Source organism: Barbus barbus, assembly GCF_936440315.1.
Source record: "Barbus barbus genome assembly, chromosome: 23".
NCBI lineage: Eukaryota > Metazoa > Chordata > Actinopteri > Cypriniformes > Cyprinidae > Barbus > Barbus barbus.
The window spans coordinates 25,656,394-25,728,482 of NC_136751.1; the positions used below are offsets into that span (position 1 = coordinate 25,656,394).

Here is a 72,089-nt window from a genome sequence, read left to right on the forward strand (position 1 = left end):
TACTGCAACCAAAGCAGCCCAACAATAAACCAGCCAGAGAGAGAGAGCGAGAGAAAGGTGGCATGCATACAGCTCTCATCAATCACATTGACTTCTTCTCACAGACTCCTAAAAACTGTCTTGCACCTGCGTAGTGGATACAGTTGCTATCAAAAACACCATTTTGCTTTCCTTGTTAAATTGTATTTTACTTGTTGGCGCTCTGCGTGGAATAAATGGCATTAGTTGAATGTGCTATTGTTTTAAGCATATGGAAACCGCTAAATGTAATATATCTATCAGTCTGCTTAGGCTCATATTTGTCCCAGTGAAGGTTCTCTCAACACTCACTCAACAAATGGTTGTTATGGTGCCATTTCAGGTGCATTAATGGAAATGAAAACATCTGTTCGCTCGCAGAAGTTAATTAGCGGTGATAAATCAGTGGTTAGAGAGCTCCTCTGAGATGAAATGTCTCATTCTACCAACTCCACGGTCATCAGAGTCAGTGCTTACTTACTATGACACTGGAGTGTAATGAGGCCACTAAGTTCATCAAAATTGCTCAGTTTGAGGAATAAAACAAGCCCCAAAACAGACAAATAACCTCTTCCTGGCTTTAGTGCACTATTTGTCAGAGATACACTATAGTAAATTGTAAAGCCCTTTTCCAAATGGCACACTAGATATGGACTTGTGGTATCACAACCTTTTTAAACTCCACAAAGTCATTTTGAGGCTCATTTGTCAATTGTATTATTCACAAAGCTACTCACTAGTGCCCCTATTGTGCATTTTTACCAAACTTCATATTTTGATTAAATGCATTTAAAAAAAAAAAAAATTAAAGCTTTTATTCAATAAGCAATAAACTGACAAAAAGTTACATTAAAGTCTTTTACGAAAAGAGTTAAAAACCTTTACAAAAACAGCAATTTAAAATCATTCTTGTTGTTTTGAACTAAAATGATCCTGGTCTCCACAAAAATGTTAAGTAACACAATTATTTTTAACATTTATAATAATTTAAAAAAAAATTATCTTTAGCAGTAAATCAGCATATTAGAATGATTTATAAAGGATCATGTGACACTGAAGACGGGGGTAATGATGCTGAAAATTCAGCTTTGCATCACAAGAATAAATTGCATTTTAAAATATATTCAAATAGAAAACTTATATATGCAGCCTTGATGAGCATAAAGAGACTGTAATTAAAAAAAAATGTAAAGAAAAAACAAACAAAAAAAAAAAAAATTTAATAATTCGCTATAAATATAAGCGGATAATCTAATAAAAAGCAAAGGTAACACTTTATTTTAGGGTCTCTTTACTAGTCGCTTATTAGCAGGCATATTACTAGAATATTAGACATTTATTAGAACTAATTAAGCACATATTAATCCCTTATTCTACACGACCTTATTCTACATCCTTAATCCTATACCCAATACCTAAACTTAACAACTACTTTACTAGCTATTAATAAGCAGCAAATTAGGAATTTATTGAGGGAAAAGTCGTAGTTAATAGAGAATATGTGTTCCCTATTCTAAAGTGTTACCAAAACAAATGATCTGAAATATTGAATTAAATCTGTAAAACACACCAAAGCTGTATGAATCTGACTAAGGCTGAAGTACAATGAATGCAGCTCTGTATGTGTTTTTCCTGCCAGTAACATTCACCTGATTTAACAATGCATGCTGAGTGTTTCTTTTGGCATTGTTTGCTCTCTGTTTACTCAGCTGGGGTTATTCTCTTATGCAACATTCATGCAAATTCCAACACGCAGTGGATTTAAAGTAATTAGCATTTTTTACAAGGGCTGTTTGGAGGCTTTCCTCAATTAAACAGAACAGGTCTTTATAAAAAAGATTCAATTAAATGTACCCACTTCTTCTCATTATTTATTTACAGCATTGTGCATACAGACACGCATACAAACATGACATTAAAGAGCTATATTTAAGTCTCATGTCCATATGCCTTTCTATAGCTTTGCTCAAAGATACTCAAACCTAACACTGCATTAGCTGAGAAGTTGTGATTAAAATGCAGCTAACAGCACTGACATGTGTGGGGGGGGGGTTATATAGATTGGGCTGCTTTCCTGAACTCAACAGTGCAGGTTTATGAGAAGTCTTGAAACAATTGCAGAGATGAAACGCCTGGACAAAAAGTCTTGACCCTTATCAGCTGACTAACAATACATCCAGCGATCAGCCTGCCTTGTGCTGTCTGATTTTATTACACTGACAAAATATGAATGCAACTATTCATGCCTGCCGCCTGTGCAAATCTGCTGGATTAAATCAGCAAACATAATCAGAGTTAATCAGAGCCTCAGAGTAAAAAATAAATCATGAGATAAAGCTTAAAATAAGAATATTACTTTGTGAGATATAATAACAAACTGTGAGAAATACAGTCACAATTGTTGAACATGAAGTCATTGTGAGAAATAATGTATAATTACTAATTTATTTACTTACTTAACTCTGGGATGGAAACAAGCTTCCATAAAAATAACTCAAAAACGTAAACTTTATATACAGTGTGTGTGTGTGTGTGCGCGCGCACACACATGCATATATAAAGTCTTTACAAAATAAAAGTCTTTACAATAGATAAAAGTAAAATAAAAATGACTATCACAGTCTCTTAATAGTCATACCAGGAATAAGTGGAAAACACTGATTGGATCACTTCTGAATATGCTTTTTAGGCAGGATTTTATTGTCAGCTATACCCACCATCGTCCAAGAATATAAAGAGATGGTGAAAGGAAGACAGCATGAAGAAAAGAAGTAAGGGATATTGTAAAAGACAATCTGACACCAGTTCTGCGGTGTTCTTCAGAAACTTGCTACCAGTCAATGTGCTTTTAATTCCTGTGCAGGGTGAATCTGATCTCTGTCCTGACTCTGGCCTTGGCCTATAGTGAGTGAGTGAGAGTGGAGTGTGTATCAGTGATCAATAGAGCACAAGAACACACTTACTCGCTGCTGTTTACTGAATCACACTCGAAAACCTGTCACACAAAATCTTTACGGCTAGTTTATCCAACGCTATCTCACGACCAATTCATACATATTTTACGAGTTGGCTAATTCGTACGAATTCAGACAACCTCACTCGTACGATTTTGTACGATTTGTCTAAACCCCAGTGACGGGTAGGTTTAGGGGTGGGGTTAAGTGTAGGTCATTCGTACATATTCATATAAATTGGAAACTCGTAAAATACGTACGGTTTAGCAAAAATCAAATGAATTTGCATGAGTGAGGTCGTACGAATTCTAACAAATTAGCCACCTCGTAAAATATGTACGAATTGCCGTGAGATCGAGCTGGTTTATCACTGTCTTATGATGACATATGATTTGTAATTACTGAGTTTTTGTGTAGTGTTTCAGTACATATTTAGATTTAGATTATTATATTTATATATCTAGAAATGAGTTGACAATTGATGTGACTTTAAATGTGGATATTATTGACACACACAAACACACACACATTAGCTTGCATAAGACAAGTCAGTGTGTGTGTGTGTGTGTGTATGTGTGTGTGTCAATAATTTCCACATTTAAAGTCACATCAATTGTCAAACCTACTGTCTTTTTGGATTGCTCGCTTTCTTTGTCTCCAGGTTTTTCAGGTTTGTTCTACAGTTTTGGACAAGTGAAACTAGAAGAGTTAGACTGATATTCCTGCCTCAACAGACACTGAACAACCAGTGGACCTAAATAAATAAATAAGACTGACAGCATTTAACTAAATTTTCTGCTCTATTATTTGCCTCAGACAAAAAGAGAGCTTTTCTTTAGCAAGGCCAATGAAATACACATGATATTGTGATTGTATTAAATAATCAGCATAGGAAACTGAATGGTTACGATAGCAAGACGTTTGAATGAAATTATCTCTGACATGCACTGAGAGGTTCGTTGTGCTTTCCAGAGTGCGGCTCTGAAAAGTCGCCAAAATCCTGTCAAAGTGCACTTGTCTTATGCAAGCTAACATTCCTAGAGTTTAATCTGGGACAGAATTGATATACTCAGCACTGCTTTAAAGCTCGTTAGTAGTTGATATAAGGTTTTTTGTGCCTAACATGATTGCTGAGCTGCAACAAACGCTAATCTTGTGCAATTCTGTCTGCAGATGAATCAACTAGACAGGCAGTAAAGTAGTCATTTTTAAATGTATCTATTTTTTAGCTTTAATGATTTTCAGCCGTTTTAGCACACTAACAGTAACTGTAAAGTCCCAGCCGTGAGCCAAAACACTTTCTGACAACTTGAACCTCTAAATTCATCCCTTTAAAGGAAGAGTTCAACCAAAAAATGAAAAATCGCTTAAAATTGACTCACCCTTGATCTATCCAAGATGTGGATGACTTTGTTTCTTCATCAAAACAGATTTGGAGAAATTTAGGATTACATTACTTGCTCACCAATGGATCCTATGCAGTGGGTGCCGTCAGAATGAGAGTCCAAACAGCTGATAAAAACATCACAATAATCCAGTTAATGTCTTGTGAAGTGAAAAGCTGTGTGTTTGTTAGAAACAAATCCATCTGAAACATTTGAACTTCAAACCAAATTACGAGTCCAAAAATAATCCATAATAACTTTTTCTCCAGTGAAAAAAATCTTGTTTAAATACATATTTGTTTAGAATTGTGTTTTCACTTGTAAACAGTGCTTGATCTGTGCATATTTCTCTCCTAATTCAGACGAGGGGTATTATGGACAGAGAGCACGTGTTACAGCCAAAAGCAAGAATTTGAAGTTAAAAGTGTCAGTATTGGATTTGTTTCTTACAAGCACACAGCTTTTCACTTCACAAGACATTAATTGATACATTGAAGTGGTGTGGATTATTGTGATGTTTTTATCAGCTGTTTGGACTCTCATTCTGACGGCACCCATTCACTGCAAGCAAAGGATCCATTGGTGAGCAAGTGATGTAAAGCCAAATTTCTCTAAATCTGTTCTGATGAAGAAACAAACTCATCTACATCTTGGATGGCCTGAGAGTAAGGAGATTTTTAGCAAATTTTCATTTTGAGGGAACTATTTGTATAATGTAATGTTAAAATTTTTATAAAAAAAATCAACAATAAATTTCAAGACAATTATTGTTTGACACAGACTGTTTGATGTTTGATGCTTTTTAGGTTACATCAGGTTAGTGCTATTGCAAATGACATTGTTTCTCTGTGTTGAGTGATCCATGAAAAGCTTGTGCTGCCCTCTCACAATCTTTCACCCACAAACCCTGGGAGCACAGGGTCAAAGGTCAGGCCGATGGTTTTTGAGTGGAGTTGATTGTCAAGTTATTCAAAATATCTGTTAGGTGAGTAAATTATTTAAACAAGTGGGAAACCCCCCCAAAAAACTAATCGATCACAAAGATACTGTTCACCATTCAAGACTGCATCTTTCACAAACTTCAAACATTATAGATAATTATTACCAAACGTACTTTGTAACTGAGGATTCTTTCATCTTCCAAAACATCTGTATAGCGATGCTCAGCAACGGCAGGTTTCTGCTAAAAGGCACCCTCTGTCATCTTTGATGTCAGCGACACGAGCGGCCTTCCCAGAACTCCTAGTGACCCTAAATCAACAAACATTTACCCATAACGCATGATCAAGACTGGGCAGAACTGAATGCAGATGAGTCCATGCAGGAGCTGTAACTCAATCCCCAACCATCTGACCCTTGAACTAAAAATAGTCCATCAGCTAAATCAATTCAGCTAATTATGAGTCCAATACAGGCAGATTATTTGCTCTTTATTGATGATTTAGCTTTTTTAAACACGTGAATGTCATACCTAATTTATCTATTCACAAAATGAATGCTATTCTATTCACAATGTCTGAGCCACCTTGCCACCTTATAAGGTAACAGTAAAGGGATCTTTCCAAAATCATATGTGATAATATTTTAATACATTTGTTTATTATTATTTTGTAATCATTTGGGTCTTTTGTGTGACATTTTATGCTCTTTTTATTTTAAGGTTTATTGCATTATTTTAGTGTAATTTGTGTTACCCTAATGGCACCTTTTTAACATTGTGGGTGGAATAAAGGAATTCCCATATTGTTCGGATCTTAAACCAGCTGCAGCCTGTAATGTCAGAGATGGTGGTACGTGGAAATTTAAGATCCTTCCTAAACACAGACATACAAATGTATCCTGTGAATGAAGCCATCACTCCACAGGTAGGTGTGTGTGTGTGTGTGTGTGTGTGTGTGTGTGTGTGTGTGTGTGTGTTCAACGTGTCGTGGCAGCACTCAGGTGAAGAGATACCGGGCATAAATCAGGTGTGAGCTGCACAGGTAGTCATTACCCCCTCAGAGGTAACAACTGTTTCTCTCTCTATTATACATTCCTCCTTCCCTTCTTCCCTCAGGACACTATCAATATTCCTCTCTTGTCACTGGCTTAAAGGAAGCTGCTCTCTCTCTCTTTCTGTCTGTCAGCGCTGCTGTACACATCTGGAGCTGCGTAATTGCCCTCTAATATTCTGCCAAACACAACTTGTCCCTCCTTGATATCTCAATCCTCTACTTTTTTCCATGACATTTGTGTTGAGAAGTCAATCCTGTCAGCTCCTGCATTCAAACGCACCCAAACATACCTGTGTGTGTTTTTGTAGTTTATATGCAGATAAATGATTCAAATCAGTCTTATGTCAATTATATATATATATATAAAAAAAAGTTTTTTCAATAGTCCTTGTTTATAATATTTACATGTTGTTGTTTCAAAGTCTTTTTTTTTTTCTTTTTTTTTTTTTTGAATACTTTTGTTCAGCAAGGACACATTAAATTGATCAAACGTGACATTAAAACATTCAGAATGATAATCAAATAAATGCTGTTCTATTCATCAAATAATTCTGGGGGGAAAATGTCTGAATTTCCAGAAAAAAAATATTACAAAAACTGAATTAAAAAAAGCTTTGATTATAATTTTAAAAAATGTTTATTGAGCAAGTCAACATATTGAATGATTTCTGAAGGATCATGTGACACTGAAGACTGGAGGAATGATGCTGAAAATTCAGCTTTACCATCACAGGAATAAAATACATTTTTAAATATATTAAAATAGAAAACAATATTTTAAAACTGTATTCATATTTCAAAATATTACTTGCAAAAACGTTAAAAAATCTTGCAGACAAACGGTAGTATTTATATACACATATTTTCTCAGAATGCATTTCCCAGAATAAATTCTACTTCCTGTCATCTCAATGCAACTTCCTGTAGAGTAGCCCAATTCAATTTAATGTATTTGTTTTTCATGTCCATCTCACCACTTTATCTGCTTACATTGATATCTATTACTAAAATGAGAATAATTGTGTGCATCAGTTGATACTAGACTTGATACTAGGAAAAAGAAAACTTAAATTGAATAGCAAGAATCACAACTGGCCTCCAGTTTTCCACTAGTTTCTTGCAATAGGTGCTCCAATTTGTTCTGGGTATTAAATAAACCATGAAGCTTCAAAAACTCTCAAACGCACGGTCTAAAATATTCATCAGCTTTGTTAACAAAGAGAGAATGAGAGAGCAAGCGCTCTTATAAACTCAACAACAGAGCCGAGAATAATAGATAAGAAACCAACACAATATTTCCCTGCTCATTTCTCCCTTTTCAACGATAAATTAATTCAAGCAGAATACAGCAGAACATCCATTCCACATGAAGATCATATAATTATCTATATCCGTCTTTTCTCCACTCCACAGGCTTTTGGAAAACCGCAGGCTTGCCGTAAGGAATTCGTGAACCCCCGTGGGAGAGAATCACACAAAAACACTCAACGCAACTACTGATGATACAGCCACAAATTCCTCAAATACTCAGATCTCAGCTGGAGCAGAAGCAACTTTATATGGTTACGATAATGCTACTTGAAATGGTATGTGCTTTCGCTCCAGGTCTCATAAATCATCTTTTTGTCTTTGTCCTGTAGAGGACACGGTCATCGTGTGTCCTGTGTCCACTGGGAGAGTGTAAGATACATTAGTTAGTTTGAGTCAGGACACTCATATCTGCAAACGTGCACTTTCTGAGATCAAGAGTGGACTGACCTACAGCAGATTCTGTTGCACATCTAGTCAGTTCATTCTACCACTATACAATGCTTTAGGTCTGCATCAAACATACGATGTACTTGTCAGTTGCACAAAATTATTGTCTTCAAAACTGTTCAGCATCATGTGCATATACTCTATATATGGTATTATACTCGACTTTACCTGAAGAACTGCACTTTCAATTCACTAAGCATATTACATACATATTATTGGTTTTGTTAAAGCACCAGCTTTTCACAGAAAATGTGATGCTGTAATGATGAAATGAGCCGTGAGCAATACTAAACAAAGGAGATGATTATAAAACATTTCAGATCAGTCCAACCCAACACATGGTAGCTGGGCAAAAACATCTTTACTTTCATAAGTTGGCAGCCAGCATTGGTAAAATATGCAAAATCACAGCCAAGTAGCAAAACTGTGGCCCAATTTAGTCTCGACATCTTCCAAAAGACTAGAAGGAACATGAATGACTGAGGCAACCACACTAATTTCTACCAACAAAACACAGAGCTTGCCCATCAGGTCAGACTCTTGTGTGGCCTTTTTTCGTGACTTCAAAATCATAAGATCATCATGTAAGATCAAATTTAGAAGTTGAATGCAAGTCGTAATTATGAATGGGATTTTCTTTCATTTCCGAGTTGGGGGCGTCATTGAGAAAACACATAGGATTATTAATTATTAATAATTCATGTTTTTTTTTCTTTTCCAATGAATCTAAGTTGCATATACAAAATACCATAGCATTGTACAATTGCAATAGAATGAATAATGATTCGAATTACAGAATCTTTATAAATTGAATAAAATAACAAAAAAGCAAAAACATACCCTATGCACATTGTTTAGTCATCATTTTGTAGACGTAGAGTTAAAAATGAATAAAAATATTTATATATATTTTGAATTAAGTTTTAAAAAATGAATTTTATGTAGAAAAGGTACATCGTCATCTTGATCCAACTAAAAGTTATTTGAACACACCTGATGACGTAATTGCTCAATATTTTTATGGGATGAATTTACCATCATGCTCTGTGGCTGCATGTAAATGTGAAACACCTGAAAATAAAATAATTAATTAAATTAAATTAAATTAAAAAGGGAAATTGAAAAAAAAGAAAAAAAAAATCAGTTAAAACAAAAGAAATAAATATTAAAATTTTTATTCCAACCAAAATTTACGTTAAATGTAGTTTTCCTAAACTTATAAGTAGCAGTATTTAAATATATGATTTTTGGCAAAGACTCAATCATAGACAACACCCAGCAGAGCCTAATCTATCCGATTTGAACCTCTCATACTCTTTCTGTCTGTTTCTCTCTCGTTCCATCAACCCGCTCCACCTTTGACCTGCCTCAGCTCGAAGCAGAACATCTCTGTTAATAGATGCTCTTGTATGGTTAAAGAGCTCCAGCGATTACCACTACAGGAGGGCATTCTGGAAAGAAAAGATCACTTTCTGCTTGTCTTGGCCGTGGCGGGAGGTACAGGAAGAGAAAGCGGTATTACTCAAGACTTTAGCACTGATAAATGAGTTCTCCCATCAGCCCAGAAACAGTCATTTCCATTTCATTGCACTCTGCATGTGGTTGTCACTGCCGTCCGTGGCCGTGCCCCGAATCAGACAGAAAGCCCTTATTGTCGAACCCAGAGCAAAGACGGATCCCGTGTTGGTGTTCTGGCATGATGTGGTTCATTCAGGACTTGTTTACTTGTGTAAAAAGATTATTAATTAGGTTTATAAAGGATTAAACTGTCGTTTATTTTCTCCCTTTAAGATGTAATGAATTTGTGCGTGTGGATTTTTGTGTGCGATTGTGACCTACTGACCTTGACTTCCTCAGCAGGGCACCGCATGCACTATTGACCAAACAATAGAGGAGATGAGAAATCCTGATTGGAGAGGAGCCCTGACCTTGAAAACACACATGCACACATGCTTCAGGCGCTGAGGTTATCTGAGGTCACGCTCTGTTGTAAAGTATGTGTGAGGAGTTCACTCCCTCTCTAACCTGATCTGAAGCAGCCTGACACCGTCCAGCGATGAATCTCTCAGATCAATCATAACAGCAGCGCTGCGTAACTCTCGTTCAGATGTGAAGTCATGGGATATGAGATATAACTATGCCTGGAGTGTGTGTCTGCGCGTACATGTGATTATGAGGCTGTGGCAGAGATATGGGGTCAGGTTGTTTAATCTATATTACATCACATGTATTGAACTCTTGTGTTTAACCCTTAAATGGTTTTTGTATCCTGAGGAAGACAGATATTGGAGAGCCTGGGGGAGGAACAGTGAGTGAGAGAAAAATAATATACTTGGAATAAATACTCTGGTATAAACACTCCATTTTTACCTAAACATAAAATAACAAGATATACTATGAAATTAAATACGAAAAGCAATAATTTGAAGATTATTTACATCCTATTTGTAGTGGTAATAGCAAATAATTTTCTATGGTATTTTATGGATAAAAAAGGCCAAAATACATATGTGAAGACAATGAATTGAATATATTATATCTTGCAGCCTGTGCCATAGCAAATTATTATTATTATTTTATTATTATTATTTATTGTTTTTTTGATAGCCTTAAATTTGTCAAGGATTACTTGAAGGGATTGATCACCAAAAAATATATAATTCTACTCACCACAAACGCTTTTCATATGCTATCATATACCTTCAGAATACTTAAAATATAGTGCATGAGTCATATGGACCAAATTTTAGGCACTCTTGGAGTTTGACAAGACCATGGTTGACATAAACAGCTAAATCTCCTTTTGTGCTCACCTGAAGAAAAAAAAAAACTTGGTTTGAGTGAATTGGAGAAAGGAAAAGAATTTTAATTTTTGTGTGAATCACTTCTTTAAATAATAAAGTCATTGTCTTTTCTTGTTTGCACAGTTAAGTAGAACTTAAAAAACAGTTTATTTCAACACCATGGTCATTTTAAATATTGTCATATGCCATAAACAAATTACCTACAGTAAGACACATCGCAAAAATAAAAAAATAATGTAATTTACACAGTGAAACATAAATGCTTGATTAAAAATGTAACTTCAAAAGAGAATTCTACGTAAATAATCCTAAAGCATGCACAATCTCATGTACAAATAATATAAATATTTACATACATTCAACATGAATGCAGTTGTATTCTTGGTTAAAATGAAAGCGCAAAAATTACATTTTGAATTTTGTTTTGAACATTGTTTATAGATTTACAGGAATATAATTTTAGTATACCATACCTTGCCCAAAGGGACTTTAACAAAACAGATTCTGACGTATTTTCAAGATCAGTCAAGATGACTGGTGTTCAAGTGGGTATTTTTGCCAAAAGCTCATTTTTAAATGGTAAAGAATCTGTGCGTCACTTTTTTTAAGGGACTGGGCCAAACAAAAACAAGATTAATGTTTAATTTCACTGATATTTCTGAAAGATTTTTTGCTTGACTGGTCAAGAGATGATTAAGTTCTGTCTTTGTATTTAGTTTAGAGTTCATTTAATCCACACCCAGAGGCTCCATGGGCATTGTGACCCATCTAACCTCACACTCGATTCCAGGCTTCATTGGTTCCTCTAGTGGTGGCGTCGGTTCCTGCTCTTGCGGAGCTCTTGAACGTGCTTCCATTTCCCCTTCTGTTTTTGCTTCTTCTCTTTGTGCCAGAGCGTTTCGCAGTACTCATCCAGAGAGCGCACGGGGCCGTTCAACATGCGCAAGTAGTCCTTATAGCGCTGGCGAGGTTCGGTCACGGACGGATTTTCTGATGATTCCCGTGTAGCAGGTTGGTGTGCTTGGATCTGACCGCGGTCCAGGACGTGAAGAGAGAGGTGGAGGAGGGTACGGGTGAAGCTGTGCTCCTGGGAGGTGCAGAAGTATGAACCTGCGTCGCTACGCTGGAGCCAACGAATCAGCAAACCTCGCTCGGTTATCAGCACACGCTCGTCCGGTTTGATCTGCAACAAATGCACAGAATTACTGATTCTTTCATAAAAATCAACCATATCAACAAATACTTTCTTGGACACACACAGCAGCTTAATCACAGACAAAATGAATTTATGTGTCACTTGCTGGGTTTATTCTCATAAATCATTCTGCCCAGGAGCCCACAGCAAGACTCCTTCAAGGTCAGAGATCAGTCTTTAACCTCTGCGCTCCATTTCCTGCTGACCTCACATTACACCATCTGACTGATCATTAGAATCTTATTAGACAAATGAGACAAGCTGCCCACATGTTAATGCTAATAAGGGAGAAGGACAGAAGAAAAAAGGGGCAGAGTAGTGTTATGCCCTTGGTCTTGTGATTTCAGGGTCTACTTTCAACTTAAAAGTGTTTGCATGATCTATTGCACTGATCTATATCCAAGGTGTCCATCTTTCTGGTGACCTCTGACATAGGAAGTGCTCTGTGTTCAGTGCATACAAACCTGTTTGTGAAATCTGAGAAAGAGCACAGAAAAAGTAGCTCAGGCTGTGGGTAGCGTCAAGCTGAAAGTTCGTTGTCATAACAAACAATAAAAATTGACAATTTTGTCTCGTTCCCTATTCTCAGGGAACCATGTTTACATATGTAACCTGAGACGCTTTCCATCTCTTCACCTCCCTTCCCTTCCTTAATTTTTTTTCCTGTTATCTCTGTGTTTTTGAGCCTGCTGATTTCTCCTGCTAGTCACGCTGTTGTCGTGGACTAAATCAATACAGCTGTGCAGTACAAAGAGGAGGGAAAGAAAGCTTCAAAGACACTGAATCCATGTAAAACGCACACAAACCGCTTACCACTGCATTGATTTATGCTAATCTCTCTGCCATCTAAAGGACGCTTCAAGGAAATGCAATAGTCATGATTGCACTAAACAACTCTTTATATTTGCATTTTAAATTTGGAGTGTGACTTTTAAGTGATACCTTGCAGAAACGTGTCAGGAATGAGAGGAAATAGGGCGGTTTCACACTGTCTGCAGCACCTGTGACAGCTGGAACTAAAACATAAAGGCTAAGGGCACATGAGTGTCAAGATGAAACGCGTGTGTATGTCATGGAGATGTTCTGGTGCGTGGGTGTGTTTTAAGTGAATGTGTGTGTCTGTGTTTCGTATCTTGGCAGTATATCACGGCGTGTAACTCCCGCTGAAGGTTTTACTGGGGGGCAGGAGGAAACTGGCCTCTGATCACAGACGCAGGTTTAAGCGCAGCATCGGTCTCAGTGCCGGGTCAAAGGCATTAAAACCACGATACGAGGCCTCTGTCTGTCTGCGGCCCCTCCGCACACTGCTGGGTCTGCCTGTGGGTTTTGAGAAAAAGAGAGAAGGTCTGGAACCTTCAGCACAGGATCTGTCTCACATCTCAAATACGAGCTGGCCTGCCGGTGACCCACAGTCCTATGGGAAATTATATTTAGTTGTAAAAAGGGGGTAGTGAAAAGCGTGGAAAAAATGGGTAGAGGGATGGAGGAAAAAAGAGGGAGAGAAGGCATGAAGGAGCGAGAAAAGTCCTGTTTAGAATTGTGAGTCAATAACAGGTTCTTATTCAGATTTTTAAAATAATACCGGTAAGATTTTATTGACGTTTGGTTCTGTTAATTGTTCCAGAATGTCAGCATGTCATAAGAAAATATGCTGTGTACTTAATGTGTTTAAACTTTAGACTAAAACTTTGCTGTTGTCATGTCATGATTTGGATTTTATTTGAAATATCACATTTTCAAAATGTAATCATTCAAATGACTTAGAGAATTAGCATACAGTAAATCTGTTAAATGTGAAAATCAAATTGAATAAGTTGAACATGGTTCAAATATGGCTATATCAAGCAAGATTAATTTTGTTAAAAAATATGAGATTGGTTTGCATAATAATTTTGATTTGTTGATGATAAATATATAAACCTAGTTAAAGCATATTTAATATGCATTCAGGTTATTAGCACTATGACTTCAAGTCATACAGACTGTGTCAAAGCAGCTTTACAGTATTAAACAGGAAAATAGTGTGTGACAATGCAAAAGGACAACAGTAAACAATTTTCAATTAAACTTACTCTTTCTTGTTTGATTTATGCAATTAAAACCCATAAATCTTAAACATAGGCCTAATTATTTTTAAGTGTGTATCACCTTTGCATGCCTTTAGATGTAAAAAAAAAATCAATCAAAGTAAGTTTAGGCAATTTTTTTAAGAATTATGTAACAAGTTAATTGTTTTTATAGAATAAAATTGAATTGGAACCAGAATAAATGATTTATTTACAATTCCCATCCCATAGTTCTCTTGTTGTGTTCTCAGCTATGTGGGATATGAAGGGTCCATTCTGTTATTGCAACCAGATATCTGTTCACTCTGATTCGATAAACATTCACACAAACACCCAAGTGCTGTTTTCTCTTCTATCATTCATTGTTGTCTTTTACGAGGTGAAGTATGGGCTGATATTTTAAGATTGCGCCACACGTGTGAGATTGTGCGTGTGTTGCAGGTGTTTTGCGCAGCTGTGTGGTAGGGAGTCATTTTGTGCTGTGGGAAATACAGGAGAAAGAAAGGAGAAGAAGAAAAGCAGGAAGGGAAACTAAGACAAAACTACTGCATCATAGCAGGACTAATGTTTACTTGAGACGTGGGACTGCAGGATATTTCTAAAAACAGGAAACGGCAAGTTTTTTCTTGAATTGCATCTACCCTGTGACATTTGTGCTGAGATTTGACCTTCTGCTGTTATGCCTCCCCATACGTGTCTTCAATTCTCTCTCACACACACACTCACATAGTCCTGTTGGGATTAATTGTTGAGGAGATGGATCAATAAAAGGATATGCTGATCTACCACTACAGAGTCAGGTCTTGGCCCCCGTCTATTCATCACAGCTAATAAAAGACAAGAGACACCCACGACACAAGGTTAAAATGACCTCTGTATCCGCACTATGAACTTTCCACTTCACACATAGCTCCATTACTACTCATTGAAAGGACTGCTGTTCACAAATGCTGCATAAATCTGTGTTTTAGAAGATAGCACAAATAAACTTCCTTCAGGCAGTATAAAGGGACAGAGATATCTGAAAGACGAATGTATTTGTATGTGTTTCTAAAGTATGCATGTCACCCAGGTGCGTGACTCCCAATCGACAGCAGTGAAGATGAGATGAGATTAAATGCGTAGGAGTAAAACATTGAATAAGAGAGATGAATCCACCAGTGAAGGTCACTTCTTGACTGCTGTGCTCTGTATCTCTGTTTGTGTTCCCTCAGTTTCTGAGCCTCAGGCCATTTTCACGATTACCAGCAGAACTGTTCCAATTCTCTGTTTTTTTGTTATAACACATTGTTTAGTAAGACGATCTTCAGAATTATGCAACATCTATTTTTCCTAGGCATCAGGGGGTTCAGAGTAACTGTAAATCAGCTTCTAGAGTGTGTCCAATCATAAAAAGCCTGTGATGTTGAAAAGATATTGTTATGAAAGAGAAACTATGACTGGAATACGCCCAGGCTATACTTTATACATTTATGCTAAGTGATGTTTAAAACACTGCCAAACAAAACAGTCATTTTTAACTCCATTTTATGGTACAACAATTCATTTTAGTGACTTTTTAGTAGTTTTGTTAATATGGTTCATGGAAACAAAATAATTGATCAAATAAACAATTCACCAACTAATTTTATTCTTTGCATCCGATCTAAAGTAAAATAGTGAAATATATAAACAATAAATACTTATGAAATATTTACTTTTGTAGTGTAACTAAATACTTACTAACTGTCCAAAGAAAGAAAGAAAGTCATGACGTATTGTCAAGTATGGTGACCCATACTCGAAATTGGTGCTCTGCGTTTAACCCATCCAAGTGCACACACACAGCAGTGAGTAGTGAACAAATGCACACACACACACACACACAGAGACCGTGAACACACACCCGGAGCAGTGGGCAGCCATGCTGCGGCGCCCGGGGAGCAATTGGGGGTTCGGTGCCTTGCTCAAGGGCACCTCAGTCGTGGTATTGAGGGTGGAGAGAGCGTTGTACATTCACTCCCCCCACCTACAATCCCTGCCGGCCGGGGACTCGAACCCGCAACCTTTCGATTACGAGTCCGACTCTCTAACCATTAGCCCAAAGAAAGAGAGGGCTATGAAAGTGTGTGACCAACACACACACAAAGGCACAAACTGAGACAATGCATGTTGATTATACCTCTTGACGGTGGTCCGCTCCTGGCTTCAGTATGAACCAGCGGATCAAGGCCTGCTGGGATTTTGAAACACACTCAAGAAAAGAGGAGTTACTCTCTACTCCATACAACACCTTCTCCTCGACATTTCTCCCTAACACTGCCAAAGATAGAGAGAGAGAGTGATCAGCATATCAGAAAGACAGTAAAGGTATTTTTTGGGTTAGTGTTGAGATCCATTAGGTGAGCCCCACAGGACAATGCAGCATCTTAAAACAAAACAGAGCTTTTAGTGCTTTTATGCTCCATATGCGCACACACACATATACACCCTCATATGCCTCCTTACCATCCTCTGTGTCCCAGCAATGGCTGGATGGGTCTCCATGTTTGATATCCTGCCTTCTGGCCCTCCTGTAAGTACAAGTAAAAAGCCTTGTTTAGATTCAGATTAATTTCATTACATTTTAGACTTCTTAAACTACAAAAATATTTAAAAAGCTGCTGATCAAATTAGGCAAATACAGCTAGAGTTTTTAATATTGTTCAGCATCCATTCATTAATATTCAAACATAACTGGTCAGTAAGTATTTGTATAATGGATATGCATTCTTCTTGTTATGCCAAGCTATAAAATATTTTATTGGGTAGAAATTGTGTGTGAAAAATATTTTTAAAATCCTTATTGAGAAAATCACAAACTACTGGAAGAGTGGGTCATGGGGTCTATGAACATTGTTGTAGACAATGGAGGGCCTGGAGTCAAAAAGGTTGAGAACTACTAGATATATCAATCATAAATGCAAAATAGCAAGAACAATTAAAACAAAAAATACAAACTGGCTGATCTGAAGTTTAATCTTCAGAACACGAAAACAGTAAGACTGCAGTCATGCTATGTATTTTATTTCATTTTAAACACAAAAGCAGTACCACCATGATTTTTCTAAAAAAATACCCTCAGCTCTTTCTGTAGTACAACAAACTTCAGTGAAGCCACAAAGCGTATTTCAAACAGAGCCATCTGACAGCCAAATAATCTCCAAAACAAACTAAAATTCCTCTCTCTGTGTGTCTCCCTATCTCTCGCTCGCTCTCTGTGCAGGACTGACCTGGCCTCTTTGCGTCAGTGGCGGACCGGAGAGCCAGGGAGAGAAAGGGCAAGAAAACTTCTCTGGCAGCTCACATACATCATCTCAACAACAAAGCAACTTTAATCAATTTGCCTGTCCAGTCCAGTCCCACTACACCCTATGGCACAGGAAAAATCAAATATTTATCATTTTCTTCTCTGTGCTGAATTCCAGGAAAAAACTCACCCTGGAGAAGTAGGTCAGAAAGAGGGCACCACAAAACCCTCTCTCTCTTATAACTTTCTGCTATGTCAAAAACCTCAGAGCACCAACTGCACATCTTGGGGATATCGTAGGACACATGTGGCTTTGTGTTTTTGTGTGTGCCGATAAGAAGACAGCTAAACAGAAGTGCTGACTTTGTGAATCAATGTCAAGGCTTTGCATTGACTCTTTGGGACAATGGCTTTATCGGTTCATGTGTGTGTGTGTGTGTTACCTTTTGGAGGCTGGAATGTATCTGGAGCACTGGGTGCCGTCCCAAGCGCAGTAGGGGTCTCTAGCCAGGCAGCATTCTGCACAGCCCTGGCCATAAATATGGCACCTGTGAAGGGACACCTGCACCAACCCGTCGCTTCCTCCAACAAACAGCTGCTGCTACACACACAAACACATATACACAAAGTACTAAACCAGGTGCAATGACAAAAAAAAAGTGCTTACTGGAGCAACCTCTCTACCAGAGTTATCAATCAGCATAATTTGTCTTTTTGGTCAAACAAACTCTAAAAAGAAGAATGTGTACCCGTGACTCAGAGAAATAAGAAAACAACAATAAGCACAATAAAAGTTGTGGTGCTATTGCTTTTCTCTCAGCATGAGTCTGAAAAAAATCAGGCAGTCACAGCAGAGCTTCCCGTAAAACACAAATGCTGTTCAGGAACTTATTTGAAACCATTTAATGATTTCAAGTGGTAGCATTCACCGTAACGAATTAGAGGCAGCAGTAAAATGCAGATTAGATAATGAGACAAAGTTTCCATCCAACCCCTGTATTATCCATATGATTTCTCATCTGTACTCCATTATCCTCTGCTATTAAAAAGACAAAGGCCTTTAAAAAAGTAATAATTGTGGATAGAACTGATCAAGTGGCCAGCTGATGTATTCATAAGGTTCTATCTTTGTGCAGAGGAAAGAAGGATAAAAGCTTTTGGGTGAACTGCAAACTTAACCATGAACTCCAAAAGATAATAAGAGATAATTGGACAAACGGGAGTGTAAAGGAAAAATGAAAGGAATGGCCAAAAAACAGGAAAAACAGACTTATCTGTGAGACTCTGATAAAACAGCACAAACAATGGAGGCCATAACACATCTGTTATGAGACTGAGGCTTGAGTTTGATTTTCTTAAATATAACAAACAGTCCTGTAGAATGTCTAAAACAGCTGGCTGATGAACGCCGTCAGTCAATTCTTGAGGAAATCATTTAAGAAATTAATAATTTTCTTTCTTTATTTCCCAAGCTAAATATTTAGTTTACTAGAACCAAGTTTGAACTTCTGTTCTTACCTGCTTTGAGGAGATTTCGATGTTGAGGATGGGTGAGGGACTCTGGATAAATGAATGCACCAATATTGTTAGAAGGTGAAGTTTTTGATTATTAGTGTTTGTTTATTGTTTTTATTCATGTGTTGTTTTTCATTCATCCTCTTTGCAACATTTACCCTGAACACCTGAAGCTCCTCTAAGATGATCTCCTCTGTGGACCAGTTTTCTTGAGTGATGCTGACAACCTTCAAAACGGATCCAATATCTGTACAGACACACGCACACATTTTTGTATCTTAAGCTGTACTGCCATCTGTTGGTTGTTTTACAAGAAAAATGTTCTTGTACGTTTTACAAGAAAATACATTTTCAGTTTTTCTGCTTCAAAACTTCAAGTTTAATTCAGTGTGTTACAATGTGTAATTATTTGTGAAAACTGTTTCTACAACAGTATTTTTTTCAGTGTACAGATTTTAAAATATATCAAACCTTTAATGCATTTTGGACAGCACAGTTATGTATAACAAGGAAAATGCTGTCTTTGTAGTCACTTCACTAGATCATTAAAACTTTTTAAAATACTAAAATATAATATGCATCCTATTTTCTTAATTGGTGCAAAATGCAACATTACATCTAATTGTTACATATTTTTGTGTTGTCTTTTTTACCTGTGCCCAAGAACATAACAGCATACTGTCCATCCTCAGCTGCCACGCGGTCCACTACAATCTGAGTAAGCCGATACTCCGTATTGATACGAGTGAAAATTGGCCGGCCCGTCATTGGGTGCACAGAGCGATACATTAGCGGGTGCAGCCGTATAAAACTAATGACTTCATCTGGAAAGTCTTTTGTCGTTTTTATATGAGGATCATATGTCCGACTGGGGCACTGCGAAAGACAAATAAGATTTACAGACAGTTACACATTTTTAAATTATAACAGCAAAAAATCCTGGAAGTAATTACAAAAATGCACTCATGTTAAGTAATATATCTGCCTTTGGCATTATCATAAATTATGTGTTTGTGTGAACCAGGAACATCCAATCATGCTCCAGTATGGCCAGTGTCCTTCAGAGTTTAGCTCCAACACACAATGCCTGGGAGTTTTTGGTGAGTCTGAAGATCTTTATTAGCTGGCTCAGGTGTGTTTAATTAGGGTTGGAGCTAAACTCTGCAGGACAGTGGCCTTTCAGGACCAGGTTTGGACACCCCTGGTGTAAACAGTATTTTGAATCACAGTAAGTAAAGTATTAGGTATATATAGTATTATGTCTCCCTCTAGTGGTAATGTATAAAACTCCTCACTTAAAGTGTCAGTGACTAAAAGTGAGACAAAAAACGGCCCTGATAGAGTGTTACTAACAGTGCCTGGTCTTGGGTAGGGGATTCTGCCTTCATATTCCACCCAGCGATGTTCCGGTCCCTCTTTATGAGCATACGGTCCATTAAACACAGCACGGATGTCTTCCATGTTGTAGACACATACAGCTGAACCTTTAAAGATAGAACTGACCCCAAAAAATATGTTGAAAACAAAACAACATGAATGCAACAGTAAAAGAAAGGGCATTACAAATGGGCAACTTTGTACAAATAACCATGTTTTTAATTGCAATATTAATCTATAAAATGTATTTAAAATCATTTTATACCAAATCAACATTTCACAATGGATGTCAAGCTATGGTACTCAGACCAAAAGCAATGAAATATTGACATTCTCACTGTAGGAGCTGCGTCTCACCTGGTGGTGGTGAACACTCCGTACACCATTGGATTTCTTTCATCTCTGCTAGGGAGGAGAAAGATGTCCTCTGTAACACACACACACACGAAACTCAAAATTAAAAATAAAAAAAAATTCACAATAAACATATTTTTAAATGCTAAGAAGAATGATAACTGAAATTTGTGTTTGTGAGAGGGAGCAGGAACACAAGACATATCACTCACGGAGCTCATCAAAGTGCGTGTCCACTCCATCAGGTCCAGGAACGGAGCACACAAGTCTTGCTTTGAGGAATGTCGTCCACTTGTTGGTAAGACTTCTCAAACCTCCAACGTCATTCTGTATGCATACACAAGAGCATAGAGGGTCTCTTAATTCTGTCATGCTAAAAGCACATTTATCATTTAAATCCTAAATTTTATAGTATTTATAATAAGAGTGAAAAACGTACTCGGTTACTTACGTAACCTCGGTTCCCTGAGATACGGGAACGAGTACCGCGTCACTAAACACTTATGGGGAAAAACAGAATGGGCGGGGCCATCTGGCTATATAAGCGGGCGCTTCGCCATAGGAAATCAGGCCAATTCGACTGAAGTGATGACCTGAGTCGTGCAGGGGAATGGCATGGCACGGTACACAGTACTCGTTCCCATATCCCAGGGAACCGAGGTTATGTAAGTAACCGAGTACGTTCCCTTTTGATACTTCATTCATACTGCATCGCTAGACGCTTGTGGGGAACAAATACAATCCCGCCATGCCATGAAGAGGAACAACTGATACAAACTGGTCTTGAGCAATAAAGGCTCAGAGGAACCAATTATGAGCAGGAAGAATCCTGCAGGAGGCAAAAGGGCTGAGCTCATAGAGGTCAGCCCGGCCTGGATAATCGTTCCAATGGTCATAAGTACAGCCTCAGCACTAAAAATAGGGCCAAGAGCGTGCTTGAAGAATAATTGTGTGCCACGTAAGGAGATAGAACCCGGGCCTGTAAGGCCAGAAAATCCAAGTTATAGAAACTGGCAATGTGGACAGCGAGGCCCAGCCGGCCGCTGCACAAATGTCTGCCATGGACACACCACTAGACCATGCCCAGGAAGAGTGAACGCCTCTTGTGGAATGGGCTCTCAATCCAATGGGGCTCTGGAGGCCCAGGGAGGAGTATGCTAGTGCAATATCGTCAACTAGCCATCGAGATATCCTCTGCTTTGTGACCGGAGACCCTTTGGTGCGACCGCCAAAGCAGACAAAGAATTGTTCCGATTGCCTAAAGGGTGCAGAACGCTCGATGTAAGTTCTCAATGCCCTGACCGGGCAGAGAAGGTTAAACTCCTGGTCCTCCTCAGAAGGGAGAAGCGGAGAGTGTGTAATAACCTGGGCCCTAAACGTTTAGAGCACCTTAGGGACATAACCATGTCTTGGCTTTGGGACGACCTTAGAGTCGTTAGGCCCAAACTCAATCGTTCATTTTTGGCGACAAGGAAATAACGACTGTAGAAACCTGACTCGCTCTGAGCTGGAGAAACTGTCTTTACAGCCCCTTTTGCCAGCAAATTCTTTACCTCGGCTCGCAGAACGTGAGCGTTGCTGCTCAGCACTGAGGTGGAGACCACGCCGCTGAACCACGGAGGTCTTCGAGCGAATTGAAGTGTATAACCTCGTTATATAATCCCCAGAACCCAATGAGACACTCCGGGAATGGCCCGCCAGGCCTCGGCCTGTGTGGCAAGGGGTTGGATTAGTTTGGGTGGTGAGTCACCGTGTGGGGACTCGACACACTTGATAACTGGAAGAGGAAATTTGCTCTCTTTTAGAAAATTTTTTTTTTTTTTCTTGCTATAACAATATAATATAATATATTGCTATATTATAATAATTCTCACTGTGTGTGAGGGCGCCTTTGGAACGGACCCGTGATTCACAACAGTTTTTGGAACAAACAAACTGTCATTGGCACCCAGAACCGAACGGGGTGTTTGAAGGCACAACAGAGGGTGTTTCGGAGTTGGTCTGGCACTTGCGAGACTTTGCTCCCTCCTCTTCCGCAGGGTTCAAGGTCAGCTTGGGCCGGGGTCCTTGACGCTTAGGAAACAGGTAGCGCTTGGCAGAGCGGGAGCGCTGTCGAGGCTCAGGCTTTTGAGCAGGCTGAGCGGGCGATGGCGCAAGTTTTGCTGGCTGCTGCACTGGAGCAGGCTTGGGGCGACTAGTGGCCGTTGCAGAGCTGGACCACTTCAGCAAGAAGTGTCGCATGGCCTAGGACGACTTCTGAGCCGCGGTGAATCGCTCCGCAAACCCCTCGACAGCAGGTCCAAAGAGCCCCATAGGGGAGTCGAGGAAAGGGACCTTGTCAGCCTCCTTGATCTCTGTGAGGTTTAGCCATAAGTGGCGCTCCAACACCACTCACAAGACTCAATGAGTAGCAAGACTCAATGTGCACATTCCATCTCGTTCAGAGTGGCTTCCGCGTGAGGTTTACCCAAGCAGGAAATGCACTCTGAGTGGCCGTCACCATCGTGCAGAGAGATTCTGCACGGCGTGCAATGACGGCGTAGCATTAGCAACAACGCCGCAAGCGCTTTTAGAGAAATTTGCTTTTTTAGCAGGGAATGAGCTGGCATCTGCGTCGGCTCAGTCTGCGTCTGCAATTCGGAGAGCGGGCTGGAAACAGCAAGAAGGCGCAGAAGAAAAGGCAGCTTCAATCCGCAGCGAGGCGTGTCAACGGCGAGCGTTTTGAGTCCTGAGATCAGCGAAGGGAAGAAGTCATCGCTGAAGGAGAATTGATCTCCTATGATTGATTTCCTATAGCCAGATGCCCCCCCCCCCCCTTCTGGCGGGCTTTGCCGCCATAGGCTCGTGCAGCGCCACTGACGAGCCATTGGTTTGTTTTTATTTACTGCACGAACCAATGGCCGTGCAGTCACGCTGCGTGATTGAAAAAGTCTTCAGTCCTCTGAGAAAAAGGAGTTTTTCCCCATAAGCGTCTAGCGGCGCAGTACGAGTGAAGTATCGAAAGGGAACAAGCATTTGATTCTGATTAGAGCAGCTTATCTAATTAAGCATGAGACTACTAAAAACCACAAACCTCTCAATTATACACAGACTTCAGAGGTACACAAACTCGCACACAAGAGACAAGAGAGAGAGAGTTCAAGAAATTGAGAAGAATGAGTGAGTTTATAATGGGAATATAACGAACCTCTCTGTGAATTCTCCAAGTGCATGTTTATGTCTTTAAATGCACAATAGAGCACCGAGAGGTCTTAGAACGAGAAGACATGCTGAGAACACTTAAATGAATCTCCTCATTATAGCCAGAAGGGTTTAATCAAAGGATTCCAATGATTTCACCTACACCCACTTAGAGCAGCAAACATATTCCTCCTCTGCCATTATCCTTGTTGAATTACTCACACACTTGAGAAAAAAAGGGGGAAAGACCTAAAAGAGGTTTAGGAGTGGTGTTATCCAAATTCTTTAATTTTCAAAGATGCCCTCTCTAGTGTTAGGCTAGTTATCCAGTGAGGAATCTGGCCTCGGATAGCTTTACAGCTCACTCATAAAGCTATAAAAACCCACCCGCTTCAGACCAAGAATTTTTTCAATAGAGCTTGGAATTTTTATAGCATACAGTCCAGGAGGATGAGCCTACAGCATTAAGGAAACTGCTTTAAATCATTGACTTTTTATAATTGCAGGCTGACAGGTGACTTGCATGGACAATTGCTTAAAACGATTACAGTGCTCTCTACAATATTTGAGTGTGATTGGTCAACTGCAGCATTCTGTTTTCAACATACCATATAAACTGTATCATATTAATCATTTAAAAGTTTGGGGTCAGAAAGATTTCTTTATTGTTTCTGAAAGAACTCTCTTATCTTCACCAAGGTTGCATTTATTTGATAGAAAATTAAACAGTTAAATAGTAACATTGTGAAATCTTATCACAATTTAAACACTTTTCTATTTTAATATAACATTAACATTTTTATTTATTCCTGTGATACAAAGATGAATTTTCAGCAGACATTATTCCAGTCATCAGTGTCACGTAAAATAAAATAAAATAAATCTTACTGACCCCAAACTAAACTGAAATGAAGTTGAATAGATACTGTATGTCTTACAATTTATTGCCTGGTTGTTCCTTGTCTTGATTTGATATTCTATCTATAGTTCAAGTTTCTTTATTTGCACATCGTAAACTGAATTAACAATTGTGGTGGTTTTTACCCTGGCACCTGACCCCAAGTTTATGTATGTATCAGTGCTGGTTTTATGTCTCTTGTATCGCTCATGGTCATATTACTATGTGGTCTCTTTCTTCTCACATAATACAATAATTTTAACTCAAAACAGTATTTATTAAGCAGTATAATGTATAGTCAGACTATATTAGTTTCTTCATAAATAAAAAAAAAACAAAAAGAAAATCTACAGCTGTCTTTCCATATGTTTTTGTTTAAAAAGCTTTCCATTTGTTTATTGCATTGATTATCCATGCGTACATGTTGAGTGTTTTAAAAGTTCAAAACAAGATTAAATGTAGCTAATAATATTAAATTAAACTGAAGGTTTTTATGAGTAATCGCCACCCAGGATAGAAAACAGCAAAATTACTTCCATCTTCTGTGTGCTTTGAAGACAGCCTTGTGGAAGAGACCTTTGTGAAGGAATCAATTACTCACTTTCTTTAGCGAGCGACCTAGTGAATAGAGTTCATTTCCCACAGTGTTCTTCATGGATGTAAAAATGATGCATTTGCAGTCAGTGTGATGTTTGAACTGTTGTTCCCCATAGTTTATCTTGACTTCAGATGAATTCAAATCTGACTTATTTATGGATAGTTTTTATGTAATGCCCCCAGCCTTCATAGTGAACTGTTGTTAAGGGATGGGCAGAACACAATGTGTTAACATGGAGTCACTTAGCACACTTATTTCGCTACGCAAGGGACTTCCACTGTCATCATGAACAACGACTTGAGCAGCAATTACATGGCCAGACCTCTGCTATGATTTACCCCGTCTGACAACAGTGGTTTGGTCCCCTTTCAGCAGATCACATCAAGAGGAACGTACCAGGAAGACTCCCCTCCCAGGGGAAGCACATTTAATCTTATGTGCTAAGGAAGGATCAGAGAGATGAGGTGAGTTCCTCTCTGATCAGGCAGCGTGAGGACAGGTCTTACCCGGCAGATCCGGGCGACACGAGACAGCACGCTCTTGTCTGTAGTGCTCCCATCACGGGATGCCTCGCGGAAAAAGAAGTAAATCTTGTCATCGTCAGGGTTGTAAGTGTCCACGATTGGATGGGCGGAAATAAACTTGCCCTCTGTGGAGATAAAAGAGAGAAAAGATGGTCAGCTTTAATTTATTTCTGTGATGCCAATCCACCAATCACTTTATTATACTCACAAGAAAGTGTGGAGGCCTATCAACAGAGCTAAGACTCACTGTTTGTGTGTGTGACAGAGTATAAAGACAAAACTGTATCCTACTGTTTTGTGTAAATGCTAGGCATTTCCTTTTAGACTCACAGCAGACTGTTAATGGGTGTTTAGGATTGGAAAATAGACTGTGGGTTTAAACTCCATTAAATTGCATCATCATTGAGGAGGAAACCAGAGGTGGAAGTAAGATAGTCATTAACTCAACGACTAGGACTAGACAAAGACTATATTATATTGGACTCTGCAAATGACTCAGACCCAAATAGAGAGGGGAGAAGAGGAGATGAAAATGCCAGCAGCTGGTATAAAGGATTGGAGTGTTACTACTCTCAGAGTTATTCAGAGTCCAAGCAGAAGATATACTGTATCGCATTTAGTTTTTCAAGATATTTAAGAGGTGGAAGTAAAAAAGATCATATTTATAAGCTATTTGACACTTTTATGGGTATATCAAAAAACTTCAAGCTGGGTTAATAACAGCCAATGCAATTTTGTAAACACTGGCAACTCACACACACCTGACCATAAATTTAATCTTCTGTGCTGAGTGATTTGACTCATCAATTTTTATGATTTAAGGATCTTTTCTCCTAATCAAGTGAGCTATGTTTCCTAAACACACAGGCAACGCCTCAAATGTGGCACATTTTAATGCCGTAATAACTTTTCCACAGACTGTGAGAATAAATCATTATTCCCTCATTAAACTCCCTCATTCAGAACTTTTCAAGGACACTAAATCAAACCTAACAACTAAACTGAAAACAGGTTGTATGCCATTCACTGAGTGCTGGTATGAGTGTATTGAAGCAGACTGGTGGGGAGCGCTGACCATTGATCCAGTAGTCCTCAGAGATGTCTGTGCGAATGTACTGCTGGTCTGGGGGTGGGCCGAGAGAGCGGCTAAACGTGCTGTCCTTGCCTAGGAAATCAGACGCCGTGCCAGCATAGAGATACTGATCTGAAAAAATAAAAAGGGAGCATCTCAGCGTAAACATAAAGCTGCGGTCAGTCGGGCTGTAGGCACGTTTACATCATCGACATCAGCATTCTCTTGTCCTCTTTTCCTCATACGTGATATACAAGCCCAACTGAGCTCATACAATATGTTCCATAAATAAATTACCGTCTCCATAATATCCATGACATCTAAAATGGGTTTATGAATTATGTTTTTAGAATCACTTAGCGATTTCTATCGGAGTTATCATTTGGTGTTTGGGCCTCCACCCTACCTCACCCTTCTCTCTATGCATGTGGTTTGGAGCAAATCTCGATGGCATCGAGGAGAACGTGCTCTGTGTTCTCCCAGAGTTGTTCCCTGTTGATTATGGTTGTCCGTGTAAATAAACAAACACACTCAACCACACTGTTGAAGGAGGAGTTCAACCAAAAGTAAAAAATCTCATTTGCAATACTGTCTTTGGATTTTAACTTAAATTTTTTACTTAAATTCTAGTCCATTTCGCACACAAGGCTGGATTTTTGGGCTTTTTTTGGAGCTTGTCACAAAATGTTTTCATTGCATTAAATTTCTTCAAAACTCCTTTTGTGTTTTTTGCAAGTCAATCTTGGAATGATATGAGGGTGAGTAAATGATGACAATTTTCCATTTTGAGTAAACTATTTTTTTTTTACTTTTCTAGTTCAGGTCTTTTTATGAAGATTACATTATAGCAATCCAATTTCTGGTAGGAAGGAAATATCTGATCTGGATCTGATGACTAATGGCTATAATTAATCAAACTTTGTTCAGCTGGAAAAATTCAGACTTCAATACAACCCACAGAAATTGAACGCAAGAAAAAAAAAAGTAAAGTTTACAGCTGGTTCTCTTGACAGGGTGTGACATTTCTCTTCAGCCCTTCATTGGAAACATAATGGTTTAACGGTTTAACTTGAAGCCAAAAATAAAAGTCTAACAGACGGTACAGAGAAACCAGGTTTTCGTGGAAGAAAGCCGATCACGTGCAAATAGTAAAATGCTCTTTACATCAGGTTTGTGTTTAGAGAAGGAAGATCTGTTAGATTCAGGTTCACCTGTGAGTACTGAAGCAAAGGGCTGGTGTGGATCAAAAGGACATTTCATTCGGCCAGATTCCACAGTGTTGCTGTGTAGGTGCAGCCAGCTGTCCTAATGATTACACAAAACACTCACCATTACTATTTACCATACAGGAGAAATGACTAAACACATTTTCAAGAATACCAGTGAATTAAAAACTCAATATAATCTGTGTGGAAACCGTCAATAATTTAATTCCTTGCCTCTTTGTGACCTTTGACCTCTAAGAAAGCACAAGTGGGGTGGAACGCTCCAGTACCACAGGCGTAGACATGAGTCCGGTTATAGCTGTGTAAAACTCGAATGAAATTAGCACATTCGGTCTGAGGTAGAGAGAGAAAGAGAGAGAATGTGAGCATGTAAAGTGGCCTTAAAAACTATTTGGATATTTATAAAACATTTAGTCACATTTATCAATGTCATTTCATTAGATAGAAGAATATCTAACAAAGTGTCTTTATCATGAAAGATATCATCAGCATTCTTCTTAAGTGTTTCACAAAAAGAATTTTGCAACATTTCAGATGACAAAATAATCAACATTCTGTATAAAAATACCATGGTTGAGGGGACTGACTTAATACATTCACTAAAAATCACTTTGGGATGAAGTGATATAATATACACTACTGTTTAAAGGTTTGTAAGAAAACATTTCTTATTATCAATGTTAAAAACAATTGTGCAGCTTTATTTTTGTGGAAATAATGATACATGCAGTGAAATGCAGTGGAGGTCTGAAGCAAATAGTTCAAACAGTTCTCTTTTACAAGACAGGTTTGAGTTAGAGAGGTCGGGCTGTGTATTGAAATGTTCATTCAACAGACATATATCTTGACTGATACTTACGAGAGGGTTTTTACCAGCTAGTATACACATATCCACCCTGTCTCTTGGAGCTGGCCAGCTCAGCTGGAAGTGAGAAACACATACACACAAAAAGCAATTAAATTCAGGTAAAAATACAAACCAATACTTTGTAATTTACATAGTCAGCATAAGTGTTTACAATCGTCTCTCATGGAAAGGTAATTCAACCATGAAGTGTAAACTGTACAAAAACTTGAGATTAAGCTGGGACTCAAAGTAGGATTTTAAACAGAGTTTAATCCATTGTGTATTTAACAGATAAAAAGATGTACACTTGAAATACTGTACAAACATTCTGGGTTAAGCTCACGAGAGGGAGGATGACGTACAGATAAAGAGTGATGAAGGGGCTGCTGGCCCTGTCTCTACATACATGTTATAAAAGGCTTAAGCGCTTAGCACACACAGGCCTGACCTTCAACCTTGACCTGCCAGAGCCGTCTCTACATGTAATAAGCAATCCATCCATGATTACACATGCTCGTGAGACGACTTTATATGATGGTGCTTTGAAGATTGGCGTGCCTACCGCAAACTGAAAATGGGCTCAATACGCACACTCCACTATACAAATGAGAGCAAGTGCATGAACAGACAAACACATTACATAAACACACACACACACACACACACTCACGTCAACACATCAGAAAGGCCTTTTTTTTTTGCATTTCAATCTCTACCTCCACCTACTGTTTTTGCCATTTTTGGTATGTTTTTAAATGCATCTGAAAATATATATTTTTGCTGTATGGGTGTTTTTAATTGTATGTGAGAAAGACAAAAAATGTTTTGGCATGGCCATCTCAGGAGCACTGTAGGGTGATGCTGTGGGAATATCTAGATGTGACAGCGAAATAACTGTGAGAACCTCTTAAAGTGAAAGTACAAAGTGAACTAAAGGAACTCCTGAGGCAGAGACACGCAGAGACACATAAACACACTACTACCATGAATGTATCCATAAGTTAAACATACCCAGAGACTCTCACCCCATGCTACCAGGCATTTTGTGAGATTAAAAAGGTGTAAACAGTTTTGATTTGTTCTTAGTTTAAACCAGATTATGTTGTCCAAGCACAGGAGTATTACCAGTCGACAAGTCAACAGTTTTATAACAAAAAAAGGAAAATAGTTTTGTCACAATAAAACATGCACCTGTTTGACAAAAGACAGACAAATACATAAAAACATTGAATTTATTAAATGGTTCTGACTTGGGGATAGGCTCTTGGACCAGTAAGGCAACCACCTACGAACAACACTCTGGCAATAAATAGTACCGCACTGATCATAACAGTAACGTTTGCACTGGCAAACACCATTTTTCTTCAAAAAATATACAGGATCTAGTTTACACACAATGTTTCACTCAAAACTTGCATTTGATATAGTTATATTCATTAAATGAGAAAAGAGGGTTTAATAGAATTACAAGAATTACAAGAGAAACCTGATTAAAAATAAATAAATAAACAAAACACTGTTCTAAACCGTTTAGAGAAACAATATGGTCAATCAAGAAACAATATTCATTACAATTCTCACATCTGTTGAAAACTGTTTTTTTTTTTTTTCAAATGAAAGAAATCTGTCAACCAGTCTGAAAGCGAGTGAATGCTCTACTAAATTATTCTATGGAAAAAAATGTGTTATGTTTTGCCCCAGACCACACATAGTGTAAAGTCTTTATGTTCCTTTTCACGGAGACCTGATTCTGCATGTCTGCAGGTGTGAGCCTTTTAAGGTGTGTGTATTTACCTTTTTGGGGTGTTTATTTATGTCGTCTGGGTCCAGTAGGTAGATGTGGTCTTTGGCTCCCACCAGTAATCGGCTTCTCTCTTCATCCAATAGGACTCTCTGAAAGCGCTGGCCCTCGCTGGAACCCACAAAAGGCACCACGCTTCGAGAATGGATCAGCTCTGAAGAAGTCAAATGAGGGTGTATACATACATATAAACACATAGCATGTACTATATGCACAAACATACTAAATAACCTGTGTATCAGAATAGAGACTTGTGCAAGAGCTTTATGTGTGAAGGAGTATGTCCACGAACGTGCATTTGTTTAAGCATTGCAGTGTAGCAATAAATCAAAAATTTTATCATATCATGCTATTGCCCACTCTCCTGAATCTCTCACTCTTCTAAAATAACGAGAGGCTTCGTTACTTCTATATTCCATATTATCTACAGTAACCATATCCTCAGGCTATCTGTCATCTATGTGTTCTGATTTTATACTGATAAGGTTTCATCCTCTTTAAAATCAGCCCGTCTACTAAACCTCCCTCCTCTAGCCCTTACTTCACCTGCCGAACATGAACCAAAAGCCTCTGAGCTGTCTGAGAATTCAGCTGGATCTAATCGCTCCACCTATCAGTTCTCACACGTCGACACAGCGGCAGATTAGCTCGATGGTTCATTTGCTGTAGGTTTCATATTTCACTTCTTCTGCTCTCTGAGGGAGCAATGGCACATTCTGTTATTCTCGCTGAAGAGTGCCAGTTAACAGCTTAGACACCTGAGTTCAGACTGGCGTTTGCACACAATGAACGTAAGCCAAAAGTTGTCATGATAACACAAATAAGTTTAAAAGTTACAAGCTATCAACACCAACATAAGAGAAGTGGAAAATCTGCAAAGGTGATGTTGCTAAGCCTTGTTCATACTCTCTTTGGTATGTACAGGCTGAACTCTCTAGATACATAATTCTTAGGATATTTTTGAAACGTGTAATGGCATTTGACTAAAGCACGCAATTTTAGTAGACTTGGACAGAGTCCTAACATTTCTCCACCCTATCCTTGCACACAAAGCAGCCAGCAGCCTCAAAGCAAGAAAATCTGGCAGTGTGCAGTGTGTAAGATTTGTTAATGTTCAATCCTCTTTTTTTTCTGTTTTGAATTCTGAATTTCACATATACACACCATTTCACATTCATTCTTTCCATCTCTCAGTTTTCAGCTACCTCCCTGCATGTCTGCCATGTACATACATCGTTTAAACAGCCATGTGAGGGGTGGGTCAAGGAGCGTCAGGGTTATGAGTCTAGAGCGTCAAGAAGCTGAATAAATCCTAGGATTTAACTATTTATTCTCTCAGGTCGAGGGCAAGGTCATTTCTGATCAATATTTATAAGACAAAAAATCCTCTCCAAAATAAAAGCCCATTCATGCTAATGCCTGACTAGCTGACACTAATCTACTCTGCAAACAGCTTAAGGTCAGAGCCCTGCTGAAAGATCCCTGCTTAGCAATGAAGTCTACAGAGATTTATCTGGAATTCTGGAGCTTTATCCGGACCCCTCAGGGAATCAACTCTCACATCCCCTAAGAGTAGTAGTCTGTAAATAACAGCTAGACAATGTTTTTTGAGGATTTTTAAGAAGTGCATTGACAAACCCATTACAAAGATTAAAAGTTCTTTCATAAGTAATATCAGAGACAATATAATGAGGAGAAAATGGATCTTTTGCCTTTAAAGGGATAAAGTTAAAACCTACAGTATATGATTTCTTTTATATGAAAGGAGACATTTAGCAGAAAGTTTGAGCTGCTTGTTTCCATTCAACAGAAGGGGATGGAAGCAAGGTTTGTAAAGCTCCAAAAAAAGGGCAAAAAAAGTTATAAAAGTGGTCCAGACAACTCAAATACACATATTTAAGTCATTATTCACCAATATTTTTCTTACAGCTGTGGTCACCATTCACTTTTATTGAATGAACAAGGGAATCTTACACATTCTGGTATGAATAACTTTTTTTGATCTCCACAGAAGAAAGAATGTTATGCAGATTTTAAAATTAACAATTTTCATTCATCTGCCCTGGAACATGCAAGAATGTTAGCTAAAATTTAAATAAACAAACTGATACAAAATTGACATATCCTTGTTATACTCTTTGTGATTTGAAATATTTTGAAATACAAGCTTGGCAAACAGTTTTGGAAATTTCAGACTAATCCCATTCAGGTACAAAGAAGCTATACTTCCATGTCTAGACGGGCCAAAATGGCCACAGAGCGAACAGACTCTAACAAGAACTTCTTATAAGTCCAATTTTCTAAGCTTGTAGTGTAATGCTACGCTTCTGCAGTTTGCTGCTTGTAGTGGCTTAATAATTATTCTTATAAGAAATGCAGACTCCCTGTGGAAACATAAAGAAAGCATTGTCCATTCAGTTCAATCTTTACATTGTGCTATACAGTTCAACCTTCACACTGCAACCTATTTCAGCCCTACAGGTACATCATTTATCTTCAGGCAATGGCAAAGCATAAAGGTCGATGAGTGAAATACAAACCTATGAAGTAATGCACAATTTGAGGGGTTGACAAATGAAGGTACCCCCAGCTATTCGCCAAAAACAGAGCTCTAATGTCACAGAGCAAGACTTCTTTTAAGATTTCTCAGACGGTAAAGGATTACACTCTTAGGTGTAATCAATATCCTGCCTGTGGTTTGGGAAGAGAGCCAAACTAGTGGAAAATAGTATAACTCTGTGTACAGTACATTAGGAAGACGCATGTCCATATTTATGACCTGCTTGTTTTACATCTGTTTAGAGAGCCACAGCCAACTGGGAGCCATATAGTTATAAATTCATTGTAAACTATACTGTGAGTTCTGAAATTGCTGTTTTCCTATTGCAAAACAAGGCTTTGTGTTTGCATGTTTCACGTTCATGACTCTGCCATGCATGTCTATAACATCATGCATGTACACTTTATGTCAAACACATGAAAATATACCACTCATAAAACAATCAATTACTCTCACTCAAGACCCCAGTGCCGAGGGAGACTTGTCTTTAATAGAAATATTTACACAACCTGAAGATAATATTTTGATGCGTTTCACTGGACATTGTCAGCTAGGAGTGATGTTAACGACAGAAAGAATATTGTTTAGTTGACTCCAGAGAACATTATGAGATGTACTATAACCCAGATCAGATGTTCCCCATTTAGCCTTCCTTTAAGAGAAAAACAAGAGGAACTTACTGCCGATTGGCCTTGAGGTGTGCACGCAGTCCTGCATACTTCTGGATAATGACACACTCTGTTTTAAAGGAGTACAGTGATACAGAAATGGTGCCGTTGTTTTTATGAGAGCATCTGCTCAGATGATGGATTATGAAAGACTGTACTTCTGCATCCTCTCCAAACAGGACCAAACATGGAGCAGTACAGCAAGTTTTAAGATCAAAATGACCCGCTCAGTGTAGGTTAATGGATTAGAAAAACTTGTAAAAAAAAAAAAAGCCCAGCGGGAACAAATATATTATACATAAATCTATAGGATATTATAGATGGTTTTAAACGACTAGTCAAAAAAAATAAATAAATAAATAAATTTAAATAAATAAATATATTATATATATATATATAGTATATATAGAGTTGCTGAAATCGCGTTTGGTCTCGTACTGTATCGTGTATCTTGTCAGTGTGTGCACTTGCTTGGCCATTTGTAGTTGATAAACAGGAAAGTGGGTTCAAGCGCCAGCAGAAGGCAGTGTAATGAAGTGGTCTTTAAGAGAAGCAGTCTATCAGCGGAAGTTTAAAATCAGCTCGTAAGTGTATTTACTTGACTCAGTGTTTAGCGCATTTGCCGTTGCTAGGAAACGCTTATTTTGTTTACTAGGATGAGAGTTGCTGAAATCGCGTTTGGTCTCGTACTGTATCGTGTATCTTGTCAGTGTGTGCACTTGCTTGGCCATTTGTAGTTGATAAACAGGAAAGTGGGTCCAGCTGAATTGAAATGATCATTTGTTAGATTGGTATAATGAAGGTTATTATACCGCGGCAGCGGTCGCGGCAGTCGTCGTGTGAAGCCCTCTTAGTGTGAACTAGACCAAAGAGTGTAAAGACCATCGACTCTACCGTGCGACTCCACCGGGCAGGGACACCGGCAAGGGATAGTAGTAGCTTTTTATTTATTTTTTTCATTGATATGTTTATTATTGAAATGTTGTTGTTATATGCATGTGTTAATTTTATTTAATTTCTTTATTTTCTTAAATATGTGGGTAGATAGTATTTATAGAGTTGTAACTTTTTAGTTTTAGTTACTTTTTCTTATTTGTAAGTCGCTTTGGACAAAAGCGTCTGCTAAATGACAAAAGTAAAAGTAAAGTAAAGTATATATATATATATATATTATTTTTTTCATACTAATATTTGTTCGATTTTAGGCTATGCTTTAAAACAGAAAAAACTATGGCAATGCGTTAAGACAAATAAACTAAAGTAAACACTTTTATTTATTTAGTGATTTATTTTTCTTGCATAGTTGGGCTTCCCAATAAGTTTATTTAGTTTAAAGGATGTTTACTGTTATACTGTTACATAGATTAACATGCATAATGTCTCACAAAAATTTTTACAATTTTTGATTTATGGTTACAAAAGAGAGAGAAAGAGAGAGAGAGAGAGATTATTTCATTTTAAATGTATTTATTTATTTTGCAGTGAAACAATGTTTATTTGCACTTTAATATCTATATAAAAATAAAGGTTTATTATCGGTCTCTCAAAAATTCATTCTCAACATTCAAATTTCAAATGTAGATACTTCAAAAAAATCTCTTCAAGAGCTCAGTTACTGCATGCTCATTGCATGCACAAATCATAATTTCTAGCACAAGTCAGCTGTCTGTTCTCTCCTCTCATTCACGTCATTCTCGACAACTCAGCTATGGCAAACTGACACACAGCATGTAGGATTTTTATGCTAAAGAAACTGAAAATAAACAGACGCCCCTGCACAGTCACTCATATTTTTATTGGCGTGAGTTTCCTCATACAGATGAAGGTCTGTTTCAGTAGTGCTGGCATGCTGTGGGTCAGTCTTTAAGGAGCTATAACTTTTATTTCCCTCAGTGGCATAAACCAAACACTGCATTCAGTTAACTCCTCAAATCGAAGCAGGGACTGAACTCAGAAGAGAATGAAAAAGAGAGAAAGAAAAGAAACAAGCAGAGAAAAGGACTTTTATCTGTTCTTGTTGGTTGGAAAAAACATTAATGTCTAAAGGATTTTTTATCACTTGTCAGCACTATCAAAAACGTGTTCTAGAACAACATGGTATCTAATCAAAGTTGCCACTGATGTTGTAAAGCCCAGTGCAGATTTATCATGCGTCTACAACTGTGGACAAAGAATGCATGACTTCTAACAATCCATGTGTCAGTGCACTTAAATGAGTAAGGACGTGTTGTTACTTTTAACAGTTGTTTCTTTTACGCCTCACTTACTTTATAGCATCATGCGTTTATCTTGCCCAGAAATCCCACCCATAATACACACAGCATAAGTATGTATGTGTGTGTGAGTGTGTGTGTGTGTGTGTGTGTGTGTGTGTGTGTGTGTGTGTGTGTGTGTGTGTGTGTGTGTGTGTGTGTGTGTGTTTGAGAATGTGGCACTGCTATGGTGTTGTCAGCATAACTCCAGTGATAAGCTTAAATGTGCTGTACTCGTGGGATCGCTGTTGAGATCAGAGAGTTAACGCCTTATTGACTTATCAAACCTTTGAAGCCACAGCTGCAGTCGAGCGATCAAACACAACCACAGGTAGAGGGAGCCAAGGGAGGGAGGGCGCTCACAGCATGAAACAGTGGTTAGCAAATACCACAAGAGATGCAGACAGTTACAGTAAAATCCCAGACCTTAGTCGTCAAGTCCTTATTTAACCTCTCATTATGAAATGGTCATTTTGTTCTAGAACATCTGACACAGCAAAATATACTGCACTATGCTCATAAACAAACAAATGCAGGTGTACATGCAATGCATATAACTAGATTTTTACATGCGAGAGGTAGGGTTGGTGACCCAAATCTTACATTATGATATGAGTAATTTTAAAGTTACTTTAGCTTGAAATGAAGTTATGATATAAAAATGTAAGATATCATTGAAATTCCTGACACAAATTTTAATGTCACAGCAAAAACTGATAAACCTAGTAGTCTAACTGACATAAGCGAAAAAGTTCTCAAACAGTTCTTATTAAAGACAATTAAGCAGGAACTAATAAAATAAGAAAAAGACAGTAATTTTGAGCAATAGAACAAATAAATATAAAAGAACAAACACAAATGAAATGCTGGACATTTTTCATTGGGCAGAGGAAATGCTACAGAAATAGAATTAATGTAAAATAAAAGTGTGTAATAAAAGTGTTCATTATATGATTTAAATATACACTGATTCTTATTAAAGCTACTAAAGTTATCCAGTCAAGAGAAGTGAGTAAACTTCTCTTTATCTTTTAGACTACACTTTATTTTAAGGTGTCCTTGTATACATTTAAAGAATGAGTAATATTAATTAACTATATGTACTTACTATATGGTTAGGATTAGGATTAGGGTTTGGCTTAGGGTTACTTGCATGTAATTAAGAATAATTTATTGTTGTTATTATAATAGTAATTACATTTAACGTTTAACAAGGATACCGTAAAATAAAGTGTTACCATCTTTTGTTGTTTGATTAACATTAATGGCACCAAAAGCAGCAGGAATATTAGGACGCTGTCACTTTAAAAGCTAATGCGCAGACCTTATTTTATGAAACATATCCAACTCTTTACATTCCCTTAAGACATAACCTACTGTGTTTACATGAATAATCACAACGGTCATTTTGACAGTTTTGTGATCAATTAAGTGCAATAAGGCGTAAAAAACGATATCGAGTTCTCTTTCACGACTAATTGCACTTGAATGGTTTAAATTAACTGGCAAAGCATTTAAACTGGCAAAGATTAATCAAATTAATCTAATCTCTTTTTCCTATGGTTATATGTTATTGCCAAGGCATTGCAATATGTTTGCTGTGGTATTCTGAGTGGCTGCTAGGTCGTTGCTAAATGGTTTGTCTGAGCACCATTATGAAATAAGACCATATGTGTATAGAAGGAATATCTACAGTGTAAGGACCAAAATAAATAAATAAAACCAAATATAATATTTTTGCAAAGATAATAGTTTTTCTTTTAGAAATCATTTGGTCTATAGCAATTAAAATCAGCTACATATAAAAACAATTGATGTCTACGACATATATCATGTAGATTGTGAAGTGTGTATATATATGTGTGCTTCCAGTAAAAATAATATACAAAATGTGCATACTGCTACTGTGATATCCAGCACATCCCTTATGTACACTCAATCAGTCACATGCACAGTCTAAATATTGACCTCATACAAGTGAGTTGTAAACCTCTCATCACACTCCTACATGTACTTCAAAATGTATCCTTTAAAAATGACAAATATTCCAGCAGATGTTTAAAATAAATACATGGAAATTCAGCAAAACACTAAAGATTTAATAGATAATTTTATAAAGAAATCATCTACATAGAGCAATGTAAAAGCTTTTTGGAATAAACAGAATGTTAAATAAAGTTTAAAAGTCACATAAGGACAAACTTTACCTTTGTAGCCGAGTTTAATTCTTGGCAAGCTCTCCTTCATAGAGTTCACCTCCGGCAGAGAGAAGAGGAGCATCACCGATGTAGACCACCAGACACTGGAGAACCACCCCATCTGGAGACACTGATGTCTGCTCCTCTGTCTTTGTTTGTCTGGTTCCTCGGCAGTCTTCATGATGAGAGAGGAGAGTTCTGCTGCTGCTGACCTGTGATGGAGTGGACAGTTAGATGGAGTCATCTAAGGGAGTGGCAGGGCAACTCTGTGGGATGGGTGTGTGTGTGTGTTTGAGGTCTTGTTAAATCCCAAGCAAATGTTCAGCTGCTTTACTGTGGTCTCTTTCAGCCATGTCTATGCATTTTAGCAGCTCTGCATCAGCTGCTGCTCTATTCAAGTCCTTTCTTTTGTCCACCAACACACATACTTTCTCCCTCGCTTTCTAAATCTGTTTGTCTCTAAACAAAAGGTCAGCTTGATGAGGGCAGCCACTTTCAGCCTTCTTTCAAATGCCTTTCTTTTATTTTCTCACACCATCTTTCATCTGCTCGGTCTCCGTCTCCCTTTCTCACTTCTTCAACAAACAGTATTCGGCTGGGGCGACAATCATGTCTGAATCTCTACTTCATTAGTCAACAGAGTGCCATGAAATTGTGGGAGAGAGTGAGAAAACTGTAGTAGTCTGTCTTCATTAGGAGATTTCATTCAGCAGGGAATAATTTAGAACAAGGATTCGCACACTTCAGATCAGGGCTCTCAAAACAGTCCTATAATTTTGAATGAAGGAATGAGTGAAAGAGTGAATGAAACGGGGGCATGGAGGGACTTATACTATGTTTTCCAACCAGCTAGTGAATTATGTAGATTATTAGCAGTGTTGCTTTAAAGGAAATGAATTAGAAGACTTCTCAGCGAGGGTTTGAGCGTGCTGACAGCGTGCTGTGCTTTGGCATGCTGACAGTAAAATCCTCCCTGAGAAGTTTCATCTCAAATTTATCTTTTAAAGCACCACTTTTTCCAAAGCAACTAATTTTGGAACAAATTCACTATCTTGGACAATACATTTCAAGAGAATTACTGTCAGACTTCCAATCACCTACTGAGTAATGTCTCATTATTATGCATTACATCTCTATATATTATGAGGACTATGACAGTTCTGTACAATAAATGGTTATACACTCTAAAAAACACTGGGTTATTTAATTAGACCCAGTTTGGGTTGATAATCATTTATAAGCAGAAACCAAATTATGCAAAGTTGGAAATGTTTCTAGCATTTATTACAGGCTTTCTCTGTGTTTCTTGATGGCACTCAAAGCTTAATGCTTTGCCATAGAAAGACTATTGGGGTTGGTGAAAAAGAAACAAATGAGCCAAATAGCTGGTTAAATTTAGTCTTAAACCCAAGGTATTCAATATTTATTCAGCAATGTTCACTGAAAGTTAAAAAATAAATAAACTTCAATTAACTGTATAAGTTGTAACTTGATTTGTCATTAATTTCTTCACTTTTTAATAATAAATAATAATATAAATAATTTAGTTTTTACTATTGCTTGTATTTTGTTTCAGTTTCCTGTGTTGTTACTGTAATTATTCTGAATGTGTTATGTGACTTTTATTTCCAACCCATTTTGGGTCATTTTTAACCAGGCAGTATAGTCATTTTAAAACTACAAACCCAGAATGTCAAAACAACCCGCACCAGGTTCATCCTAACCAAGAATCTTTTTAGATTACAGCATATTTATTTGTTGAACATAAATCACCATATTGAATTTAATGCTTTGAATTAATTTAATGAATTTGACCTACTGCAACCAAAACACATCTAGTTTTTTAGGCATCTGATAAAGATATACATTGTCACTAAGGAATGTTCCTCTAATACTGCACATTTATCAACAGCAGACAGACATATCTCTAACTCTAACATAAAGATAAGTCAGATTTGTCTGTTTATTTAAAGAACAAGGCGGCATCACAGATAGCTTTGATTATGATGGATCATACTGCATTCATGACATGTAGAGCAGATTTAAAGGGGCTGAGGGAGCGATCTCAGAGAGCAAGAGTCACAAGGATATCAGCATGGGGGCTCTTGGGTAATACCTGAGACTTGTAAGTTCATATATCAAACAACAAAACTTCTTTCCAAAGTTTTTAAATATTTTCTTCCTCCTCCACAAAGACACATTTTTCCTCTTCTTTGACATCAAAGCTATTGTCTCTTGTAAACATCTCCTGGACGGATTCCTACACCTACCACATTATTGTACTGTTCAGCCTTACAAAAGGTCTAGCCAAGTTCATTATTATGAGCTCGGGTTACGTATTTGTGTTATTCTTGGCAGGGGTCAATCTTTTTGCTGTGGTTGTAGTCGGGTGTAAGGGTTACCCCTCGCTCTGTGTAAATAATGTTCATTTCTACAAAAGCACACGCAGACACCAAGGCCATGTTATGTTTTCATAATCATAACATACAACAAAAATTTTCTTCATAGCATTACAAGTAATTCGAATCATTTTCAAGGTGTCAGTTGGACTAACACTGGTTTTTAGAGAAGATAATAATATCCTATCATTTGACCCCATATTTTTTTGTCTTCGATATTTTATATAGCCCAGTTACATTATTACATTTACCTCCCATGGATCTTAGTATTTCAGCTCCCATGTCTGCAAGCTCTACAGCTACTGTTTTGTTCATTAAAACACACCAATTCAAAAGCTAAAAACATATTGTTATAAGAAACGGAAATATGGTTTTGTTGCTGCCAGGGATAGTAAAAAAAAAATTTAAATAAGGTCTGATTGAACTGAAATGTGGCTAAATTAGTTTGGCAGCATTCATTTATTATTTCACATGACTCTAATTGTACTCTAATGACTGAAGTTTAATTATTCAAAATAACACAAAGGCTATTATACTAAGTGTAAAAAAAAAGACACACTGTTAACAATGAGAGTAGATACAGTTTGCACCAAGTATAAATAGCAACAACCAGCATTTCTTTACACTACTGTAAGTGCAAATAGCGACAGATGCTACTCACACAAAATGTAAATGCGTTTGTTTGTGTTTGTTGGGGCTTAATTGTCCCAGTGGTCTTGGACTTTATACTGACACCTACTGGTGTAAAAGTAAATGTATTATCATTCTTATTTCTATTATTATCAAAAACAGTACTAGTAGTAACACCTGTGATCATGTGATCTCAAAATGGCATACCTCCCACAAAGACATTTATTCTAGAAGACTGACTTTGGAGTTTGGAGTCTATACTGTATCTCACTTGAGAATAATTTTAATGATATTTCATGAAATTGCTGTTCATTTTTTCATGTGTAAAACCTGAAAACTCCTCAGAGCACCTTTAAGTTGACAGTGTGAAAATGTGCTGTGTGGGCTGTAACGTAAAAAGAAAATTAATGCTTGGGAAAAAATCTGTTAAAAGTAAAACTATAAGTATTTTTAGTGCATAAATAAAACATGACATGCATTTACTCACACAGACTGAAATAAAAAGTTGTTTGTTTACAAAAAACACCATTTATTTCAGTCATAACTCCACTAAAATATGTGTATATGTGCCCCTGTAATGTGTATACAACCCATCTCAATACTTATTATGAAAACATTTGTAAAATCTTATTTCCCACATTTGTTCTGAATGCATTATATTTGCCTCAGGACATTACTGAATGACTGACAGCTTACATATGCAGAGAAAGGAAAAGCAGACCTTGACTTGAACTCGTTGAATAGTTTTCATATGACAATTTAGACAGTCGTTTGGCCTCGATTTGTACGCCCAATCACACAGCACAAAAGCAGACACATAGACGATGTCATAATGATTGAATCTCAAATTTCATTTCTAATCCTCAACAACTGTTTCCTACAGTCTATAATTCAGATTTAAAGCAGTTTTAAATATATATATATATCCACAGCCGCTCATGAAGGTTATCATCATCATGCATGGATTGTTGCACTCTGTCTGTTATGGTAAAGGCAACTGAAAAAGATATCAAATATCGCCACATTGTTAGACAGAGGAAAGAGTACAGTAAAAAAAAAGCTTTCAATTGTTCTACAGACTTTTAAAAGGGTGAAACTCTGTATTTAGTCCTGTTTGTTTGAGCCAAGTCCATGTTTAATCATATGTTTTTAATCCCCCTTCTCATCTTTAAAGGAGAAAATGTTTTAGCTTTCATACCTGCACTTAGCTCAGAGCCAGGTGCATATCTAATGACAGAGAGCAGAAAGAGAGCGGTGAAGAAATTCCTCTCTGCCAACATTCCAAAACCTCGTTATATGCCTGGAATACCTGACACTCTGTCTGTCTGTCTGTGAGTGACAGGTTTAGGGAATTATGGGTAATTCAATACATCCTGAGAGGAACCTCCATAGCCGTAATGGAGAGGAGACAAAGTGCTCAGCTAGTGTCTCCTGACGATTAGCTGTTTTTGGAGCGAACGGATTAAAAACTGTACTGTTACTCATACACAGGTGAAGAGGGGGCAGATGATGTAAGGTTTAGGCCGTGTGAAGGAAGGATAAGGACGAGGTGTTTGACATTGTTCTGTGTTTTTATCAAGAGTGTTCAGGTGTGTAAGGCCGAGCCCTTTGAAGGAGACAAGGCTGAACGCAACATGTCAGTCAATCATTTTTAGAAACAAACATTCACACACTTAAAACAGTATCAATGAAAAACAGGAACTCGGGTAACACCAGTTAGGGGTGTGGTGTATCCAAAACACTGTTCCATTGTTCCAAAGCCTATAGCCTATTTCATGAGGCCTGTTTTAGTGGCTCTGCTAATGCCAAGTTCACACTGCACGATTTTAGCCCTGATTTTTACTCGCCGACAGGTGAAATTGCCGACAAATACCTGAATTTGGAGGCAAATCGGTGCTCGTTCAGGCGAGTGACTATCACGCAGTGTGAATTATCAAAGACACGATCTGAGAAAATAACTGGACCTGTCGGCGATTCATAATCATGTGTGAAATGAGTTCTGACTGAAAAAGACATTGGCGATGACTTACAGCCAATGAGAGCGCAAGATACAGGGCAGCAGGAAGTTCGGAGGGGACTTTTTTGCGGTTTTTATTTTTTATTAAGCAATTAGCCATGTATACAAATAATGTGGCAATATCAGTACATTTTTACATTATAATATACAGAACAGGTACATGAAGAAATTATACAATATATATATATATATATATATATATATATATATATATATATATATATAGTTAACACACCTTTTTCATCACTTTGAGGGGTTTTATAGGCTATAAGAAATAAACTCATTATAAAATTATCACTTTCAAGTACTTAGATTTGTGTATATAAAATTTTCCCAGTTGTTGCTGTTAACAAGTCATCTTTGTTAATTATCATGTGTTCGGGGAGGACTTATACCACAATATCAGCGTGATCTTGCGTTATTTCCTTACCATTTCTCATGTGTGTTTGGCTGTAGTTTGCGGACCAGACAGAGTTGTCTGTGATTCTTCCTATTGTAAAGTCATGCAGTGTGTGACCTCCTGTCACCGATCCATCATGCCAGCATTTCCCAATCCCAGTCCTTGCTACCCACTCCCCCCCCCCCCCTCTCCCCTGCTCTGCATATTTTGCATGTCTCTCTTAGTTAACACACCTGATTCAGATAACCAGCTCGTTAGAAGAGAGCTACGTGCATGAACTGTGTTCCGATTGATATGATCCCTACACAGTGTTCATTGCTTCCTACTACCTGAACAGGGGAAACTCGTTGAAGTTTTCTTCACTTCAGAACATTAATTCACGGATTTGCGCTGTGCAGCAGCCTGCAGCATCTTCACACACAGACGAGTGGACATCATTTACCTCTGTAAATAAATACAATTGAAATTCACATCTCGCACACTTTAATGCCCTTTGTATGCAACATATAGACTCGTTTCGAACTGGCGAAATATCATGGCGAAATATCTGGTGATGTCCACTTCGTAGGGCACTTATGTTCGAACAGAACAATTGTTGTACATGATAAGAGATATATACGAAATATGCAGGGGGGGTTTGGGCGAGGACTGGGATTAGGAAATGCTGCATCATGCAATGTGAACACAGCAACAACTGAATGCTACCCCAGGTAGTCGTGCAGTGTGAAAACAACAGTGATCCGATGACTTTGAAAATCATGCAGTGTTAACTCGGTATTAGGTAAGTTTGAATTTAGTTTGAGAAGACTCTTTGTGCAAGAAGATGGATTGTTTTTTTAGCAGTGTGCATTGTCAAAGTAACTTGTGCTCCAGGGCAGGTTTAATTCTGGGTAAGAGATTGCAAACCAAAACTAGACTGATCAGCTGTGAGCAAAGTGACATATATCTGATGCAATAAAGCCGCTCATCCTGTAACTCTTGCTCCAAATTAAAGAAATTGCCTGGCTTTTGCTGCTAATTATTTTTTATATTTATTTTATATGAATTATATATAATATATAATATCCTTATTTTATTACAGATAATAGTAATAAATTATGATTATTATAAGTATTTGTAAGATTATTAATTTTTAACTTAATTAAGTTTAATTTAAATGGCATACATAGAAGTTCAAGCTTTAGAATATATAAAGCTTTTACAATTGCTAAACTTACATTTTATTTTAAGCTCTTTATAAACCTACTGTATATACATTAATTAAATTAGTTCTGTTTACTAATTTGCATTAATATAATCAGATATTTTTCAGCTGCTGTCTCAAAACTTTGTGGCAGTTGCTGTGTTTTTCTTGCCTTACAAATTTTTTTGCAATTCATTCTATTATTTGTAACGATCACTTTCTCTTCAGCAAAGAAGTGAACTCTAAACTTTCTCTGAAACTGAGCTTCTTCAACTAACCATTATTGAAGTGGCTCACTAAATGATACTTCAAATTGTGAGGTGTGCCATTCATTTTCTAAACAATTAGATGATTTTCATATGGTGGATGATTAAAAAAAAAGACATTTACACTGAAGAGCAACACAGAGAAAACCTAAATAATATAGACATAGGCCAAGCACACCCTGGCAACCACCTAGAAATGCCGCAGCGACCACTTGATGGCTACTTTTGCACAGCAAGCATCACTTTTTCTTCATAAAAATGAAGAAAGAAAAAAAAAAAATTTTCAGCCTTCTGCCTTCTAAATGAGTCAAGAAACCTGGGATTTAAAAGAATCAAGGTTGGTTTGTCTTACTGGCTCATAAACTGCTGATGTAGTGAGGAGAGACGGTGAGGCGAGACAGACAGAGAGAAAATGTCAGAGAGAGAGACATAAGTCTAAGAAATCAGTCGCACTTCTGTGCTAGAGCCTTTTAACACCCAGGTGGCACTATGCTCCACGGACGTGCAGTAAACACACTTAGACACGGACTCACACACGCACGCACGCACACACACACACACACACACACACACACACACACACACAGCAACTAGAATCCATCACTCTGCCACTCACTGCCCTACTTTGATTTTTCAGCAGAGGAAATCCAGCGCCCCACCCTCTCTGGTATCGTGTTTTCCTCTCCAAATATATGTCAGAGGTCTAGCTTGCTGAATTAAGCAAAGCAAAACATTATATTGAGAACATAGATAAAACTATACCTTATGGCATGTGTACCTGTGTATGCAAATTAAATAAAAACAGCTGTTTTACTGTTTAAAAAAGGAAGTATTTTTAATATAGATATATGAACTGCTAATATTTATTTTAATCAATACTTAATAAGAAACACACACATGAATATAGTCAGTAAAGTGTGTATACGACATCTGTGGCTTATGACTGAGACTTTCTCTTGGTCTCACCCCATAAAACCGCAGGGTGTGTGAGCGAGAGTTTCCATAAAGTCTGTGTGCATCATAGAGAGGTATTATCCGGCCCGTTAACACGGGGCAAATGCCGCTGGGAAGAAAAAGAGCCCCCTCTCATTCACTGAAGTACTACGTTCTGGCTTGCTTTCGTCCTCTTACTCTTCTGAAGAAGCACAGAGTCGAGAGTTAATGCCAATCCCAGCTCAGCTGTTGGCGTGGATGTGTGAGGAGAACCAGAGGCAGACAGAGAATCTCCCATCTTTCATTCCCTTGACAGACACCACAGACACGCTTTCACTCCCATCACACATTCCTCACCAGCAAATCTGGCCAGCCATTGAAAATAAACCTTATCTGCTTTTATAACCTTATTAATCTTTTCCTTAATTTAAAGTCGCCCATGAAATCAAAATGATCCATGTTTTGAGGCCTTCAGGAAGCTAGAAAGTTGATACAAATGAGCAGATATAAAGAACGCACTTTATTATAAACAAAACCTACTGATGACTCACTATGCTAAATGACATCCTAAGCCTTTATGGTCCTCCTCTGAATCCACACTTTGGTGATGTAATGCCACATAGACTGTCAATCAGTACTCTGTCCTGGAGCCTGCAGCAGTATGAACTTTTCTGAAATTTAAAATTGCATCATACGCCCCTCACAAGTCCCATTATTCCTCTAATACAACCTGCCACTGACTAAAATTGGCTAAATCAAAACACAATTCATAGCGCCTAATAAAACCTAAGGCAATTTCCTACAAAAACTAGAAAAACTACAATGGACACAGGAGAGAAAATTGCTTCTCAAATAATTTGTATAATTTTTAACAATATTAACAATATTAATCTGACACATAGGCCTAACAAACTGCATCTGTATGTTTGTGTGTGTGCGTTATATATATATATATATATATAGATATATAGATATATATATTGACAAAATTGCTCTGTTGGCTGTGGAGTCAAGACATTTGCAAATATGATTAAAAAATGAGCATGAGCCAAAACTACAGAATGTCACATTTTATTACTAGCCGTTTCAACACATATATGTTTTACCAAATAAAAAGAACAGCACTTTTAGAGTTCATCCCACTCATTGATGTGAGCATAAGTATTGGGACAGTTCAACATAAGGCAGATATAAAAGATTAAAAGCTATTATTTAGTTGCAGATCCCTTGCGCACAATTACAGCAGTGAGTCTGTGACCCATAGACATCATCAGACTCTTGGTCTCATCCTTTGAAATACTTTTCCCAGCCTTTAATGCAGCCAATTCCAATTGTTGCTTGTTTTGGGGAGTTTCTGTCTTTACTCTCCTCTTCAGCTGGTGAAATTCATGTTCAATCGGATTTAAATCTGGAGATTGACTTGGGCAAACTAAGACTTTCCATTTCTTTGCCCTTATAAATTCCTTGACTGAACTGGCAGGGTGTTTTGGGTCATTGTCCTGATGCAATATGAAGCACTTCCCAATTAATCTGGTGGCGTTTTCTTGAATATTGGTAGGCAAGATGGTTTTGTACCCTTCCAAATTCATTCTGCTACTGTCATCATACATTAAGTCATCAGTAAAGTTGAGAGGGCCTGTTCCAGAGACAGCCATGCATGCCCATGCCATGACACCACCTCCACCATGCTTTACAGATGAGGCTGTACGCTTGGGATCCCTTTTTTCTCCACATTTTTGCTTTCCCATCACTTAGATAAAGGTTCATCTTTGTCTCATCGGTCCATAAACACAGTTCCGAAACTCGTCTGGCTCACCTTTGTGCTTTTCTGCAAACTCTACTCTTGCCTTTCTATTTTTGGTGCTGGTCAGAGGTTTGCATCTTGCTGTGTAGCATCTGTAATTCTGTGTCAAAGTCTCCTGAGAACAGTAGATTGTCAGAGCATCACCCCAGCTTTCTGGAAGTTGTTGGTGATTTTACAGACACGTCTTTCAGGGTTCATTTTCGCAGCTTTTATGATTTGTCTGTCATCAACTACTGTTGTTTTCTCAGCCGATCAGGTAGTTGTTGGTTGCTGGTGTCGCTGGTGGATTCAAAACTCTTGTTTTCTCCATGACCTTTTCTTTTGCTATAGCTCTAATTGACTTCCTCTTTTCTTTTAGCATCCAAATTGCTTACTTTTCTCTCAAAGTCAGCTCCCTCATCTTCATCCTGGTTTGTGTGTGTCATCATTGATTGCAGGATTCAGAATGCAGAAGTAATGGATATAACTGATACGACACATTCCCTGCTTTTAATATCTGAAGAATTAATGCAACAGGACACAGCTGATCACTTAGAAAGACCTGTGAGGAAACTGTTCCAATACTTATGCTCACATCAGGTAGGGGGGATGAAACTCTAAAAGTGCTGAACTTCTTAGCTGGTAAAACATCTGTTGAATCACCCAATAATAAAATGTGACATTCTGTAGTTTTGTCTCATATTCATCTTTTAATCATATTTGTAAATGTCTTGTCTCCACAGCCAACAGAGCAATTTTGGCTTTACTGTTCCGATTAATCGTGATTGAGCGCATCCAAATAAGAGTTTTTGTTCACATAATATATGTGTGTGTACTGTGAATATTTATTATTTATATATAAATACAGACACATATCTGCATATATGCTGGTATATCTTTATTATATATTTTGAAAATATTTACATGTATATACATTTATATATTTATATTCTTATATTTTATATTATATATAAATATATTTATATAAACATAACGTATTTTTCTTAAATATATGCATGCATGTGTTTGTATATATATAAACAAAAACTTTTATTTTGGATGCGATTAATCGTTTGACAGCACTAATATATATATATATATATATATATATATATATATATATATATATATATATATATATATATATATATATATATACTGTGTATATATATATATATATATACTGTATGTATATATATATATATATATATATATATATATATATATATATATATATATACTGTATATATATATAATGCTATTTTATTCATATTTTAATTATGCATGATGAAAACTAATTCATTTAAATGTATTTATTATTGTATAGCAATGTAAATACAATACATATGTCTATAATAAATTAAATAATAATGGAAATAAAAGGTATATCCATATAACTTATTTATTTAATTATACATTAATTAATAATAACATTAAGCAATATATTAATTTTATTAATATATTAATTAAATTGCAAATTATTATTATATTACATGATTGCGTTTATAATAAAATATGTAAATAAAATATAATGTAAACAAATACAAAAATACAATAGCAAGCATGCATGTTGATAAATGGATATGTTTTTGTGAAGATGCCATTCTATAATATGCACTTGTTAAAGTCAAACATTTGCTTTACACTAACTTGCCACTGCCAGTAAGATTGTTTAATAAAGCGCAGCTGCGATTTAAATCTTCTGAAATGAAACATGTTTCCTATCACCTAAAATGAGTGGAGAGGAGAAAAGGGGAGAGCTACGCGTGATTAACAGCCTCAAACAACAGCACTGCACATATTTATCCTCATGAAAGCAGCAATTAATTGTACACATTGGAGTCTGTCACTCAGAGCAGACATGCCACAGTAGTGCTGGTATATCTTTAATATGAATGTGATAATAATATCATCATATATTAGGCTACACAACTATCGAAATGACTACTGCTTTCAACTATAGTCCGTCAAAATTAAAATACACAAGCTGTCATATCCTCAGCAATGCTCTTAAAACGTCATGAAAATGTTTGAACTGCTTAAGATGGAAATTTTGAAAGAACCAATGAAATGTACCTGCGAGAGCTGGTGTCTGTCGTTGTTTTCTGGAAGTCTGGAGCGCAGTTTGACACTTCAAGATCCGTTATTATCCAAAGTCATGCTTGAAATGTCTGCAAGACGTGTCCACTGTTCCCAAACTAAGTTCTCTTCAACTTAATGAGGGGAGACGCATAAAACGAAAACAAATGAAAAGACTAATGAACTGTTCTCTGAGTGTGACTGGACTCTGTGAATTTGGCTGAGGTATCCGCGTCAGTGGCGCTCGTGGCTGCTGGCTCGAGCTGAGAGCGCCGCGTGCAGAGAGACTGGAGGGCGGGGAGCACGGGGAGCGCGAGAGAGCAGCGCACGCTTCAAGGTTACTCATACTTTTCCCGTAAATTGGAGATAGGCTAATGTCATTTGTGCTGACAATTTTAATCGATTGAACTATATTTCTTTTATGAAACATATATATATATATATATATATATATATATATATAGAGAGAGAGAGAGAGAGAGAGAGAGAGAGAGAGAGAGAGAGATTCGTTTATTAGAACAATATCCTCTTATGTTTGGAGTTATTTTAGGGTGAATAAATGATGACAGAATTCTCACTTTTGGGTGAACTATCCCTATAAGTAGCCTATACCATATTTTACGTTTTAGAGTTCTTCACCGATTTAGAAAATTAATGGAAAAAATCATTCTGGATCCAAAGCCCCTGAAAAAGTGGTCTCTACTGCACTGTATATTCAAGGCTTGGTCGAGGTGTCTATATGAGTCATTTCTCTCTGGCTACAAATTTCATTAATGATAGTTAATGTCATTCATTTTTGCAGTGACTTACATAGTTCTTTATGAATGCTGACATATACAATAAATTCAGAAGACTGTTACTGTACAGAATGCGGTGTACAATTCAGTCATTGTACTTTGGCCGGCAAGACTGCCAGAGTGGGAGAGAGAGAGAGCGCACTGAGAAATGACATCCTTCAATTGATGTGATTTTTCACTTCCACATTTGGAATAGCATTACATACATGAGGTTGAAACTGAGCTCCGCTATACTTTCCCCTTCCCATGAATTCATCAAGACATACCGCACTCAAAGAGCTTCAGAATGTGAATCTAAACTCAGCTGCCCTTCTGGGTATATTAATCAAATCATAAAGCCTTCTTGTTGGGGATTGTAACATGTGGTTGTATTATTTGGCAAAATATACTGTAAGCAACTGAAATATTGTGATTAATCTGCAAACTCCTAAAAACCAAGGGCAATGCTGAATGCTTGCTGACCTTTTTGGGATGTGCTTTGGATAAAATGCAGGACAGTCTGTGTAAAAACAACTGGGTGTTGTTGAGAAAAGTGGCTTGCTGTCCCACAACGCTGCCAAAGACGTAAGAAGTGGAATATTCCCCTGGAAAGAACTTTTGTGTGTTGTCTATAAGTGTATATCTGGGTGTGAGTGAGTGAGTGAGTGAGCTCGTGCGTGTGTGCGCTTTTGTGACAAATGAGGACATAAATTTGTATAATGACACAGGTATTACAAGGTGAAGGTGACTTTTCAGGACATTGACCCACTTTTCAAAACGCTTATAAATCATACAGAGTGAGGTTTTTTGGGGGGAAAGTAGAAATGGGCTAAGTTTAGGTGTAGGGCAATAGTGAAGTGAGTGAAGTGACATTCAGCCAAGTATGGTGACCCATACTCAGAATTCGTGCTCTGCATTTAACCCATCCAACGTGCACACACACACACAGCAGTGAACACACACACACCGTGAACACACACCCGGAGCAGTGGGCAGCCATTTATGCTGCAGCGCCCGGGGAGCAGTTGGGGGTTCGGTGCCTTGCTCAAGGGCACCTCAGTCGTGGTATTGAGGGTGGAGAGAGCGCTGGACATTCACTCCCCCCACCTACAATCCCTGCCGGCCCGAGACTCGAACCCGCAATCTTCAGATTACAAGTCCGACTCTATAACCATTAGGCCACGACTTCCCACTAGCACATACAGTTTGTATAAAAACCATTACGCCTATGGGATGTCCCCACTTTTTACAAAAACAAACGTGCGTGTGTGTGTGTGTGTGTGAGAGAGAGAGTTAGAAACATACATGCAAATGTACAAACCCAGATGCAAATGCGTGGCCAATCTAATTTCAATTTTCAAATAAATTTTAGTTAGAATTTAGACAAATGTTGTGTTCTTGTTTTTAAGTTTTTAATTATTTTTTTTAAATATGACTTGACCATAATATTAATTGAAGTTTTAGTTACTTTAATACCTCAAGTTAAACTAAAAAAAGGAAGAAATGTTTAAGGTCTTATATATTTTATTTCGATTTTATATTCTTTATTATTTTAGTTTTCGTTAATAACCTTTAAAAGGCCAATAAACTAGATATTTTGCATCCAAAGGAAATTCTAGATGGAAATGTTCATAGCCCAGGAGGCATAGTGGAGTTCAGAATTATATTTTAGTGGAGTTCAGAATTATATTTCTTTGCATTATCAAGAACTAAAAACAAACACAACTGAGACAATTGTTGACATGCAGTAATAACAATAATGTGGACAGCATAGCACAGACGATTTGACTGTAGATTGTGATATCTTGGCAAATCTTTTGTAGGCATTGTTGAGATATAACTTTCTTTTTCTCAAGAGAAAAATATGAGAATTGGGAGTCTCAGTTTGAACTTAATTTAATCTAACTGATGTCTAAGAGAAACAACTGTGACTTTAAATAGATCTCATTTGTGATGTTTCTTTGGGTCGCAATGCCATATGCAACACATAATTGTCCTGACACATCTCCAAAGGCAACAATGTGTACATCTGAGCTTGTATACACTCTTAAAAGGTTCTGTATTGCCATTAAGAGAAACTTTTAACATCCATGAAACCTTTCCATTGCACAAAAGGTTTTTTATAGTGGAAAAAAAAAAGGTTCTTCAGATTCTTTCAATGTTCTTGTCTCTAAGAAAAAAAAAATCTGTTAAAACCCGTTTTAAAACTTTTTAAGAGTGTAAATAGAAACATTCATGTTAACATTCGCATAGAATATGACTTGAGCTTTAGCCTTTAAATGCGTCATCTAGGAAGCTCAGTAAATGTTTTTGAAATTCTGATATAAAACAGTCTTCATTTACCAACAGCAAGCCAACTGAGCTTCCATCTATCCTAAGCCAGAGTGCTGAGAGAAATCTGTGAGTAATTTTCTGCAGTAATCTGTATTAGAGATCTACTGCGCTGAGGGCCCAGAGCCAACATGCTACACCAAGGGACCTTTTAGTTCCCGTTCCCCTCACAGAACAACTTATTAGTGCAAAGAGAGAGAAAGAGTGATTAGCCAATCATGCCATTAGTGCAGTCTATGAGCCAGGCCTCTGGCTGAGCACTCCCACAATGCAACAGGCCATGTTATCCAGGTTTATCAATGATTAGGATAAGTATCAATAATGAAATCACGCCAGTCACTTGAGAAATTGTGGGGGGTTTATCAACCGTGAAGGTCCACTGGGGGTTTGGGAATGGGTGGCGAAACATGCCACACACAGATATTCTGTATATAACAAAACACAGGAATGTTCCTTAAAAGAGAGTGAAAATGATAGAATGGTTTGAAGCTAAATTAATAATAGAAGATCTAATAATGAAGCTATGCCTAAATAATGCAAAAAAAAGTATGTGGTGATTTTAAGTAGGGTGACCATATGTCCTCTTCTTCCCAGACATACACTCTACTGGCCAGGATTTATAAATTGCCTAAAATATCTGGGTTTTGGCTTTGTTTTCCTGTCACCGTTCTTTAAAGTCCTCAAACATTATACCTGTATTTGCACTGCTTTGACCGTTCTCTGTAGATCCCACCTTCTTGCATGCCATAATTGGATCGGTCGATTATGTACAATGCATGCTCACTATTGGTTAAATTACTTTCCAGTCATTATCAATAGGACAACAAAGCCGAAACATTGTGCTTTGGACATTTTAGGCAATTTAGAAATTCTGACCAGAACATGTAATGGAAATTTTAAGAAAACTTTTTTTTATTCTATTCTTATGTTATAAGGGCATTTATTATTGGTCAATGTTTTGTACTGTTACAAGGATATATATACACACACACACACACACACACACACACACACACACATATTTATGTATATTTTGCACATTGCATTCTATTTGCATACTATATATGCATGTAAGATGTTTAGATGTTTATATAGTCTTTTCTCCTGCTGTAAATACTGTCTTTTCAAGTATGTGGATGTATTTAGAAGGTATTTCTTTGTACTATGACATAAAGAACCTGACTTGACTGGAGCCTTTTGTCTGTATGACACTAAGATGGAAATGCAGATTAGTTGGGAATGTAAGTGAATTTATCAGCATTATAGAAGTCATTTTTTTCACATTTTTCCATTTTTTTTATATCTTAATATTAATATTTGAAGATTTCTAGACTCTGAACAATTCAAAGTACTTTTCCCCTGAAAGTACATGTGAATGAATGCTTGTGTGCTTGTGCATATGAAGAGAGTCATTTCACAGTGTAAACAAAGACATTTTGATGTCAAACTGAGTTTAGTCAAAACCCAGACATTTTTGGCAATTTCAAAACTGTACAGTACGAGTCCTTCAGAAATAAACGGGCATACATTATTACACATTCCTCCTCATACTACCCATGAGATTGAAAGGGGATTTCAGCATTCTTCACGACCGAACCAGACCATTAAAAGCACTCCATCCATCCAGAAGCAAAATTTACGCCCTGCACTAATTCTCACCGACAACCATTAGAACAATTTCCCATCTTGATCAGAACATTAAAGTTTCTTTGTTTAATTTTGTCGGTTCAGATCCCCAACCAGTCGTCCCCTCGTCTGTGGCACTGCATTCAAAACAATCACTGTTTTGACAAAGCAGGCAGAAAGATGCCCTGATATCGGCTGTTTGTGTTTTTTCCGACGTTCAGTATGCAACCAAGCACAGGTTGTTTTCCAACCAGCCCTGAGTGAATTCGCTGTAAATAAACAGTGTGGCAGTCTACATAGTCTCACTCTTCCATAGGTAAACATTTAACGGGAAAATCCATTTAACCATAATTGCACTGAAAACATGTAATCAGCCAAGCAAAGTTTTCTCTCATTCTGTATTGTGTTTATTTACCCCTCACTTTTTCACGATTGGCAAGCGTCTGAGCATACGATTATTTATTATTAATATTCTTGACCAGACAGCTTGATTCTTTGGTGTGGCCGAGGTTTTTTCCAGAGATCTGAAACATACGAGACACATAAACACTCCCATATATATAGTGACATTCAGAGGTGTGTCTGCTCTGGCTGACATCATGCTAGAACAGATAAACAACTGAAATACATTTATATGTGATTGTTTATCTTTGCATAGATGACGACGCACGAAAGTAATGTAAAGCATGTGTTTTTACAGCAACTTAAGATGAGGCCTGGCTAAAATATAAATCTGTATTCCACATACCAGCTCTTATTTGTTTACAGTGTGTCATACAGTATTATCCACATACCTCAGCAATGGCATGTCGATATCTGTCAGGAAACCAGTTTCCTCTGAGCTTCAATTGCTCTAGAATCCAAACGTAAACATTGTGCGTTCGCTAGAGATCATTTTGTTTGTTCTTGGGAGATCATAATTTGGATTCATTCGTCTACTTCCCTTAAAAAAAAAAAAAAAAAAAAAAAGATTTTTATAATTGTTTCTCCTAAACAAATAGTTCAACATTTCAATATGCACTCCAAAATCAAATGATCCACATTGATTTTTGCAATAGCTCTGTATTCTTACGCTAGGCCAACAACTGTCTCATTTGTTCCTATCTTTATTTCTCCTTAGGAGTATTAAATCTAAGACAAAGCTGATGAAACATAACTGCGAACTCTGAGTCTCCCGAGCTATGAGAGAAATTTTCCTTTCTGTCTATTTGCAGCTTTGAAAATATCAAATGTAACCTGAGCTGAATAAATCAAATACTTCAGTGACCTTGAGAGATTTTTTATAAAGACCCCAGTGTGAGGTGTCTGGTGCAAGTGGAGCAAAACTGATATGGATTTTTAGGAAAAAAGGAGAACTAAGGAGGATGGAACGGAAAAAATGGGACAGCATAAGGGAGATTACATGCTTCTGACCTGCAGGGGATGTTTGGGAAATAGTTTCAGAGAAAATTTGTTTAAAGTGTAATGTCAGCCAGCTGGTGGACACACTCTTGCTTGTGCCTCGACAATGGGGGAACATTTGTATTTGTGTGTGTGTGTGTGTGTGTGTGTGTGGTTTAGCCACTAAAAGATGTCAGAAAAATCTGTAAGGTGTTCTGAGTAATGGTGCAGGTGTTAAAAATGTGTTTAGCTTTACATCACTTTGACCTACAACAGCCATACACCAGCTTTCATGTGATTCATGTGTAAAAGCTCAAAACGAATGCCTTCACATTAATAACACTATGTTAACAAGAAGGGAGATGAGCTGGATGCAATGCATCATATATGGGCAAACTATTCTATGTTTCACATGGAAAGGATTAACCAGATACTAAGTAAAATGTTGGCTTTGATACTTTAAATATGTGCTTGGGGTGTTTAGAAAGATCCTAAAATAAACTGACAGGAACTACCCACTGGTTCAGACTAAAGTCATTTATTTGTATTGAATTCTGCTTTAAGGCTGTGTTCAATGTCTCACCCAGACGAACGCCCCAAATGAATGTCTGCCCTGAGACATTGGGTGTTAACAACAGCTGTCTGGATATCAAAACAAAACCAAAAAAAATGCTAAGAATTTAGCAGGAACACACAAACAAACACATGCACATGTTGTTCTTATAAATCTCTTATAAATATGAACCCAGAACAGTACTTAAAAGTGAAGTGTATAATGACAGGTTTCCCAAACACACCCCTTGACTGTCATTTGTCCGGAAAATATCCAAAAAGTATAGTCCCACCCCAACCTAATTCTATTGGTTGAGCAGATGTTGGTGTTTTGGACTATACACTTGTTTACGTTATGAGGGAATGTTACAGTATGTACATTTGTAAGAAACAAATCCAGTAAGACATTTTTAACTTTAAACTACTGCTTCTGGCTGAGACTTGATGTGAAATGACAAAAGAGGATAGACGTTTTCACTGGAGGATGGATTATGGACTCGTTTTATGGCCAAAAGCAAGTTAAAATGCCCTAATGATGGATTTGTTTCTTACAAACATGCAGCTTTTCGCTTCAGAAGATATTTATTGATGTACTGGAGTCTTTTGGATTACTTGCGGATTACTGTGCTGTTTTTATCATGAGGGGGCCTAGGCCATTTACATGTTGTTACAGAAGTAGGACACAGACTGAGTGACGTAATGAGAATGGGTTTTATTGACAGACTTGAGGTGGTGGAATGAATCAGGTAAGTGATGATACAAAGATTCTTCGGTGTTCAGGAGGGATGGTAACTTGAATATCTTTTTCCAAACAGGAGACACGGAACAGGAGTAACTGCACACCTCACTAACACAATGGATCAGGACGAGACTCAGGAGCTGACAGACTTGGGATGGAACACAGCAGGTAAGTAAACAAGATGGAAAGTATCAAGCATAGAGATATGATAGCTATAGTAGTCCTCTTCGTAGGAACGAGACCGGACACTGGAGTGTTGTGAGGTGTGAGTATTTGAGGAGTGCAGGTGATTAGAATTCAGGTGAGGGAGTGCGCTGTGATTGACTGGTGATTGAGCCTGGCCGATCTGTGACACATGTCCGGCCCCCTCAGATTTCTGATTGCCCTGATCTCGGCTTTCAGTGTTGTTACGGGAAGGGATTAATTGGTTGTATGTCTTCTAAAGACACCAATCTCAGTTTACAACAATTACTTGAGTATTATGAAACCAAGGAATATGTTGTTAAGATATCCCGATGCGTATTTCACTTAAACAGAAGCGCGCGAGCCATACTGTATGTATATAGACATTCTCCACAGTCTGACCACCTAATTTCATTACAGAACAGCGAGAAAACTATACAAAACAACATATCACATTAAAAAGCATTAGAAATAGCCAAAGTTTAAAACATTATTTACGACTGAAGGCTGTGTAGAAGGATTAAATTAAAGGTTTAGGGCAAACTTGTTGTATTAAATATATTGCTCACATTTTTTATGCGCTGACTTTATGATTTAAATAAATAAGTATTTCCAGCCCATAGGCGATAAATAAAAAATAAGTTTGATCATCTTAATCGAGAATGAATGTCATTATACTGTGAACGAGAACGGGAGGTTAATCACAATAAATATAATGAAAAAAATAAGCAAAATAATATTAAAAATAAAATTAAATCAGTCCGAGTATTCCTCTGGCAGTAGCCTAACTTGAGCCGCTTGCTCGTGCGGACTCGAGTATAAACCAGGCTTTAACTGTCGTGCAGTATAAGCACGCTGCTATTCAGCTTCCACATGCCACACAAACACTTGAAAATGCGCACATGTAATATTGATATTATAGCCTACATGTAATATAGAGCGGCCCCCTCATTTTAAGATGGACCCCCCAAAATTACAATTCTGGCTATGCCAGTGGTTTGGACTCTCATTCTGATGGCACTGATCCACTGATGAGCAAGTGATGTAATACTAAATTTCTCCAAATCTTTTCCAATGAAGAAACAAATTCATTTACATCTTGGATGGCCTGAGGGTGACTAAATTTAAATTTTGGGGTGAATTACTCTTTTAAACCGGATAGGCGTATTTTACCATAAAAGAAATGACACACTTAACCTTTAAAACCACACATTTCAAACTAACTCAGCCATTTGAATAAACCATAAAGATTGACATTTCTTGTCACAATGTTCCCACATTCACAATCCACATTCGTCAGGGTGTTCACCTTTCCTTCCCATCCTGTCCTCTCTCTCAAGCTCTGATTCCACCCATGCCTTGGGCTTTTCCACTTTGGCATGAAAGCCAGTAGACACTTTTCCTCGTGAATCATATCAAAGCCATTCGCTATGATTCAATTAGCCTGTCAGCTGAGGGTATCCATTTTCATTTGCACAAAACCTGAGATGATGTGCTTGCAATGGTATTCCACTGACAATAACACACTTAACCTTTTTGCCTTCTTACTAGTGTAATGTGTGTGTGTATCTCTCATAATGCCAATCATATTAAGTCTACACCTCCATTTAATTAGCTTGAATATCCCTAGCCTCTTCAAATCAGAATAATGAGACAACTCCTGGGTCTGGGTCATTCATGCATTATGCAGTACCTTTTGAACTCTCTTACTTTTACATAAAGAAAACTGTGTGTTTGTGCTGTAATTTAGGGAGGCATTTCTATAAGGAAAATGAATGTTCAATGTCAGACACTTAATGTGTATTATACTTTGATCATTTTACACAATAGCAAGACAAACAGCATTAATGCAAACATAACGTGATGAAAATAAAAAGGTAATGCTAGCCATTTCTAAGCAATGATTATTACCTTAAATGAGAGTGTCATGTGGAACCATCTTTTGATTCTATCATCTCAAATGTTTCTGTCACTTCTGTCTAGTTTATTCATGGTTTTGTGACGGAGCCCTGACACTCCCTTCTTGTCTTGTTTTCTGGTGAGCGCACGGCTTCGAGTGTGCTTGAGCTGTGCGCTATCTCGTCTCGACTCCTGTCTTGTTGAGGAGCGTCTCGCTGCAGCCCACAAGGTCCAGGGGGCGTGGTTGGATCCAGATCCAACTCCTCCCACCTTACATTTACCTAAACCTACCCATCTCCACACCCTGATCCCTAAACCCACCCCATCTCCACCCCTAAACCTACCCATCGCCACGCCCTGATCCCTAAACCCACCCCATCTCCACCCCTAAACCTACCAATATGATTTCACACTTGGATGTGGGCGGGGTTGGATGTCCACCGCAGGATGCAGCGAGCCCTACTTGGTCTTGTTCGGGCTCAGTTCTGGTTTCGTGTCGGGGTTCGGACACTCACGCTCCAGGTTTGTTCTTGTTGTGGGAGCGTGCGATTTCGAGTTCGCTCGGGACGTGCGCTCCTCTGTCCGTGTGTGTGTGTTTTGTTCTGCACGCGGTTCGGGTTTGGCCGCGTGCTTTTTCGTCGTTTTGTTGCACGCAGCTCACTCTTTGGCTGCGTGCTTTCTCTTGATTTGTCTTGTTCTGTGTGGCACGCAGCTTGTGTTTTTTGCGCATGGCTAGTGATTTTGTTTTGCTGGCCATGTGCTTGTGTTTTTGTTTTGTGTGAGCACATGGCTTGTATTGTTTGGTTCTTGGTGCCATGTGCTCTCATGTCAATTCTCTTGACCCCACCCACCATGTTTCTTGATTATTAGTTAATTTGCCCCACCCGTGTTTTCTTTTTACCCTCCTCATTTGCTCCCTTTATAATCTCCTTGTGTTTGCATTCCTTTGCCAATTCGTCGTCGATATTACCCGGTTTGAAGTCTTGCTTTGCTTGTCTGTTTTCCCCTACGGGGTAGTTTTTGTTTGATTATTTTATTATTAATAAAGCCCTATTTCCTCCTGCAAGTGAGTCCTCACTCTCATCCCTTCACCCACAGCTGACAAATGTATGTACATTTATCAAATATGAAAAAATGTTTTAGAGCAAGACAAACAAATTGATACCACTACATCACAGAATCCATTAAATCCATTATTAATACTTACTCATGTTTGTGCTGAAGAGTTTGTCACTAGAAGAACATCAACTTAATAAAAGAATAAAATGACAGTGATAAGACAGAAAAACATCTATAAACTAATTAACAATTAAAATCTGAAAACTTTTGTTTCAAACATTTGGATTAAAGAATAAAATAAAATAAAATAATTCAAAATGATTTAAAATGCATATCTATTAAATATGTCCATCTTTTTGATTTTTATTATTTTAATATTTTATTTTGATTATAAAGACAGATGAATCATGAAAATGCACTGCGCATATCCTCCTTTTCAGTCCTCTAGTCCTTTCTTCTGTTGAACTGGCAGCTGTGCAGAGGCAGTAGGGCCGCAGTGGCAGTAGGTCAAAGTCCCACAGCTTGTGACAGAGAGGAAATGAGGGTGAGAAGCATGGGATCGGCACTTCCTGCCTAACTAGTGACTGACAGACACCACTGGGCTTTGTCCTCCTCCCACTGGTACTTACTGTCTGCTGGCCCTTCTTTTGTGGCCTGGGCGTTGCTATGATGGACAGATAGCCATTTAAACTCAGAGGGAGGAGGGGAAGCTAAAGCAAAGATGACAAATCTAAGTCAAAGAATTCTGGATAGTCAAATTTAAAACCAGGTGGTTTGACGTCTGGCCAGGCTTATGATCAGCTGATAATACAGCAGTTCTTCAATGCAGTCCAGCTGACAAATGCCCAAAACTGAAAAACAAGGCAGAGATACAAATAAGAAAATAACTTTTTTTTTTGCAGTGTACCATATACCAAGTCAAGTTTCAGCATTAAACGATGGCTGCAGGGCAAGAAAGTGGAGTAAGAGAAGTGTTAGTTACATAAGGAAGAATGGTCAGAGAGTTCACAAAGTGAGTGTGAATCCTGGAAAATACTCATACATATACAATGCATGCTTTGTATGTATTACCTCAATACTTTCCATTCAATTGTCTCATCTGAAAACAACACTCTTCCAATCAAAAAATATGTTCTTATGCCTCCTAATAATCCTCCATAATCTACAGGACGAGAGTTACACCCTACATTTAAAAACTATGGATCTTTTTAAGGCCAAAATGTTCTGTATTGGCAAGGATTTAGAGTACACATTAATTTTTCATTGCAAACACAGTTTTTGCCTAAGGCAAGCTGTCATTTGCCGGAATTTTGTTGTGGAGTCATTTCAGCATTGAGACTTCATTACATAGTCAACTCTACTAATAATTTAGCAAGATAAGAACATTGTGACCCAGCCCACCGACCAATCTCTCTCTCTCTCTCTCTCTCTCTCTCTCTCTCTCTCTCTCTCTCTCTCTCTCGCTCTCTTTCTTTCCTTAGAATATGTGTCTTACTGTATTCTTCCGTCCGCAGAGATTGGCATCAATGGGAAAGGGAGGAAGCATAAAGCATACTGCAGTATATTCAGGGTTATACGCAATGCCTGTGGTCCAGTCTAACAGTTTTATGCTTCTCTCGCCTTATCGGACATCTGCACTCTAGAGGGAAACTGCACAGGACCCCACAGGCCGTCCATTTTGCTGCCTGCCAGTGAAATACATTCGAGTACCTATCAGATTTGTAACCAGATCTGTAAGTTGAGTGCAATAACTCACTCGCTGTGTTTTCTTTCTTAAAATAAAATCAAAATGTCATTGATCCCACAGGTAAATCTCAGGCGTTTATTTATGTATGAAGCAAGAACATTACTGAAACACAGATGAGATTTCTAAGTAACAAATCTGTGAACAGAATGACTGTGTTTCATATGACTGTTGACTATGCTGAAAAAACTGGTGTAGGAACTATTTTCACTCAGAAATTGCTAGTAAATCTAACAAACAATTACAAATAAATGGCAAGTAACACACTCAAGCACGAAATTTTGCAGTAGAAAAACTGAAAAAGTATTTTCTTATAAAATGTCCTCCAATAATCTGTTTATTTTCAACTTCAAACATTATTTTATACAGTGAATGGTACTGTTAGAAGTATTATTTATTTATTTATTTAAAATCAAATGTAATTGAGTTGTTTTGTTCTTTTTATTTGAAAAAAATATTTTTTTATTTTATTTTTTTATTTATTAAATATTTATTTATTTTATTTTATTATTTTATTTATTATTAAAACAGTTTAAGTATTCATATATTTATTTATCAACAATTGTTTTATAGTGCATGCTGAATGCATGTGTGTGTGTTCCACATTCCTCACATGAATCAGTTGGACTTGTAGCTGTATCCTGTGAGAGGCTGTAATGATGGTAGTTTGTAATTGTGCTCAGTGGAGTGGGGAGAACTGTTCAGCGATAAACTGTCTGTCCCTGGTTAAGTAAACTCAACAGGTCAGGGGGGAATTGTTTTAGAGATGACCCTTTCTATTCTGTCTGACCAGAAAATTCCATTAAAGACTGAAATAGTTGTGTACGTCTGTCTATGTGTGCATGTAAATATATGTGTATGTATGCAGCCGTGCAGCTATGTGGCTTGTGTCCCAATTTATATTTTTACAACCCCAGTACATCCAAATTTTATAGTGACTGACAGTCAGCCAACTGGCTTATGCTGAGCTTTAGACCTTCAGGTCCTCATTTAGCTGAATAATTAATGGAATTTGTCAAGTTAATGTAATTTGGCGACATTTATTGCAAATAATGGTGGAAAATATGTTGTTTAACATTTCATTCAATGATTAATTTGTGCTGTATGTATAATAATATACTGTAAAATCTCACTAGACCCTTTGTTTCTGTGATTTTAACATGTTTACACTGAAATTGTAGGCTTGTAGGCACATGTTCAAAAAGTGTTGTTTTAAAGCATTTCTCAGATACGTGACTTTATCTCGCAATTACGAGTTTATATCATGCAATTGTGACTTTTTCTCAGAATTGCGTGATATAAACTCACAATTCTGACTTTTATTTCTCAGAATTGCGAGTTTACGCAAGTGCGAGTTATAAAGTCAGATTCTGAGAACACCCCCCCCCCCCCCAAAATTGGACTTTAATTCGTAATTACAACTTTATATCTCAAAATTCTGATTAAAAAAAGTCAGAATTGTGAGATATAAAATCGCAGTTGCAAGAAAAATAGTCAGAATTGCGAGTTTTTATCTCACAATTGTGACTTTATAAATCGTAATTCTGATTTTATAACACAATTGTGAGTTTATATCACGCAATTCTGAGAAAAAAAGTCAGAATATATTGCAATTCTGACTTTATATCTCGCAATTCTGACTTTATATCTCGCAATTGCGAGTTTATATCTCACAATTCTGTGAAATTGTGAGACGAAAAGTCACAGTAACTTTTTTTTTTTTTTTTTTTCGTGGCGGAAACGGGCTTCCATAGTTATGTCAATTAAATGTTAAAATGTAAAAGTATGATAGCTGCTGTCCTGAAAAGATATAAAACAACAGTACTATTTCCAGACAGCATTTATAGATATTTTTAACATCCTTTTATAAACTTGAATTGGTCTAATCCAAGCAGCACCATAAGAATAATTTCATTAATCATATGACTGCCTTGCTCCAGAAACCATCCACAGGATGCAGTCATTTGAAAAGCAAACTTTAATGGAAAAACAATTATGAACAATTCAAAGTCATTAGCGGCGTGGGAGCAGAGTGGATGTGTGTGTTTGTGCGCTGGTGTGTCTCCAAGGAGGTCATTACTGAATGGCTGGTTTAGTAAAGGTGTGTGTTAACACACTTAGTGCCATACGTTTGGAGGACTGGCTGATTGCAGGCACAGAAGGTGTGGTGTATGTCAGGCCTACTGACTGCTGCCATACATAAAACACTTTTCAACATCAATTAGGAAATAATACATGCATTGTGATGTGGGCAGCACATTTACAGCTGCATCTGTGAAAAATAAAAAGTGGCTCAATAATGGCATTTCCAGGCAAATACAATGAAAGGGTTTCTAGCACTGTGGTTTAAATTGGTGCCACATTTAGTCTTGTTAAAGTCATAGTGCAGGTATTGCAGTGCTCTGGCACAAACACAACCTTGTTATCTGCCTCATTACAGAAAGATATTGCAACCATTAAAGTTTCCTTTACACATACAGGGCTTTAATCACCACATAGACAGCTTTCACATTTCACATATCTCTTGCTAAGTTCATTGTATATGCTGTTGGGAGTCACTGACAAGTATAAAAAGGCACCATTTTTTCGTTTTGCTGTTTGCAAAAGTAAGTGTAACGTCATAATCTAATAAAAAAAAACACCTTTGGTTAACTGTGTATCTTAGTAATAGTCCAGCAATTGATTTAATCATTTGTTATTAAAGCATAAAAATGTAAGTACAGGTGCTAATGGAGGATGGATAGATGGATAAATCAATAAATGTTTTCACCTTTTGTAATAGTTGTGTCTGAGTCGCTCAGTTGTCCTCAGTTTGAAATGATGAATCTCAAAACCATACAGTCACTGCTGGAAAGAGGTCAAATATGCATAAGATGGCGGGAAACCAAAGAATGTGCATGACCTGGAGGATTTTTCTGAAAAACAGCAGGCAGCTGACATGCTCAGGACAAACAAAAAACTCATGAACAACTAACAGTCATACATCATCCAGGTAACAAACCATAGTATTACGATTCAAGGGTATGTAAACTTTTGAACGGGGTCATTTTTATATATGCTGTTATATTGTTTTGTGGAGCAGTCTATATGTAAAAAATCTATTGTGTGAAATAACTTATTCTGGACTGTGCCAAATAAAATATAACATACCATTTGCATGATCCCTTTTATTTTATTCAAATGATTAATAATTTGCATATTCTGCAAGGGTTATACATCTGCCAATGAACATGTGAGTGTGATTTGGGTTGGTTTTATTAAAAATGGCCAGTAGTTGCCTATTGACACATTCTGTGTGAAACATGATATCCACTTATCATTAATGGACTGTTTTTTCTGTTTGAACTTTTCCTGTCTTTTTTATATCCAGGTTTATACCCTCTGCTCTGAACTGTCACCTCTCTAACCCTCTGTTATTGATGCCATATCTGGCAGGAAAACTTATCAATTAATTGTGTGTGTGTGTGTGTGTGTGTGTGTGTGTGTGTGTGTGTGTGTGTGTGTGTGTGTGTGCGCGTGTGTGCGTGCGTGCGTGCGTGTGTGTATGAGACACATTGAATGAAAGTATATGAAAGATCTAAAACAGTCCGGCCTCATTAGAAATGGGGAACATTATTAACACTGTGCACCCTGGGAAGAAAGGGCCACAGGGTCATATGACTTACTGACACCAATAACAACACTAGCAGTCCCACAGTAAATCTCCACAAACTAATCAGACCATTACTCCTAACTAACTCACATTAAATGCCTCTCTCTGTGGCACCAGTTATAACTCAAGTTTTCTTTATTAAAAACTGTTGAAATTCCACATGCCGTTAAGACCATGTAGAAAGAAAGTCAGATGAAATGAATGATGTGCGGACGGAAAGATAGAGACAGATAGATAATGAACAAAATGAGAGATTCAGTATAATGACAGATTTATTATCTCACGAAAATTTATTCCACTGTAATCCAAGTGACAATAACACAATCAATAGTATTTCTATCCATTTCCACCCTCTTTTGGAACATCTCATTGGCCGCATCACACACACTTCCTGTCCTGCTGTTTTTTAGCTATTGCATCCTCAAGGCTCTTCATGCTAATGTCCATTGTGTGTGTGCAGAGAGAGTAAGAGGTTAAAGACAGAGGTGAGGGGTCACAGGAAGCCCCAGAGTGCTTCATTAGGGGGGTCAAAGTGGGTTAAGCTCAGTGCACCTGTGAAGAGTAAACCCAGGGAAGAGAGCTCAGAGAAGACACACACACACACAGCCCACTGCATCCCGAGGCGCTTCCCTTGAAAACAGCAATTATACTGCCATTATTACTCGTAGCTTTAATTATATGTTTAATGCATGCGTCTACTATGAGAACACACTTTGCATATTTCCATATCTAAAAGTGATGAGAAGATTGTAAACAATTTAATGTATGAAATGTGTATTCTGCACATAATAAAGGTTCCAATTAGTACTTTTACAGCCGTTTTAAGAATGTTTTAAATTCCACAAAGAACTTTTTCATTTTCAAATTCTCTATAAAATTTATTTAAATGTTTCCACATGAAACTAGTTTTTTTCTAAATATTTTTATGAGTGTTTGCTGAATTTTGCTGATTTTTTTTTTATAATAACCTGAAATCTGCATTATGTGGTAACATTTAAATAACTTATTTAAGTCAGAAATATTTAAGTTCATTAAATAAACTTAAAAAATAAAGTGTTAAATCAGGTAGAAATGGTTAACATTTACAGTTGACCTCTTTTTGTGCCACAAAGTAGCACTGAAGAACATTTATTTTTAAGTGCATGTGATTAACATACAGTACAGTCTGATACCACTTGTCAAAATATTTGACAATTTAATAATGTTTCAATAAATCTTATCAGCATATTTGAGTGAAAATTGAAAATTAAACAAAAAAGGACTTTATTTAAAAATAGAATTAACATAACTGTAAACAAGCATATTGTGCTTCAAATTTGCTTACTTGTTTAGCAACCTAGAAACGGTGCAGAATCTTACATTTTTCTTTGTCATCTTAGATCATATTATTTCACTTTGCATTTTTTGGAAGAAAATTTTAGATTTCAGTGTGGTCTCGGAGTTTCAGATCTCACTGTATATTTATTTTAAAAAACAACTAAACAGAACTTCATGAAAGCCATAAGGGCAGGACATGACACCCAGTGACCCAGACGGACATTAATATAGTAATTCGTTAAGAGAGTCTCTTTGTAGAATGACCCCTCGTTGCCGTGGGTTACCCAAGGGCATCCACCACTTACCCTTCAGGCAACATCTGACAGGTCAACAGTCTAATTGGTCAATATTTCTTCCGTGCTGCATTAAAACCAGCATCAGCTGCCCAGAGCAGTACAGAGGCTGCTGTCATCCTGGTTCATCACAGCTGTATGAACCTAAACTAGATTGCATTCTCAAAGGACCACCACCATAAAGGACCACCATAACCACCATTATAAAAAAAATTATGAAAATAATCATGTATAATTTATTTATTTCATTAATAATCTAAATAAAAAAAACAAATGAATTTTATAAATAGATGTATCTTTTTTGATAATATATAGAATACACACACACAAAGATATCTGTGTGTGTGTGTGTGTGTGTGTGTGTGTGTGTGTGTGCGTGTTTATGTGGTTTGAGGACACAAATTTGTATAATGACATGGGTATGACAGAGGTATTACAATATGAAGGTGGTTTATGAGGACACTATGTCCCCGTAATTCAAAAGGCTTAAAAAACATACTAAATGGTGTTTTTTTGAAAATCTAAAAATGCACAAAGTCTCCTGTGAGGGCTAAGTTTAGGTGTAGGGTTGGTGTAGGGCAATAGCACACACAGTTTGTTCAGTATAAAAACCATTACGCCTATGGAGAGTCCCCATAAACCACAAAAACCAACATGTGTGTGTGTGTGTGTGTGTGTGTGTTTGTGTGTGTGTGTTTGTTTGTGTGTGTTTGTTTGTGTGTCTTGACCGATTGTTCAACATCATAAAGAAAATATGGGTTTCAACTGACATGAGGGTGGAAAATAATTTTTGGTGAACTATTCTTTTAAAAATTTCTGCAGGTTTTATTGCCTAGGCATGTTTTTATGACTTTGCACTTGCATTTGAGGAATGCTGCATGTTTTCTAGCAGTCGTCCAGATCAGGCCTGTCCACATCATCTCAGAACATTATATCTGGCAAAAGTCCTCTCCCCAAGCAGTCCGTCACTACAGCTCAGACTGCATGACCTAACGTCTGCACTTCAGTTTGCAATGACCGCCGAGCATATTTCACTCTACCACAGGGATACTTTACACCCAATCATCCATCTTCCTCAAGGGAAAAACCTTGTCTGTAGCTCCCTGCAGACATCAGAAGGAAACCTACTGTCACTGCCCAACAGGACAAATGTTTCCCGTTCTAGCACTGATGGGACACTTCCGCAAGGCAAATTAAAATCCCCTCCCTGTCACTGGAGATCTGTTCTACTAGTTCCATAATCAATCATATTTGGATGATCTTTCCTTTTTCATCTGATTAGCTTCCTGTGAGCTTTGCAGTGGTCTCTGGAACCGATTACAATAATTATGCAGAGGAGTCGGGCGTGATACATCACACCTGTCCACAGGACAACGTAATATTAAACTTTTATTCAGCCTCTTTAGTCTCTGGAGATCGAAACGCGTTTATAAGAGAGAAATCTGGCCAACAATTACAGCTTAAAACAATACATGGATACAATTACCAATAAAGATGAATGTGTTAAAAAGGAAACTAGCCAGCAAAGGGTCAATGTCTGAACAGTTGACCAACAGTTGATCAAAACTACAATAAAAACACAAAAATTGTCAAATATTATTACAATAAAAAAAAAAAAAAAAAAAAATCTATTTGAATATATTTTAAAACACAATTTATTCCTGTGATGTAAAACTGAGTATTCAGCATTATTACTCAATATGTGTTTTTTTTTTTTTTTTAACTCAATTTCAGTTTTTATGGTTTAAATTCCAAAAATGTATGGATATGTGGTGTGATATGAATAGCCTAATGCAAAATCACTAACACCTTTGCAAATAGGTCAACTGTCTTTGTTTTCTGTGCAAAAATTAGAAATATTAATCAATAATACTTTCCTGGAGCTATCAATACACAATATTAATATGCAATCACTACCTGTGGAAAATAGGCAGTGAACAGAAGTTTGTTTTTGTACATTTTTATCGATCACAGCAGCTGTTATTCATCAAATTATGGAGGAGATCATTACAACAGGGCATATACTGCATCCAGACACAAACACATTTGGTCTGAGCTGATTCAGATACCAGAATGGACAATCTCAGTAAATTATACACTAGATCACAGAAATTTGCTCCATCCTCTACAATCTATCCATCTAAAATTACTAGGCAGTTCAAAATAAACTCATGTTACGAAACTGAACAATGTATAGTTGGTGATTATGCGAGTATTTCTCATATTTCTGTAAAACACGTTCATTATGACACAACATACATACGAACAATCATGCACACGTCTCATTGCTAAAGTCCTCACAAATCTTTCCTATTTGAAATATTCATAGGAAACACACCTCCGGCTTTCTCTTACTCACAGATCCATACTGAAGCAATCTTGTAAAGCTGGAGCAGTAAAGTAAATGAAAGCATGTGTGCGTTCACCTATAGCATCAGCAGACATCTTTGATACTGTTTAACCTGAGCCCTTTGTTTAAAACCCTGTCTCAAAGAGGAGACAAAAACCAACTGCCAGCCACTCGGAGTGAAGCACATGGAGAGAGACGGAGAGAGAGTGGCAGGCTTGGCGTTTGAAGTGTTGATGCAGTTGTTACAGCTCTGGTGGTCTTAGACTGGCTGACTGGATGGTTAGACAGATAAACACACCTTTGAGAGTACAGGAAGTGACTGAAGACTTTCCACTGAGCGTTCAGTCCTCTTTTTCTCTCATGACTTCTACTTCTTGTTGTCCAGGTGGCAACTTTTCAGCCACACTCTAAATGTGATGGCTCACAATAGCAAAGACTTTTGACCAAGAATGTAACCAAATAAATAAGATTACGGCAAAAAATAAGGTAAAAGTTTACAGAACTGGTCACTGAAAAACAATAGTGATTGATCACTAATTTGAATATTTGGGACAAAGAATATAATGTTGTGAAAACTCAGACATCGGTGCACCGTTGTATCCAAATCTATCTGGGAAGGAAAAAAAAAAAACAAGACAAAAACATGACATTTCTAGCTACATGCTACCCTAAGACACCCTAAATATTAACACCACAAATTTCTGAATTCTTTCAATTTTAATTTTAAAATAATCTGCAGCTGACAAAAACTGTTCTTAACAACAGAATTGATTTGTTTGTATAAACATAATTCAGAGTCCAGGATAACAACCAGGTTTTTAACCTGGGAGGGAATTGGCCACTCTTAAATTTTGGGGGACCAAAAAAAAATGATTTCTGATTTGTTGGAGAAAAGTTATTTGATAACCATTTCTTAATATCCCAGATACATTCCAACAATGGTTGAATGGAATCACCAGCTTTCAATGACAGATACAACTGAGTATTGTCCGCTTATAAATGACATGAAACATTATGCTTTCTAATAATATCCCCCAGAGAACGCATATAAGTTAAAAAGAAGCGGGCCCAGAATTTAGCCCTGAGGTACTCCACTAATAATAGGGGCAGATACTTACCTAACTCTACAGACCTGTTCTTAAGATATGAACTGAACCATTTTAAGGCAGTACCCCGATACCGATCAAATTCTGTAAACGCCAAAAAAGAACATTATGATCTACAGCAGTGCTTCTCAAAGTCCGGACCCGAGAGGAATTCAATCCAGACCCGCCTCCATTTCGTATTTCAAGAGCACTAATTATATTTCCTACTTTGTTAAATACATGCTAAACTTGTAAATCATTTGTTTAGTTGCTACTCTCTTTTTGGAGATGTTCTGAAATGAAAGCAAAGGCGAGATATTGAAACTTTTCCTTCATGACATTTGTTGTCATGACATCCAGTGAGCATATAACGTTAGACATAATCGAGCAACATTTCACCGCTAATATGAGTAATTTTTTTAATTTTTGTTATGACTTAGATTATGGCCATTTGACAGTGTCCAGTGTTTCCCATACACTGAGTTATTTGTTGCGGCCCGTCACAATATCAAAACTGACCGCCACAAATAGATTTTCCAAAAGGCTTACTTGGTTGAATAAACTGAGCACTGCACGTTTAAAAATTGAAATGCAGCGCGGGTGTTTTATATGAATGTATCTTTGAAAAGAACCGACCGTCTTCAGAAAAGCTTTGATGTAATTTTCATTCCGTGTTTCCTGTAATGCCTGATAAAGTAGTGCTTGTGAGCACAGCGCTTATTTGATTACAGCCGTTACCGGGGAAACCGCTATATCTTCCGCTCCAGCAGCGCCTCCTGCTGGCAAAGAATGAATTTGCATTTGCAAGTCTGAGGGAAACACTGGTGTCAGCAAATATAAAAAAAAGCATTTCCCAGGGGGCTTGTTCATTAAACACATTTACCAAACAAGCCAGGCTTAT

The 72,089-nt window shown here is 37.5% G+C and overlaps 1 protein-coding gene across 1 annotated transcript; it reads right to left on the reverse strand.

Annotated features, from left to right (window-relative positions):
- Nucleotides 1-10,711: 10,711 nt before the first annotated feature.
- LOC306842599 (semaphorin-3D) lies at nt 10,712-50,482 on the reverse strand. Its single transcript, XM_079373554.1, has 18 exons — nt 50,200-50,482; nt 38,522-38,724; nt 30,828-30,988; nt 29,046-29,108; nt 28,400-28,519; nt 28,172-28,265; nt 26,964-27,092; nt 25,871-26,013; nt 20,901-21,015; nt 20,692-20,761; nt 20,311-20,455; nt 19,611-19,833; nt 19,116-19,204; nt 18,961-19,002; nt 17,886-18,043; nt 16,662-16,726; nt 16,336-16,472; nt 10,712-12,096 (listed from the first exon to the last, which is right to left on the reverse strand). Exons 2-18 carry the CDS (start codon nt 38,691-38,693, stop codon nt 11,719-11,721), a joined length of 2,304 nt encoding a protein of 767 aa, XP_079229680.1. The 5' UTR covers nt 38,694-38,724; nt 50,200-50,482; the 3' UTR covers nt 10,712-11,718.
- Nucleotides 50,483-72,089: the final 21,607 nt, after the last annotated feature.

Coding starts and splice junctions, on each gene's coding strand:
- LOC306842599 (XM_079373554.1), bottom strand. CDS start 38,693: ATGAAGACTGCCGAGGAACCAGACAAACAAAGACAGAGGAGCAGACAT. Junction 29,109..30,827: donor TAAATAAACACCCCAAAAAG/GTAAATACACAC, acceptor TCTCACTTCCAG/CTGAGCTGGCCAGCTCCAAG. Junction 26,014..26,963: donor TGAGGACTACTGGATCAATG/GTCAGCGCTCCC, acceptor TTATCTCCACAG/AGGGCAAGTTTATTTCCGCC.